This window comes from Melozone crissalis, unplaced genomic scaffold, assembly GCF_028551555.1.
Source record: "Melozone crissalis strain CALT ecotype California unplaced genomic scaffold, PUWL_Pcris_2 ptg000013l_1, whole genome shotgun sequence".
Lineage (NCBI taxonomy): Eukaryota > Metazoa > Chordata > Aves > Passeriformes > Passerellidae > Melozone > Melozone crissalis.
Genome location: NW_026535791.1, coordinates 26,532,523 through 26,595,058, shown reverse-complemented (window position 1 = coordinate 26,595,058; position 62,536 = coordinate 26,532,523). Strand labels below are relative to the sequence as shown.

Here is a 62,536-nt window from a genome sequence, read left to right as displayed (position 1 = left end):
CACAAACAAGTTGGAGCTGGATCAGGGAACAGAGCTGGCACAGAGGTGCGACATAAAGAACCTGAAGTGGGATAGGATTATCATATCCCAGCCAAGTCTAGGGAACATCCAGGAAAAAGTACCACCTATAACATGAATCTGAGACCCATCTAAAAGACAGGGCCAGAAACAAGACTGGAGATGAGGTTATAGACAATTCAGGTCCAGGATCCATCCAGAAAGACTAGCCAGTAAGGTCAGAAAGGAGCAGGAAATTGTAGTCCTGAGGGTGTTCACTTCCCTAGCTCTAACATTAACCCTGGCCCTAACAGCAGAGTTTGGGCCTACACTCCTTTCTCCAAAAATGCATTGAGCTTTGTTGTCTTATATATCAAGAGTTCTATTATCATTAGAGTGCAAGGATCCCATACTGCCAGAGTTTCATACCTCCTTGATGTTTCTCATAGGCAACTCCTCTAAGCACAGACTCTTCCTGCTCCTTGCAGTAATCATCTAACTCCAGATCCCACCAATCCACTCTTCTTTACCACTGTTCTTATTGGCTACAGGTGTGGCCTGTTAAGATCAGGCCTGCTCCTAATCTTTAGTAATTGGTTCAGTTGCAACTGTTTGGGGGATAACATTCTATAACACCTTCATACTGTATCCCCCTACAGAGCTTCAACTCCTTCCAGGCAGAAGATACAGAGAGGAATTCCTTCTCAAGCATAAAGATGATTCCAGTGGGATTCCAGCTCTGCAGACTCTCAGTGGAGCTATCCTCTAATGCTCAATCCTAAGAGGCAGAGTGTGGGCTGTGGTGTAGGCTGAGCTGAAGCCCTACACCCGTTTGGAGCAAACACTGCCCAGCAGACAGGAGTCTGCCCTTCAGCAGGGAATTTCTCTAAGCTGGCCCTACCCTGTTCCAGAATCTCCCTGTCTACCATGCCACACAGACTCCCAACCAATCAGTATTCAACCAAATGCATTTTGCTGCAGGAGAAGGCTCTGCTTTCAAATGTTGTTTTAGTTCTGCCCGGACTGCTCACTCTCATGTCCTCTGCAGAAAACTCATACTCCAAATTTTTGGAAGACACTCTAATTTTTCTACAAGATCTAGCTTTTCAGTCCTCTGGTTCAGTAGAAGAGTAAGTTTTCATTATTAAACACAAGCGTCTTCTTCTTATAAGAGAGGCAGCTCATGAAAAACAAAGGACCAAGAGCTTGTGAAATTCAATGCAGGTGATGCCTGGTGTGGCGTTCGTGTGCACAGTCCTAAAGAAGAAACATGGGATGTATTCTCTCCCTTTTGGTTCACTAAAGCAATGTCCTAAGGGACTAAGTGGGAAGAAAGTTTCGTTTGCTAAAATAGCTCAGTTTTTCCTGATAAAGTGGAGCAGCTCCTTGAAACCAGGCATGAAGTTGAGGGAGAAAAAAGGCTTAGGTGGGGTCACTGAAACAAACAGCATCAGGACCCAGCAGTACCGCAGGCTCCTTACCGAACTCTACTTTTTTTCTTTGGCTTTCAAAGCAATTTGGAAGTCGACTTTCATTACACAATTACAGCCCTACGTGCAGAACAAACCCGGCAAACAAAGCCCACCTCACAGGCACCCCCTGAGGCTCTACAAGGCCCAACAGGCACCCCCTGAGGCTCTACAAGGCCCAACACTGAACGCAGCGACAGGGCCGCGCGTTCTGCAGCGCACCGAGGTCACCGTGCGGCACCCGCCCGTCACTGCCCTGCTGTGGGGCGCAGCCAGGCCAGCCGTGGGGCCGAAAATATGTCTGAGCTCCAAAATATGTTCTGTTTAAAACTAGAGACGCCTGCCCTTTGCTTTCCACTTTTCCTTATTTATTTCCCGCCCCGCTCGCCCGTACGCTGCCGGAAGATGGAGCCGGCGGCGCAGGCGCGGCAGGAGGAGGAGGAGGAGCAGGGACCGGGACCGTGGTGCCAGGCCCGGGCCCGCCGCCTGGCGCAGCTCCTTGCCGGGCCCGAGGGGCGGCTGCCATGGGCAAGCGGGTGGCGCTGGTGCTCGCCGGCTGCGGCGTCTTCGATGGCAGCGAGATTCACGAGGCCTCGGCGGCGCTGGTGCACCTGAGCCGCGGCGGCGCGGAGGTAGTGGGGGCGGCGGGGTGTGGGGATGTATGTGTGTGTCTGTCTGTGTGTCTGTCTGTGTGTGTGCGTGCGACACAGCAGCCGAGAGTCCCCTCTCCGTGGTGGGACAGGAGCCCCTCCCGGTTTGCGGTGCTCCCTGCGCCGCCCCTGCACCCTACAAAGCCCATTCAGCCACAAGCTCTTCTCTTTATGCTGTCCCCCCCTCGTTTTATTCTTCCCCCTCTGTGAAAAACGCCAGTCACTTGTTTTTAAAATTTTAAAAGTTTAATAATAATAAAATGGTTGCAAAAATAGCGACATAATTAGAGTAATAATACTTCGGACAATTTGGATTAGGACAATATGAGACAATAAAAACAAACAGTTACGGACGTCCGGGTACCTATTTCTGGGCAAAATAAGCCCGAAAAAGGACACCCACCCGTTAACAGGATTAACCCTTAAAAACAATAGCCTGTTGCATAGTCATACACTTCATACATGATGCATGAATTCCATTCAAACAAAGGATTCTGTCTGGTCAGTGTCAGCCTCTTCTTCTTAATCCTAACGGCGTCTTTAGGCCTGAGCGAGATGGGAAAAAGTTCGCTTCTTCTGATAAGGGAGCAATAAATTATTTTTCTCTGAAAGATTTAGGTGTCTTGTGGGTGCTATCTTGGTGTGAGTCCTTTCTTTAAAAAAAGTATCTTAGTTTCTATTTTAACATCATGTTATTACCTAAAACTATATTTAACACACTACTTAAGAAAATTAGTACAGCATAACTTTCTAACAGAACACATATAATACTCATTTTAATATCTGCAAAAAGCCAGTCATAAAATACGCATTTTTCAAATTTTCAAACCCTCCAAAGGCCTGCCTGGCTCCCTGACAGGAGTTCAGGTTGCACAGGCAGCTGGGGACACAAGACTGAAAAGGGGTCTCATTGATACAAATAAGTTATTATACTAAGAGTCAAAGACAGCCCTGCCCAGGTGAGGGCTGTTCCTCTCAGCATGTGTAGAAGTTAACTGGAGATACAAAACTTGTTTGGCCGTGACCAACCAATTGTAAAAGAGGGGCTTCACATGGAGAGTTCTCTGAATTTCCCTGTATAAACAATGGCACAAAAGCTCCAGTGGGTGTGCTTGATTTGTGGAATATCACTGAACACCCAGGCTTCCACGACTCTGAAATAAATGATCAATGTCTCTCTTGAGGTGTAATTATTTGCTTGTCACACACCAGGTAATGAATCCAATTTTGTGGGCAACAGTGCCAGACTCTTTTTAATGGTGCCCAGTGACAGGAGAAGGAGCAATGGCCATAAACTAAACCACAAGTAATTTCATCTCAACATGAGGAGGAACTTCTTTACATTGAGGGTGGCAGAGCGTGGGAGCAGGCTGCCCAGGGAGGTTGTGGAGTCTCTGTCTGTGGAGATACCTAAAACCCACCTGGATGCATTCTTGTGGAGCCTGTTCTAGGTAACCCTGCATGGTCAGGGGGGTTGGACTGGGTGATCTCCAGAAGTCCCTTCCAGCCCTTAGAATTCTTTGATCCTGTGAAGCCAGGAGCGATGAGAAGGTGGAGACCTGTCCCTCTCTTCTGGCCACAGGGAGCTGAGGATGGGTTAAAAGTCTTTATCTTCCTTCTGATTGCTTTTGCAGCCCTCACTGGGGATTACCTGCTTGCTTTCTGCTCAGTTTCTGGGCTCTCTTTGGTAAGCTGGGACTTGTCAGAGAAGCCTGGGCCAGGACATAGTGGTGTGCTTTGGTCCCATATGTGGCTTCAGGTGGCAGAAGCTGGTCACTGTCTGTGTGTAGCTGTGCTCAGGTGTCTGATGGTAACAACAGCACCCTCATATTTAGCACAAAATTGTCGTCTCTGAGAAGTCTGCAAAGGAAGCTTCAAAACAGACACAGTGGTGCAGCCCCTGTGGTACCCCTGTCACAGGGCTTTGTGTTCTGATGCACTGTCCACCTTTTGTGTCTAACCAAAATCGGTTCTCCTGTGTTTTGGTCTTCCTTTCTGCTGCTGATGTTTTAGGATAGCTGGTAACTCTTAATGTTTGCTCTAGAAATGCTTGTAAAATTCGTAGCTTTAACTTTTTTATGTCACTTTCATCCTATAACAGTTAAGAGCAACCTTTCTTCAAAGTCAGCTGCTGTCCAGTTGGGCTGCTGGTATAAATTGTGGTGTCCTGTTTGGCCTTGGGCTTGTCTGCCTTGGCAAAATCAGTAAGCTTGATATTGGCATAAGAATACTCTCCTGTCAGAATGCTGCAGTAATAGGATGGGAATAATGCCTGTGTTTACCCATCCTAATATATCATATGTTGCTTTAGATATTTAATGTGCTAAATTCATCCTGTGGAATTTGCTTGGCTTAGATAAGAGGCTTCAGGGACAAAACCTATTTTCATTAAATGACCTTTATTGTGACAAATATGTATGAGTTTTATTTACATTCACAAAATTGCTTCATCTCTCTTCCTAGGTGAAGATATTTGCCCCCAATATTGAGCAAAGGGATGTAGTCAATCACCTAAAAGGAAGTCCAGCAGAAGAGAAGAGAAATGTGTTAGTTGAAAGTGCCAGGTTGGCAAGGGGAAACATTCAGGATTTGGCTGAACTGAAAGCTAGTGAATTTGATGCTGTCATTTTCCCTGGTAGGTATCACAAAATACTCTGTGTTGGAAGGCCCACAAGGACCATTGAGTCCAACTCTTAAGTGAATGGCCCACGCAGGGGTTGAGCCCACAACCTTGGTGTTATTAGCACCATGGTCTGACCAGCTGAGCTCATCTTTCAAAAGAAAATTGTGATTTTTTAACTCAATATATTTATTGATGCATAGTTCACTTAAGTTAAAATGCCAGAGTGTTCTCTTGGTATTAAGTTATGCATCCCACCATTCCTTCTTACTGAATATTGTGAAAACTTCACTACTTACGTATGGACAAGAATTCTGACCAGAGTACAAAAATAGGGTCAGAACTCAGTTACATGGCAATACCTTAATTTCAGGGCCTCTGAAAATGTTGGCAGAATAGCAGGTTTCCAAATAGATGATGTTCCATGTCAGATGGGAGTACATTCCGTTTTAATTATGTATCCACTCAGCTGCTGATCGAGTTGTACTAAACATGTTTATGGATAATTTTTCATTTAGAGACCACAAAATTTCATTCCAGACAGAGGTAATTGTAATCATTTTTAGAAATGAAGAAGCTGGAGCATCACGAGGAAATCATGACTTGCTGAAGATCTGTTTCCAGAATATTCATAGTGCTGTTAAAAACTGCCTTCATGATTGGGCCTGTTAATTTTGGAGTTTTCACACTGCTGTAAGGCCAGCAGAGGGAGCGTGTGTATAACGCAGAGAAACAATTCTGCCTGCACTGTGAGCAGTTGCTGTCAGGGCTGATCAGGAGCGAGTAGAGGCTCACAGATGTTTTCCACATTAATTTCATGCTGTTATAACCCAGGCCCGGGGGGATTGCTGTAATAACTGTTAGAGGGAAATAGACCCTATTTAGTTTGAAAATTAAAATCTTACCTCAGAGATTTCAGATAACACTTGAAAGTGAGCAAACCGGGAAAGGAAAAATATTAAAAATGCAAAGCTTCTTGATGTCTGCCCAAGTACTTGTGGAAATTTCCTTATGCTTATTGGAGAAAAGTTGATGCTGTGCACATTCCATGTGGACTAACCTTACTTTGAGTATTCTGATGGTTATAAATCCAGCAGACAAAGGAGCAGTAAAATACAATCTGCTTATGCAATTAAATGATGATTAAATGTATCTAAAGGATTGTTAAAACTAATTTATAGAAAGACAAATCAGCACTATTTTTAATAGGAAATTATGTTATCATTTACAAGTTTTTTTGTCTTAGAATACCATATGTTATAATGTCTATTTTATGTAAAATCCCTAATGGTTTTTTTATTGTGTTAATGGCTTTTTTTAAGTTGAAAAGTAGTTCTAGGGAAGAAGAAAAGCTCTTCTATAATTGCTTAAGCATAAAAATAAAACTTGAGAGTTCATTACTATAGAGGCTCAAATCACTGTTTGCATTACTTCCATACTTGTGCTTTTAACTAGTAGTGGTGTTCTGGTCCCTCTTCTTTATTGAGTGCAGGAGAATGTGAGGTTTCCTCTTTGTCTAGTTGTTACTTTTTGAAACAAGGTTAAGCCTTCTGGCCTGTATATGACCTACGTGGTATAAAAAAGTGCAGAGTTAAACTTTTAACATTGTAAACCCATTGTTTACAGGTTACAGTGACATTGTAAGGCTTTCAGTACAGTTACTTAACAGTCCCACTGATACCAAGATTATGTTGTAAAAAAGAGCATCCGTTTGGTGTGTGCTATTACCAAATGTAATAGCTTTTGGCAGTGCCTTATATTTGAGCTTTTTGGTTTTGGTTTGTTTTTTTCCTTAGGTGGTTTTGGTGTAGCAAAGAATCTGTGTTCCTGGGCTGTAGATGGCAAGAACTGTACTGTCAACGAGCACGTGAGCTCCACACTCCAGGCCTTCCACAGTGCTAAAAAGCCCATTGGTTTGTGCTGCATATCACCAGTTCTGGCAGCCAAAGTCTTTCCTGGCTGTGAGGTTACAGTTGGTCAGGATAAAAATGTTGATGGAAGGTAAGAAGGAAATGGATGGAGATGATTTACATTGGAATTAAGATTAGCAAATGGATAGGCTTCTGAGCAAAAGTTTCTTTAGTTACTTTTAAGAAAAATTAGTGACAGTTTTCAGTAGAATAATAGTAGTAGGCACAGAACTCTCAGGGCAGACAGAGTGAATCCATGAGGTCAGGTGACTTGTCAGGCTACAACCAGGTATACACTGATCTGAGATACCACAGAATTGTTTAGATTGGAAAAGTCCTCTAGGATGGGTGAGTCCAACTGCTAAATCAGTGATTTTTAATAAAGTTTTTCTGGTGGTGGTGGTTTGGGGCCACTTTAGGGGAGGGAGATGAGAACAGGGCCTGGCAGAAAGCAGTACTGCTTCAAGAACTGTCAACTCCCAATAAAACTTCTGAATTAAATTTATCAGCAGCCATAGTGGGAGATTCTGTTCAGAACAGATTGCATCTGTTTCTTTCTTATCAGAAGGGGGGAAAAAAAATCAAAATCTCTGGAGATCCCAGAGGAACACCTTGCATGGAGGTGTTGGAAAAGGTTGCAAGTTCAGCTGGCTTCTCTCAACCTTTTAAAGATCAGTTATGGCTGCACTTGGTATCATCTTCCAAACTTATGGAAAGATTATTAAAAAGTATTGTACCTTCTGACATATTGTGTCTCCGTATTTCAGACCTTGTTTTCAAAGGTATTAGATCACTTGATATGTCCATAGGGGATGGGAAAATCTGATAGTAGCAGCCTCTAACTCCCTTGTCATCATCAGTTAAAGACTCACGTAGATATTATTGTAGTTCTCTCATTCAAGTTATGTGTGCAGAATTTTATGGCTGTATCATTCCTTTATGTTAATTAAAGTCTTTTTTCATTTACAGATTTCCCGATGCTGAAACGGCATCTGCTATAGCAGAGCTTGGATGTAAGCACATTTGCAAAAATGTAAATGAATCCCATGTGGATAAAGCCAATAAAATAGTTACTACCTGTGCTTTCATGTGCAAAGCTCCTCTGCATGAAATCTTTGACGGAATTGGAACAATGGTACAAGAAGTCCTGAAGCTTGCCTGACTAGGAGTGTACAGACTTCTCCAAGGAAATCAGTGTAGCTAAGCATAAACATTTAGCTTCCTTAGATTGAATTAATAAAATAATGCAACTGCTAAACTTCACAGTTCCTGGTTTGTTTGGTGTGGTGGGGTGTTTTTTAATATTTAATACATCAGGTAGTTACTGCTGAATTTAACCTATTTCTCTTTTAAAATAGAAACCATATATTGAAGGTGATGGGGAGAGTTCCTTTGGTTTTGTTTTTTTTTTTTTTTTTTTTTTTAATGAATCCAAATGTATTCAGCTGCAGTAGCAATTGCAATGTACCCAGCTGCAGTTACAAATGAAGTAGCTGTAAATGAGTCTGTTTATCAGTATAGGTGAATAATTCAATTCTGATTTCTAATCAGAGGGGGAAAATAAAAGAATGTGATTATTTGGGTTCTTTTTTCCCCTTGCAAGTCTTTAAGCAAGTACTACTGATGGACTTCCAAAATTTTTGCAGAGCCCCTAGGTAAACCAACTTTATAAACCAAGATGCAGCACAAATGAATGCATTGCATGTGGAAAATACACAAGTTTTGCGCCAATAAATGAAGTAATTTCCGATTTATTTAGTAAAATTAATGAGATTTATTTTGAAATGTTTTTTCTTGCATACATTGTTTATTGCCCTGAGGAAGACAATTTTATATGTATTAGAAACCATGCTTTGATCTTCTAAATGTGAAGAAAGGGTTGGCAGCTTCTCTTAGACGCTCAGTCTGGCAAGGCTTTGTACTCCTGGAGGAACAAAAAATTCCCGGAATTCATGGTCTGGGTTCACTGTGGACACTGAGTTGTCTCTGGGTTGGTAAGAAGTGCTCTGGTGCTCACAGGTCTGTCACTCCTGCCCATTGTGGTGCAGTCCACACTCTGCTGGGCCTGAAGTAACCTACACTGACATCATCTGCTCAGTGTCTCGTGTAACGGGCAGGAATGGAACAGGAACAGGCCTGTACCACAGAGCAGCCAGCAGGTGGAACTGGGCAAGAATGCCTTCATGGTGAGGAGTGTGGAGCTGTCCCTCGTGCTCAGCACTCGTGTGATCAGGCTGGGGCCAGGCCTTTGCTGCCTCAGTGCAAGAGCAATGGCTACAGAGACACATGACATGCTGCAGAGTAGGGAGTGCTACCCCTCCCTACATCTGCTGGGTTTATTTTAGCACAAATGTCAACGCTCAGCCATAACAGATTCCCTCTTCAAGGAGCTTGTAGAGACAAATCTACGGAAATAATTATGAAAAGGTTTTCATTCTCTGTACTTCTAACCATGATGATTTTCACAGACACAGGACTTCCCTACTCTTCCAGAGTTTGGATTTCCTGTTGGAGTTATTTAGGAGAAGAAGAAAACAGATTTTTGGCAGAGGAGCAGGGAGATTTTTGTGCTGTGAGCAAGCAGTGAGTGCTCTGCATCTAGAGGTACAAAGATAGCTGGGGTCAGCTGTGCCAACACAGGATCTTCTGTTCAGCCTGGCTAAGCTGGGCACATAAACACCAAATTATTTACCTAATCAAAACCCACAACATTGAACTGAATATGGTTCTTGTGTTACAGGAGTCTTATTTAAAAGTGCTTGAGTCACTAAGCAAGAGTTTGTCCTGAATTTTGCATTGACTTTGTGAAGAGCACGTAGCTGTTGGCTGGAACATTCAAAGGAAGCGCAGCTTCTCTGGAAGTGCTCTAGCAGACTGTCCTGATAGAAATGTACTTAATACAGAACAGTCCTCTACTTTTTCCAGGTTGTACACAGTCTCTATAATGCCTTCCATGGCTTCTGTGGGCAGGATGTTGAGCACATTGGATTGAAACTTTTTCTCCAAGTCGTCCTTTTCCAGAGGCTTCCTCCAGTGCCCGTAGAAGGTAGCACAGCGGTCGCTGATGGTGCTGCCGTCCCGAAGCGTGACGCTCACTTGGCAGTACAGGCTGTCAAAGCTGGGTGTGTTGTCAGGGGGGTGCTCCAGCTGTGTTTTGCAGAGGAGCTCCCTCAAGGCCGGCCGATGAATGTTCTCACTGCTGAAGGACTGGACTGACATGCTGCCATCCAGCAAAGCTGAGCACGCAACAAACTGGAAGGAGTGTCGTGCTTCGTGCTCTGAGGCTGGGCTGGGTCTGTTCACGTATTTGACCTCAGGGACTTTGAGAATGACTTTCTCGATTTTATCAATGGGGAGCGAACTCTCACTGCTCTCCATGAGCTTCCTCCTAACAGAAGATGCTGCATCAGCCACCCAGTGTGTTGCAAGATGAGCAGGAAAGCGTTTAATGGCCACATCTTGCTGGTCCAAGAGCCATGGGTAGGACTGCAAGGTTGGCAGAGTCTGTGGGTTGTAATCTGTATAGAAGGCACCCATCCCTGACTCCATGTCCAAGATCTGCTTGTTTCCTTGAAGGCCCTGTAAAGCTAAGCAAGCTGCTTCCAGTCCATTCTTGGCAGCATTCCCAATATGGAGGGGTTTTATTTGGGTTGCTGCATTAGCCAGTGGGGCACCTGCATAGGAGGCAGCAATAGCCAAGGCATTTTTACATTCCAGCTGGTCAAGAGCTAGCAGTTTAGCACAAGCTGCTGCGCTCCCCATCGTACCAACCACAGCCGGTGGGTGAAACCTGAAAAACAAAAGTATCTTCATTACCAGATTTCAAAAATTCACCCGAATTCACTATCTACAAAAACTTTTCATTCATTGCCATGGGAAATGGATTGAACCATAACGAAACATACGTTCAGCATTCACATGTGGGCCTAACTGAGAGCTGTCACATTTCCCCAGGAAAAAGTAAAACTGGAATAGTGCTGCTTGCAGTCCTTCCCAGAAAGCAACTGAAACATTAGTACTGCTCATAGTTTAAAGCAAATTTATAGTCAAATATAAAGTTATATTTATTATTATTTAAATTTATATATTATTCTAAATGTATAAAAATTCAAAGTAGGGAGATCATTGCCTCATTCTGAATCAGTCGATGCTTTAAAAAAAATCTATTAGCTACAGAGTTAGGAATCAAATGTATTTATGTGTAAGATGAGCCTTCCCAAAATTTCCAACAAACAGCTTAGGAAATATGAATAACTGTGCCACCTGTACGTTAACTAACATTTAATTATGTATATTAGCACAGATTAAAAACGACCTCCACTCCCCTTTCTACTTTAAACATTTCTATGTACCTTCTTGGGATATTCCTGGCTTCTCTGGAGAAGTGCAGCAACCTGCCTTGCACTTCGATTCCCACATTGAAAGCTAAGAGCAGATCAAGACCCGAGATTTTTTTCTTCTGAGGGAAGGCCTCTGAGAGTGCAATCAGTGCAGGGAGCACAGCCCCAGATGGGTGTGTGGCTGGATGCCAGGTGTCATCAAAGTCCATTGAGTGCACCTAGTGGAAAGAGAAGCATTTGTATGTTAGAAATAAACTCTGACTTCGTAAGGTTGCCTCAGTCAAATGAAACTATTGCAACTGGTATTAAAAAGTGCCAAAGAACTAGATCTTCCTTAGAAAGCAAAAATTTCAAAAGTCTTTTAAAGACCTTTACTCCCAACATGGCTGTCTGAGAAGTGGCAATGCAGCAGAGATCTTTCCTCAGAGGGAGAATAATTCTAATTCAACTTGTACCAGCCTGAAACTGGTGTGACAGTGATTCCTTTTTTCTGCAGTTGGCTTTTGCTGCTTTCATTAGACTGCTATAATTAAAGCAGCTGTTCTAGGTCCACCGTGTGAACAGTGAATTTTCTCTTTCCCCAAAACATAATGAAATATAAACACAATGAAATTACATCACCAGTGCTGCAACTGATGCTGCCATTAGGACTCGCACCATAAAACTGTAGCAGCTAATGCTGCTAAATGGAATTTATATCATCAGAGCTATTTTTCTGCTGGAACCATCTACTGTAAAGAGGCACAAGCCTGAAAATGTACAGGAGGCTTTATTTGGTGAATTTTAAGCACACTGAAACAAGACCTGTCACACAAGAAACCAGATTTCCTGGAGTTGCTGGGAGTAGGAAAAAGCAACAGTCTGAATGTGGAATGAGCTGCTTGGCTCAAGAGAGTATCCCAAGAGGTGCCTTCTCTTTCTCATGCCCAGAGCCCAGCTGCTCAGGAAGGTTTTAGGTGTTCCCACCACGGCATATGGCTGCTGATCTGGCAGCAGATTGTCCCCAAAAATGCAGTCAGTGTCTGTAATGCACTGCTTATCACACACATTCCTTCCTCCCGCAAAGTTTTGAGAACCCCCAAAGACCTGAGAGCATCAGGGACAGCATTTTTTTTATTTAGCATACTAAAACACCTCAAAAACCTGAACTTTCACATCTGTTCACCCTCAGAGCAAACTGGGAAGGTGGTCAGGCTCCCCAGCAGTCAGGTTTTGCCCTGTTATACTGTGATTATGCATATTTGAGGACTGTTTCTAAACAGATAGAAGAAAACACAATGTCTGCCTTGAAAACCTTTGATGCCATCTGGGAAGATGCCCTGCAGTGCAGGATAAGGGAAGTTGTGGCCAGTACCCTGTAAGCTGTGTTTCTGGTGTCTTCAGTAAGTGCTTAAATTGACCTGTGACCAAGATATAAACTGATCATATATATGCTAACAGCCAGATCTGAATATCGTAAGGGCTGCTAGGAGCTGAGCAGTACCAGATCTCATTTCCAAGGTAATTTTTTCTACATTGGAAATGAGCTGTTAAATTGGACCTCTGATATTGTTGTCACACTAATTTAAATAGGCTTAATATTACTATTTCCTTGGTTGGTCACCTTTCCTAGTTTTGCATAATTGCCAAATTTTTCTACCCCACCTCTTGTGCATCTTTCAATTTCAAACAGTTTCAGCCTCAATCTGAATTTAATCAAATGTCTGGGGAGTCAGTTATTGCTTAAATGACAAAGTGCATGTCCAAAATATATCACTGGCTTTTGGAAACTGTGTAACTGAAGATTAAGTTGCCTTGTGACATTATGTCTGTATGTATCTATATGTGCATCCGTGTTTTTCTGTAACTGTACTTTGCCAGTTGGCAAGAAATTCGGATCTAGCTCAGTGAAATGAGCTAGAGGGTGCGTTTTTAAGCAGCTACAGCAAGGTTGTAGCCTTGCTACAAGATTGCCAGGTTGTAAGATGTAGAGTTCTGACACTTGACAACAGCCCCAGGTCCCACATTAAATGTAAGGGATGCTGTTGAGCTGGATCATACATATATTATACCTTAAGTTTAGACTCACTGGAGGGAAGTTAAAGCACATTAGGAGAATAATCTAGAAAAGTTTTGTAGGAGGCTTCAGAATAAGCTATGATTTTTGGGACATTCTGTTCTCTATAGAGCAAGAATGGCATCAATTTGTGTGATTTCAGAGCAAATAAAAGAGCAACCCTTACAGCCACTCCATTCACAAAAGCTGCATACAGAGGAGGCAGTCGGAAATCCAAGTGGCCCCAGATGGTACTGGATAAATCTGAGCTGTAGATCTGAAACAAATTGACATAAATTAATTCTAAGTCCTGAACCTAAGGATAAATGTGCATTGTATCTCTGATGTAACTGAGAGCAGACCATGTCCTCTGGGGACCTAACTGCTCCCTTTTATGAGAAAAATACTGTTCTTTCAGAAAGTCTGAAAAGGAAGTCAGTTTCCTGTTGGCTTATGTCCTATTCCACCCAAACAGAGCTTGGGGGCTCCAACACCACCCACCTGGCACTCAGTACCTTCACACTCTGGCCACTGAATGCCCCTTCTCACCACCCATTGACAGGATCACAGTATCAGCTGGGCTGGAAAAAACCTCTGAGATCATCAAGTCCAACCTAAATGATATGGGACTGTCATCATCTTGTTGGAGAAGATGTCTCATTAAAGGGTTTTGTTTTCTGTGTGTTAGTAAGAGCCTGAGTAAACGATAGATGGCCTCCTGGTCCTGCAAACTGAATAAAAGGGCATAAATTACCCTGGTTTGGAAGGGGGAATTCTCTGTGGGAAGAAACTAACTGGCACACAGAGCTCTGGAGCACAACTCCACCCAGGCAGGTCTGAACAATAAAACAGTGGGCAGAACTCCTCCTCATTGATGCACTCCTGTGCTGGGAAGGTTCCTTTCCAGGGTCAATTACTCTGCTAGTTTGAGGAGAGCAAGACTGGAGGAGAAGCATGGTTAATGCACCTGAGAAAATTATGTTTTATGGACTGCAAGTAACCCACTCCTAACTCCCCATCTCATTAACAGTTCCTTGATTTGAAGGGCTGGTGATAAGTGATGCTTACTTTGTTGGTGTTTTTAATAAGATATCATAGGTGAAAGAAAGGAAGGGGTTCTTAGTTGACTGTGTTTGTAGAGGGGGATCTTAGCATAGAGACTGATACAGAGACTTTTGCCCATCCAAAGTGAAAAGTAATTTGAGCACCGAAGTTTCACTGTCTCCAGTGGGAAGAGCACAATTTCTCTCTTTCCATCCATGAAAGAATTTCACCATGGCAAAATTTCCTTTTCATTGCCCAAGTTTTCCCTTGTTTTCTTAAAGCTAAACCTTAGGGTGTGCCATGAATGCCAGACAGCTTACCTTGCTGTACTGTGCCACTTTGTGGAAGACCTCAGTGCTGGTACCCAGAAGCCCCACTCCAAGAGTATCCAGAATCATTCGCTTACTTCTCTGAATTACTTCATCTGTCAACTGATTTGCATTCAAACCATGAATCACCTTGGCAAAATTTCCTGTAACTGTCTGGGAAGGGAAGAAATAAAGAAAAAGAAGAAGTAGATATTTCTCTATATTTAAAGTAAACACTCTATTTTCTTTCCTCTTTTTTTTTTCTTTCCTCTTTTTTTATCCTTTCAGTTTTTGTGCTATTGTCTAGCACACTGGCCATTTCTGCCCCTGCTTACATGAATTGCATCAGCAAAGCCAAGGTTTGAATTCTTCCTCTTTTTATTCCGAGAAATGCCACTTATTTATAATTTACTTATGCTTTCATCATTATCCTTTTCTGGTCTCTATTTCTTCTGCTTCTCCCCGAGCCCTTGAGAGTATGCACTGCAGGTGCTATAACTATGCAAGATTATCATCTCTATCTCATCCCCATCTCATCTCCATCTCTAATGACTATTCACACACACACATCCCCCAAACAGAAGTAAAAACATCTGTCTTTCCCATGGCACCTACTTGTTGGTATTGAAATCAGTGGGAGAGTAGCATTTCAAGCCACTGCACCCACTACCACACAAGAAGGCAAGATTTAATCTCCCTGACTGGCAGCCTTACTATCCCAAATCTTGCTGAGCTTGGAGCTCAGCAGGAGGCAGGAGTTGGCAGCCCTATCTTGCACATACTGCTCATAGCTCCCAGCTCCCATTGAATTCACTCTCAGCTGGAGTCCCAGCTTTTCTCCAAGACAAGATCTTGCCTCTTTGAAAAGCAGTGACTCCTTGTCCCTGGATCCTGCTGATCTGGGAATTATAGATATTTATTTTGCTCTCCTATTGAGCAATGACCCATTATGCAAATTCAACCTGCTTCTTGGCTGTGAGCTGCTGTTAGTATCTGTTTCAGAAAATTATCTCAAACTTCCCTTCCTGGACCATTAGAAATGTCCCACTTCCTGGATCCTTAGAAATAATGTGTAGAGGTACACATTATTTACAACCTAAAAAAGAAACAGTTTCTTTTTTATACTGGCAGTAGTGAATATTTATCTTCTCTCTCTTTGGAAATTATCTCCTTTCATTTCCCCTCTTCATTGCCCTTCCTTTACTCCCCTGTACATATCCACACAGAGTGTTGGTGTTGCCTTTTGGCCTTCATTTAGCTGAGGTAAACCAAACTCTGCTGTTGTCTCCTCTGCAATATGGACTCACCCCTACCATGCTCATATATTTTCATTGCACTGTTCACACTGCATTCCTCTTTCTCTAGCAATGGTGACCTGCCATGGACATATTTTATGAAAAATCTTTTTGATAGGATCTTTTCTCCTGAAAAGCTGAGAAGCTTCAGAAATGAAATGTCAACAATAATTATCTGCTGCTGTAGAATGCAACAGGTGCATCTTTGATTGGTCTTATGTGGTTTTTTTTAATTAATGGTCAATCACAGTCCAGCTGTCTCAGACTCTCTGGTCAGTCACAAGATTTTATTATCATTCTATTCCTTTCTTTTGCTAGCTTTCTGATGTCTTTTTTCTCTTTTCTCTTAGTATAATTTTAGTACACAATTTTCTTTTAACATAATATATATCATAAAATAATAAATCAGCCTTCTGAAATATGGAGTCAAGATTCTCACCTCTTCCTTTGTCCTGGGACCGCTGCAAACACCACCACAGTGATCAGAATTGTACCCACCATTGCAAACAAGTTCTCACTCACACTTGCAGAGAAGCATTAAGATTGTCCCAAGGAAGAATTACAAGCAGTTTAAAGCAGGTGGACCCCATATCCCATGGTGTGGTGGTCACCAACTGCAGCATTTGGAGTGAGGATATGAAAGCTTAAAGAGAGAATTACAGTGCAAGGAAACAAGACAGTACCTTTGTCCACATCCTGCAGGGATGATGTACGTCCCAGAGAGATGCAGCAAATGAGTGGTGGCCAGTGAGCAGGGGAACTCACTCTCTCACTATTTATGTGTGTCTCCCTGAGGTGGGGGAAGGAATATTAGGCCTTTCCACTTCTGCATCTTGTCCCATTTCCTCTTCTGCCTATAAATGTTCTTTTTTATTTCTCTTTCAACTTTCCTCTGACTAATTGCACTATAAACCTCTGGGACACATGTGATAGGACTTAGCCAGTCATGTTTACATGTTGTGTAAGTTAATACATGTAATACTTCATTACCAGATATGCAGCATGGAGAGCTGTGTGGAACCACAGTAATACACGGCTGGAAAAGTCCAGTACTAGACTAGAGGATGGCAAAGGCTGTTTTAGCTTAAACAACCTGTTGTTTATTTGTTTTGGTTTGGGTTTTTTTTTTCTTCTTTTGCTATATGTCTCCTTTCTAACACATACAATTCAGACTTGGGAAATGTGTGCCATAAGAATTTCAGACCATAAATTGGATTAAGACAGTTCTTGGCACTTAGCAGTGTTTTAACAGCATGAATCACTGTGTGTTAGCAATAGATAGTGAGTGAGAAATCCCTGCCTAGCCCATCAGAAAGGGAGCAGACCCCACAGGAGCATGACTAGAGGCCACTGAATAATTCTGAAGTAAATAAGTAACCATGTCTGAAGTATGGAAATCGCCTGGGTTAGGGAACAAAGCATCAAATCTCAGAATTGCAGCCTTGCACTTACATGATAAATGCTGCCTAAAACAGTCTATGAACCTCAGCCCTTTACTGAGAATAGCTCCAAACAATTTTGTAAAGCCTTATCTAACTCCTGAGTGCTTCCAGGTAGATAACAACATGAGTCTAGAGGTGAAGCTAAACATCAATTTGAGCGATTCTAACCACAACTGAAAGGTCCTGTTTCAGGCTGTGTCCTTCCCCCTCTCCTGTCCCTGGGTACATGGTCCTTCTCCTCCCTGGGCCAGCCCTGATGCTGAGCAGACCCATTTCTGAGCTGCTCCAGCCTGTCTCTGTGATTCTCAGCAGTCAGGCATAACTGAGTTTCATTCCCTCGGAAATGCAAAATTAAATCTTGCAACACAAGTGTGGCATTCACATTCTCTGAAAAATCCCTTTGCCCAGGATTTTTCTCCTGGGAAGCCGAGAAGCCTCAGAGAAAAGGGAAACAATTCTTATCTCATTTGCTTCTCCTGTGTTTTGCTCCTTTGGAATGTGTTTGGAGATTGTTCACCAACAGGTGGTTGTTTCATTGGTTTCATGTGTATTGTTTTGACTCATTGGCCAATCAGTGCCAAGCTGTGTCAGGACTCTGGAGAGAGTCACGAGTTTTCATTATTATCTTTTTAGCATTCTGTAAGTATTCTTTCAGTATTCTTTAGTATAGTTTAGTATAGCATTCTTTAATATAATATAATATAATATCATAAAATAATAAATTAGCCTTCTGAGAACATGGAGTCAGATTCATCAATCCTTCCTCTATCGGGCACCCTGCAAATACAATAGCACAAGCAGAGGGAGGGAGGAGTAGGGCTAGCAGTATTCTGTGAAATTTTGGGAGAGCGTGAACAGGGAACATGAGAGGAAGATGGAATCGGCTGTTCCCCAGCAAGCTCTAAGCAAGACAGTTGCCTATTTTGCCCATGCTTTTAGCCAGTTCTGCTTTTGGCTATCATCTGCTGGTGCATAACTTGATGCTGAAAATTGCACTGGGTAACAAAGGGCCTTAAATGACAGAAGCAGGGATGAGTCATTGCGTGGATACAGCCAAAGGCCTGGAACTCCTAAAACCCAGCCCTACAAACACAAACATAATTTTGTACAGGCTAACCTGCATCATGTGAAGGTTGCATTTAAACCCTTGTCCTGTCTTTCTTTTAAATATGAGCAGTTGTTCAGTATGGCTACTAAACCTATTCCCACACTTTTCTCTATGAGTATGACAGAGTTCCCTCACCCATGCAGGTATAACTTGCATCTACATAAAACATCCCAGCACATGTCCTAGGTCCTGGGTTTGTTTTGCCAAATCCTGACCCCATGGGGTTAGAATGTGCGTCTGTGCTTCTTACTTGCCCCCCATATTTCCCCACTGAGGAAAACCTCAGAGGTAGCCTGAAGAATTATCTTTGGTGCTGATAAAATCCACCTGACATATTGGGATTGCTCAGGTTGACAAGGTTGGCAGTGGTTAGAAAGGTTCATAGAAGTTAATGCTATTGGGCTGATAAAAGGAAAGATTTTGTTTACTTTCACTTCTGTTCTTTCAGCTCATTATTCTCTCAGAAAATTGGATGAAAATATTTAAATTTCAGAACCATACAATCACAGACTGGCCGCAGTTGGAAGGGAGCTCCAAACACTATCTTGTCCAACCTCTAACAAGGCTACCTGGAGCAGGGTATGTTCAGTTAGGTTCTGAATATCTCTGAGGACAGAGACTCCACAGCCACCCTGGGCAACCACAAAAAATATTAAATAAAAGATATTCAAAACCCTGAAGTTCACCATCTTTCCCAAAACCTTTGGGATATAATTTATAAACACATTCTGTTTCTCATTTCTTTCTCCTCCTCAAGTGAGATAGAAGTTCCACTGCCTTAATCCCCTGATGAGACTCCAAAGTGAATATGGACGGACCCAGAACTTGTGATGTGCCTTGCAGTGTGCTGTGCAGTCATATGCTGCTGGCTGATCTCAGATATGAGGTCACTTCCTTCTGTCATCCTGATTGCAGGACAGACTGTCCCATGCATTGCAATAATTACATTAGTAATATTTATGGATTGAACTGACATACTACGAGAAAGTGACGTTTTTTAAAAAAAAAATTAAGTGAAACAGTACTTTTGCTTGGGAAACCAATTTCCCAACTGTGGTCTGCAGACCTCAGGTTCAGGTGTACACTGTGGACTGTGAGGGAAAAGAAAGCAATATGATTATCACTGCAGGGGGAACAGGCATCTATACAAAGTCCTGTACCTGCACAGCAGAATTCCTAGGGGTCTGAACAGAAGAAGGGTGGAAATCAGTGACTGAGAGTTTGGTACAGCCTGTGCACCCTGACAAAGGGAGTCTGCTGCTTTCCTCTTCTTTGACACAATACTCATGGTTCAGCAATTTGGGCAGACAATTTGTTAACTAGCAAGTGTGGTGGAAAGAGAAAATGTGTTCATCCAAATGTCATTTGCAACATTGCACGCAGCTACAGTAATGAGCTGTGTTGATTACAGAACAAGGATTTAGAAAACCAGTGCCCCACAGAGTCTATTTTCTCCTGCTGACATCACATTTTAAAGCTGCTTTTTTCCTTCTTTTGCCTCCAGTTATTTTAGGCTAAACTCTGCCCACACCTGCAAACTGTATGTTTGCTACTGAAAGCAATTTTGGCCCTAGCCTTATGCTCCTTTTGTTCTAAGGAAATATTAAAAATTATGACAAAATACAGAGCCCAAGCTTCCTATTTTCCAAGCCAGCTTTTAAGAAGTAACTTTGTTCATGGCCTGTGCTTAGATGAGAAAACAGGAGACAGGTGCCAGTGTGTTGTGTTTACAGAGACTCTGCTGTTGCTGACTGACTGAAAACAAGTTACAAGTTCAGAACTTTCTCCTTTTCCTTCTACTGGGATATTTAATTACAGTGAAAAGGTGAGACTCTTAGCACTAACACACAGCAAATGCAATAGGCAATGATTGCACCATGAAATGTATCATCCTGGAAATTCCCAGCCTACAGTAGTTCTCTTATTCACTTACTTGCACAACTAGTGGCAGTGGCAGTGAAATCTCTGAGAAGTTATCGCCCTTGTTTGTTTTTTTCAAAGTTCCCATAACAAATCTTGGAAGTTCCAGGCCATGTTCTGGTAAAGGTTGCTAGGAGTCAATGTGCTGGTCAGTGCACTACATTACACTGCCCTTCTTGCCTTCCTAAATTAGCAGTGCTATTCCTTAATGCAAGACCTCATGGCTCATTTTAACTTGTTATGTAGATGCTGGTTTGCTTAAATGAGCTGTGAGATAGAGGCACCAGACAAACCTGGGATATTCCCTCAGGATCACATTCAAGACACATCATTTATGGAGCAGTGTGAAGAGACCTGGTCCGTAACAATGTGAGAAGACACTGCAGCTCCATGACATTCCTGTTGAAGCAATTCAGCTCTCACCAGAGCTACAAGCTTTACCTGTTTTACTGGTGCCAGCACTCAGTTTTACCCTGTCTTCTGCAGCACCCTCAGGCTCTGCTGCAACACTGTGGATCACATGAAATCCTTCGGTGGAAGGACTAGGAAATGAGTCTGGGGGTGCTTTGGGGGGTCTTTGATAGTTTATGGCACCTTCTAAGATAGCACAACTGCACCTCATGTAGCTGAGCCAGTTATCCCCCATCAGAAGGGATAAATACCTTCAGGCCTGCCTGTGAATATGACTTTCCCCGAGGTGTGGGGATTTACATCTAAGTCAGAAGTGTAAGGGAGGACAATTGATGTGACAAAACCCACCATCTCCCCTCCACAGTGCCTGCTTCTTATGGACCTTCTATCTTATCTGGCTCAAACCCCAGAACCTCTGGTGGTGGGTGTTCTCCCCTCTGTCTAATTTGGATCAGAGGTTTTACCACCACATAACCCCAAACTCATCTCCTCCCCTTGGTGGGTGCAATCCCTGCCCCAGCACTGCACCCTGCTGCCTCTGCAAATAGCCAGATGTTTGATGATCTCCAATGATCTCCAGTGTGAATAATAGCAGTGGGTGTGGGACAACACATAGGTGTTGTGTACCTGCAGTTTCCAGAACTACTTTTTGTTTTTGGCAGCCTGTGGCAGCCTGTAGCACACTCTGCTCCCTTAATCAAAGAGCAGCTCATGATGTCTACATTATGTGACCAAGATGCAGCCAGATGTCATTACATGACTTGTGCTATTTGGGGAGAAGATAAAACTTGACTAGCATAAATTCAGAGTTTCATGAGCAGAGACCAAACTGGTGAGAGCACATGTGAGGGATGTGGCAATTTTAATTAAATTACCAGCAGAACTCCAGTGGTGCAAATGAGGCTTTACCCACTGTGCTAGGCTGTGCATCATACACAGAAAGGCACCAAGAAAATTGATGCTCCTGGTCACTTCAGAGCTGTCAGGACATAATGGGCCCCAGCAAGGCTGTGGTGGTGGGGAGATACAGTATCAAGACCTAGTATACAACAAGTTTAATCATTGATTAAGGGATAAAAGACCTTCTCTGCATCTATAGTAGTTCTCAGGGATTTGGAATCCCTAAGAAATTATCCAAGATTGATTACAAACTTTTGTATGCACTGAAAGGGCTAAAATAACACCTATAGAATATACAGCAAAATCAGAAGGAAAAATAAAGCAGCATTCTTCTAACAGAAACAAGTTTTGGGCCAAAAAAAAAAAAAATCACCTAATTTTGTGGGAGTCCATAATTTACCTGGCAGCAGCTGCAGAAGGCTTGAGACAGGTGCTGGAAGATGCTGTGTGAGTTAACAGAATTGTTCCTCCAATTTTCAGAGCAGATGCTTTCTCTCTTGCTCTCAGCTTTGTCCCTCCCAAACACAGCCCCTCGTGGAAAGATTTAAACAATGAGCCATGTTACAAAATCCACACACAGAGTACTCGTTGCTAATGGAGTGCCCATTGTTCAAGCTCTGAGTTAATTGTTAAGCCATGAGTTAATTTCCACCCTTCCCTCCTAGCTGCTGGACAGAACCACCTGTTCAGACATCATGCTTTCACTGAGATCCCCAAGGCAGCCTGGATAGCCCATGAGTGACAAGTATGTCCCTGCTCTTTTGGAGCACTCCAACAACTGCAAAAAGCAGCTTTTTCCTCATCTGTGGTTGAACCCAGCTAGATTATGCATTTTCCACCCTTATATACTTCTAAAAGTGCCAAGAAATATTGCAAAACAGCCTGAAATTACACTTTAAAATGCAGCAGTCTCTGATTAATGGTGCAATTATAAAACATGTCATGGTAGTTATTAGCTCTGAGATTGAGTATCACATATTTCAGACTGTAAAACATACTGAGGAATTTCTAGCTGTGATTGTGTATTCACCTCTAAAGAGGAAATGGGCTTAATTACACCAACATTTATAAAAGGGAGAAATAACAGCAAAAATGGAAGAAAGGTTAAATTTGAACACAAGAGCTGTGAATACATAAAACATTTATATTATTGCACTTGTAATTGAGCATCTAAGCAGAAGCTAATGATTTGATTTAAATTGGTCCTTTTTATATAAGTAGCATTTGAAGAATTTTGGGTTTTAGAATTTATAATGACACTATTTTTTCCCTATGATTACTCATCTTCAGCATAGTAGATTCAACCAGATGCAAGAAGAATTAAAAATCAAGAAAAATAACTACTTTCACAAAATGATAGGAATGATCAACCATGTTGATGCTTCAGTCTTGGCAGGGTTTAAAACTATTCACCTAAAAATGAAACCTACTGTTAGATGCAGAGGACAGCATTTTATTTACCTTTTCCCTCCCTGCAATAGCTGGAAGATGTCCCTCCTTGTATGGCCTTGAATTATTGCAGGAGCCCTAGGGTTAGCTGTAAGGGAAATAATGTGATGTTTGAGTCTTGCATTTATTTATTGAAAAAGGAAATTTTCAGTGAGAATAGATGGTGGTAGTGGTACCACCAGCTCACACAGCTGATCCCCCTGACTTTGGTAACTTATTTGCATGGCACAATGCCATCACTATGACTTTGGGGTTTATATAACACGGAAACAAACCATTCTTAGTTCTCCTTTCCACAATCAGAAGATTTTTCTATTTCTGCAATCTGGCTATTGCCACTCTTTATCAAATTGGGCAGATTTTAAGTCTGTTTTGAAGTCTATGCTTTCTTTGGGCATTTATTTTCCTTTTTCTTTCCTTGATTTGGTATGGTATTTTATTAAACTCAAGGAGGGGTGGCTGGGGGTGTCCAAAAAGACAGGAGGTACATTTTTTCCCCCATTGAATTAAATGAGTCTCAAATGAAGGAGCAGTGAAATGTTATGGCCCATCATGGGCTGCCAGCACAATTGCAGTGGGCTGTAAATCACCCTGCCACCAGCCAGCCACGGGGCAGAGCCAATGCAATTCTGTTTCACCACAAAAGCAAAGCAGGAAGCTGCCTTTGGCAGCAGCTTGTAGTAGATAGTTTGGTGCCCATGTTGCCTGTGAAAGAAAAAATAAATCTGAGTGGCTTTTAGCCCGACCTACCCATTGCTGCTTTGTGCTTCTGTTGTGTTCAGCTGCTGCTGCCAAAGGAAGGGCTCCTAGGGAGGAAGGGAATGACTGATGCAGAGAAGTAGATTTTCCCCACAGCTTCCTTCTGTCTCACCCTACTACCCTTGGCAAAAGGACTTTCCCCCACCTGCCTAGCCCAGCTGAGCTCTGCACTGCCTCTTTTCTTCCTGTGTTAGCAAGGGCCAGGCATATTTCCCCATGCTTGTCTGCTCTGTGCAGGTTTGGGAAGCCTCTCCAGTCAAAGTCAATTAGTGAAGATGGATGGAGACAGTGAAGGAGGAGAGAAAAGAGAAGATATATGACTGTGTGGGATTAAAACATGAAATGTCTCAAAAGAACACTGGAAAAGCACAATTTTGTGAGGCAGGGAATAGAAGGAAAGGAAAGGAAAGGAAAGGAAAGGAAAGGAAAGGAAAGGAAAGGAAAGGAAAGGAAAGGAAAGGAAAGGAAAGGAAAGGAAAATATTCCCATCCAGTAAAGTCCCCTGATTCCTCATAGGTCTTCTCTTCCCAGGCCCCAACAACATTCCTGTGTTCTGACAGAGTAAAATATGTGGTGAGCTTGCTCCTGAGTCCAGGTGAACAAAACTGGTAGGTCTCTGTCCATCCTCAGCATGTCTTTCCATCCTTCCTTCCTTCCTTGCTCCCTCCCTCCCTCTGTCCCTCACATCCTGAGAAATTCCTGTAAGACTATGGAAAGATGGCTTCAAAAGCTCACTGAGGTCTCTCCAGAGGGCGGGCAGCACATGAAGGTGAGCAGGATTCCTTCCTCCATGTCACTACATCACAAAGAAGCCTGGAGGGGAGGAGCTTGCCCAAAGGTCCCACATCACCTCTGGGCCTGCAGGGCAGTGTATCCGCTCTGCCATGGGCTTTGGTCACTCCTGCACTCTGAGAACCACATGAGAGCCTTGACAGGAAGGACAGGAAAGCCTGGCAATCCTCAGCTTCAGATCAGGCACTCTGGAATGTTTCTGAACAATCTGGCTCATCTCAGACCAGACCTGATAACAAATGAGGGAGCAGCACACAGGTTACCAGAGCCCGTGGTGGGATACAAGTCAGTGATGGAACCATCATTGCTGCACCTTCTTTACAGCATGGGGTTCATCCACAGCACTCTCTAGCACAAACTCCAGCCTCACAGTTGTTAACAATTGGTGAGATTTATAAGGCTGCATATATTTGGGGCTTTTACTGCTTTAACTTTGCTGTTGCTGTATCCTCAGGCTTCCCAGTTTTCCAGTGATAACAGTGAGAAACAGGTAGAGTAAAAACTTAAATTCTCAGTTGACTACATGGCTTCAGGTGGTGATGGCTTTAAAAGAAAAAAAATTCTTCAAGAGTCTAGATCATGTGTTCAGAGAAATATATGAATGTAAATCAAGAGTTAATCTATACTGGGAAATATACATTATTTATAAAAATCTAAATTTATAAATATCTAAAAGAATACAGCGAATCTTAACATCTTATTCCTTTAGAGTGCCACAGAATTATACTTGCATGAAGCCATTAACCCCAAAAGAGTTCTGATTACAGGAAAGACTGAGAATCTGTCATATGCCTACTCTCAATGTAGGTCAGTGTACACACAGAGCAAATCAGAAGGAAACTTGAGGAAATTTATCTACCCCATCTAGAGAAACTCTTGCTTAAGGTTCTTCTGGAATTTAGATGATGTCTTAAGTTAAAATGGAACATGATAAGATGGCCACATGAGCAGTGACCACATAGGGAAAGGTGCAGATTGGAATGACTGCACTGAATTTAAGAAATTGGAATTTCTTAAATTGAAAAAGCTCGGAACAGGGTGACACACTTGTGTTTATCCATCCATCTTATGAGAATAATTATTACACAGGCAGGCAAAGTCATGGTAACAGCACACACAAATTAGGGCAGAAGAGCATATGAGGAACAACTGATCTCTTTTATGCTTCTGATGGCCTGCTCACTCACAACTGAATCATACATTTTAAATATTCTTTGGATAGAGACATACATTAAATATACCATTTATGAAAAAGATCCAGAAAAATTCGAAATTATTCAGAGGAGCTTAAGAACAATAACAGCCTTGGAAATAATGGTCTGTGAAAGAGGTATGAGGAGGTTTATTTATCCAAGAAAAGGGAAACTATTCCATTTCACATCACAGCTAAGCCAATCCGACCACCGGCACTTGCCTGATGCCCTCCCTCGGGCTTAATCCAGTAAACTAAATTGCTAGGAAATAAATTTTATTATTTATTTGAATGCTTCTCCACTTTATCCTCTGAACTGGTTCATCACAATCACATGAGGGCTGGCTGAATGGGGAAAAAAGTAGGGTGGTTCATTTTGCAGCATCTGACCTTCAGACTGGCATAGCTTTAATGTGGAAGTGTACTTCTGTACACAACACAAAAAATACAATCTGTATATTTTAGAAGTGCAGAGTGTTGAACAACTTTGCTCTATCTGCTGAGAAAGAAAAAAAAAAGGAATCTGTTAAATATTTATCAGATTCTTGACTTATGCGATTAAACTCCTTTATAACAGGAAGGGTATTAAAATATTGTACATAAGAATTTTGTGGAATTTCCTTTACTGGAATCATTGCCAATGTATTACCCCAATCTGCCAGGATTAGTTCAAGGTTTCTTTTTCTGCCTTAGTGCAGATGTGGATTTTGAGAATGATCTCTTGAGATTCATTCTATCCCTCTTTTTCCAGACTTCACAATCTGCCAAGTTCACCCATCCCGCCTGAGTTAGCTCTAACTGAACTCAATAGTACTTGGAAAAATGGCTTTAACAAGAACAGTGCCAGATTCTAATATTGCTGTTTGATTTACATTTTGTTGAAGACCAGAGAAGTATCTGTGAATATGCTGTTCATGGACACATTACCAGACACTCTGCTCATGACCTGCTTTGCACTCTGGAAAATTTCCAGGGCTGGCATAGCTGGTCTCTAAATACACCATGAAAATAAGCCCATAAGAACAGTCACACACCAGAGGTGATTTCCAGGTTAAAGATTTGTACTGCAAACAGAGTTACAGCACTTGCAAGTAGAAGCACAATGGAAATCCAATTGCAAATAGGGGAAGCAGGGTCACCAGCAGGGAAATGTGTATGCTGAGATATACATTTCAATTAATGTATCAGAAGAAAAGTATAGCAAACAGTAAAGCTTTGTTGAAATATAACTGGTGTTCATATTTAAAATACACTAGTGCAGAAATGGGAACTTGGAGATCAAATGAGGAATAGAGGTGCTGTATTAGGGACTTTTTTTTTCCTTTGGAAATCTTTTCCAGAAATGACAGGCTGCAAGATCGATATACACAGACTTGGAAAATACTGAAATGCATTTAACCTTCTGTCTCCTCAGTCAGTAAATGTCATTATTAATGATGTTCTCTAATGAGGTGTTTTATGGACAAAATAAACACTGCAGCTTTCTTGTACAAAATTCTCTACTCACTTTACTGCAAGTAAGTTCTGGGAAAAGTCTTGTAGGTAGGACAAAAAAAGAAAAAGTAGAGGCATTTTAAAAGAAAATATAACAATCACTTTAATTAAGAAAACCTTATTATTTAAAGAACTAGACAAAACTAGCTCGAATGCAGGAAGCCTGTAGATTCCCCTAGTCTTTCTGGGGGAGGGATCAAGTAAGAAAAATGCTTTACCAAGTATCTTTTCAAGTCTTTGGAAGTCCTGTCAAAGGGAGAGGATCAATACTAATGGAGGGAGAGCACATAAACCCTTCAAAGCCACCTGAGCACCGGAGTTGCTGTATAACCACTCCCACCCTGCCGAGCTGGGCAGCCTCACAGGGGAGCCACCACTGTGGGACACTGAGCTGCCATCCACGGCTCCACTGAGGAGCAGGCAGCTTTCTTCTCTGACGAGCCCTGCAGCCTTTGAAGCAGGGATCTGCTTGCTCTAAAGGGACTGATTAAAGAGGGAGAGGAAGCTTCAAAAGACCTCACTGCCTCTGTGAGCTAACCAGTCAGAAGGCTGCACTGACAACCTCCTATGACACATACTATAGGTTTTTTTTTAACTTGTTCCTTATTCTGCCCTTTAACATTAGCATCTTCTTTCCATTTGTATGTGAGAACACTGAAGCTTGCAGAAACATCATGAAATGAACAGTTCCTCTACTTCAGATGGGACTCTCCCATATTTTTCCCCGCTGCGCTTCATGTATTTTTTGTTTGGAAGTTTTGTTGTGATCCTGATTCAGCAGTGTGATACGTGGCTGTGAGTACTAAAGGAATAATTCAGTGGAGAGGGCAGTAATAACTGACACATGGAATAGGAAAGGACAAAATATGGTTAACAGCTGGACTCAAAAATAATCTTAGTAACTATTCTGTGATTCTCTGAAAATGCTAACAAAATTCTGAAGATGGGTCTGTAATTCCTCCAGACTTTTGTATGTGTGTGTTCACTTAATTTAATTTCACTCATGTAATTCTGCTCTGTGCTAATATGTCAGTTTATCCATTGCCAAATGCAGCCCATTTCAGTCCGAAGCAGGATAATGGACAAATTATCTCACCTTTCTCAGTTCTGGCAGTGAACATTGGGTCAGCGTATTCTGCTTATTTCCTTTTCCCACTTCTGTCTGCCCCAGCCTTTCTCAGCTGATTCACCAAATTATCCAAGCCCTTACTGAAAAAAGCATTTCACAAGACACCCGTACTAATGGGAATAAATTTTAGAGATTACCTCAGAGCGGAACTTTCAAATGTCTCCACTTTGACTGATATCTATTTTCAGAGAGGCCAAGGGTTTTCTTTATTTTGCTGACACTGCATCAAATAACTCAGATGCTCCATTTGAGGAATTCAGATTAAAAACAAAACCAGGTCCATATTTATGTAATAAAGAAGCTGACAGAAATGCTTTGGTGATTTGGCAGACATCTAATTTAACATGTCTTGAAACTGTTGACCTCAGTGATTCACATCTCATCCTTTCAAAGAAAAATTCTTTACTTCACTTATTTTCTCAGTTTATAGTTATGCTTTTTATCTTGCTTCCTGTGACCTAACTCATATTTTATCTGAATCCTCTTGAGATAACAGAGACCACAGAAGACATTTCTTGTTTTCATTTGTTCTGTTTTTGTCTTGGTTGTTAAAAATACAGTGGGAAAAAAGGGAGAATTTTAAAAAGGAAGGATAATGCCACTTGATCACGCTCATCATGACGGCCTGGTCTTGTGGCTTACTCTCATCAGGCATTTGCAACAAGTCATTCCTTTCCCTGTCACTCCCCAACGAGCTAAGGAAGCGGCTGTCAGTCTGTCCCTGCTCCTCCTCCAGGCCTGCCCCCACTCCCTGCAGGTAGGAGATGTCCTATTTGGCATGATAAACAGCAGAGCATGAGGGGGTGAGCACTGGTTTTGGACCCCTGGTTATTTACATTGCCTAAATTTAATTCTGTGTTTTGAGTCATGGAGCACTTCAGCTCTCTGTCTGCAAGACAACCTGTTCCTGAGCCATCAGCACACTCGTGTGACCTCGGAGCCATGGCCCACAGGCAGAGTCTGCAGACAGGAGAAGACTGTTGTAAATCAGGATAACCCCTGACATCCAGGAGGAATGACAAGGAGGACTCCATTGATATCAGAAGGCTAATTAATTACTTTATTATACTATATTACACTGAATCTGCACAAGCACCCAACTCAACTGAACTGCACAGAATCTCGTGACTGTCAGCCGACAGTCCTGACACACACACAGATTGAATTGGTCAATGAATCAAAGCACTCACACCAGAATCCAATCAAGCAAATTCCTTCAGGTAAATAATCTTCCTCAATGCATTCCACTTGTTCCAAAACACAGGAGCAGTAAATGAGATAAGAATTGTTTTTTATTTTCTCTGAGATTCAGAGAATGTGAATCCCAGCAATATCCTTGGGAAGTTGTGCCTTGCTTTTCTCTGTGAAGAGAAAAGCAGCCACAGAAAATAAAGGCATGGCCAGACATCCCATCTATTGCCTTCCTGACCAGACCAGGATGTGGTGAAGCCACATTGCAGGAGCAGTGTTTGCCCCTCTCAGTGGCACTGCTACTGAATCTACTACTGAGAACCTCTAGGGATGGACGGAACTGTGCCTGCCAGAGGATGCTGCCAACAAAATCAGTAAAGATATACAGTTCAATCATTTTTAGGCAAATAAATCTTGGGTTAAAATTAAAAGCACAGAAAAATCACTTGGACTCCTTGCTATAGACCTTTACTCCTTGCTACATAAACTGGAGCAAATGCTGTATGCATGACTTAGAGGAATTCCATGTGGAGAAAGAGGGCTACAGTCTGGAGGGTAAGTTCACTCCACCCTGATGAGGTCAGTTGGCATTGCCCATAGGCAGAAGTGCCTTTGTTTGCAGGAACCTGAACTATTAAACACTCTTGATGAAATGGCTCCTTCCAGCTGTGCTGCTGCAGTGCTTAAAAACGGAGAGCAGAGACAGTGCTGCCCCACCTGCTGCTCCTAGGGACGTGGCTCTCATGCTCACCAGGGGCATCAAAGCTTTCCTGTAGAATCCCAAAATATTCTGAGCTGGAAGGGACCTACAAATATAATTGAGTCCAATTCTTAAAGCTTGGATGTGAAAAGTTGGTATTTACTGTAAATGTTAAAAAAAATTAAAGTTTATAGTCAAAAATTGGTTACCATAAAATTAAATACCAACTTTGATCTTTGCAAAGCATCAGGTAATAATATAAGCTACCACTGTAGTCCTGTTCACAGTCCTAAAAAGAAAGCAAGCTGCCTTCCCACCCTGCTTTGCAGTTGAATCACAAGCTTTGATGCTGCTGTCTTTGGCTGGTTCAGTGTAGAAAGTTTGGTTAGGAATTTACTGAAACTGCAGGCAATTAACCTCTCACTAGACTAAGGCTTTATATTAACAATGCTGTCCTTAAAGAAAGGCACGATGGGCAACAGACAAGAGTGACAGAGGTAAGAACAATATGCAAGAAAAATATGGCAAAATCCTATTGAAATGCATGACCTAAAAGTGTTAATGTGTGTATTTACTCCTCTTCTGCTTCACCTGTCCTATATAGCTGAAATTATTAGCCTGAGTCTTACACACCTTGTCTTTGATAAACACTATCAGAACTGCACTTAAAGCAACGCTATTTTAAGGTCGTATTAGAAACCATCACAACATTTGTCATGCGAAAATGGTAAAAAATAGTAGCTACCAAAATTGCTATAAACCTTTTTGGAAATGGGGAACTGATGTTTGTGGCTGGCAAGAGCTGTAGTTTCTGCAAATAAATTCAGACACAACAGACCAGAATAGTGAAGGATATCCAAGGGTTACTATAAAGTTGGTGCTAATGAAACTATACTGGAATTTTAACAGCTAGGCCCGTGACCCTGAAGCTTTTGATGACACTTTAATAAAGATTAGATTAGCATCTGTGATTTAACTACTGAGTTGCAAAAGCTGCCAGAAACTGACAAAGGGTGATTATTTTTTCTTACAACAATGCCTATGTAAATTTTAAAGTAACTGTACTATTTCAGAAATTGAATTTCAGATCTTCCCCCAGAAAGCATTTAGATGAAATACAGAAGTGCATCTGGAAAGACAGTGCATGCTGTGCAGCCAGTCACGCATACTGGCAAAAGCTGCAGGGAACTGCAGCCACCAACTTGAGAGAGGCCAACATTTCAACTTCTATATTTACATTTACAATGTTGATTTCACTGGGAGAGAGTTGCTTCCTGGCTTTTGGAACACCACTTTTTTTTTGTGCTAGATTCTAAAGAAAACTGCTTTTCATATTAAAAACAGTGCTTGGAACACAGTGTGGCATTAACACCTGCTCATGCTTTGTCTTGCAATGCTTTGAATCAGGATCATCCTTGCTCATCAAGTCAAGCTGTCAGCTGCTTCACTGCCGAGGTGCATGAGCACCACTCTGTAAGCCCATTCTTCTTCCCTATTGGAGTCCTTGCTCATGAATCATTCAAATCCCTCAGCCTGAACCCTGCTTTGCTGCTGCCTTCAGTAATTTTTATTTGTGCCTGGAAACTCTTTGGGATGTCAGAAAAGAGCCGACTGAAACAAATGCATTCCAATGTGTATCTTTCCTCCTGCAGCGCAAATTCAGGCGGGTTAGCTTCTAGCACTGGCAGCTTGAACAAGAGTGGAGCAAAGGAATGTTTCCCCAGCCAGACATGATTCTCAAGGGTGAGAAAAGGACTAATACAGCCTTACCTCCTGGGCAGCCAGGTACCTGGCATTTCCCAACCGAGGTGTATTTAACTGGGTCCTCATTTGGATGCGTCAGGCTAGGAGGTTTGTGAGTGAAAGCATTGTGAACATACTCAGGGTCCTTTCTAAGGAAAACTACTATGAATCTTAACACAAACATTGGACCTGATATTCCCAGACTAGTTAGAATGCACAACACATAAAATACTACTACTACTTCAAATAATCAAGAAATCATTGAATATAACTAGGGATTATATATATATCTAGCTACTACAAAGTTCAACCTAAGTAAAGATGGAAAGTAGAAGTTAAGAAAAAAAAGGGGGGAGGTAAATTTGTACACATTTCCTTAGTCACACTGTGTTAGCAAACAAAACATGTTCAGGCTTCATGTGCATTTTACAGTATATTTTTTCTCACTCTGACACAGCAACTTGAAATCCATAAGCATAACTACAGTCTTCCTAGCTCAGGTGATAGATGTTTGTGCTTCAGGGGTAGGGATTAATGCATTAAATTAGTTATGCTTTCCTGGGCAGCAATTTGCCAGAAGAAGTGTGGATGGATTTGTGATTTGCATAACAAGGTTTGAAATACTCACAGCTGAGGAAAACAGAAAAGAATATTTCAGTCAGATGGGGCCTACAATGATCACCTAGTCCAAGACTAAGGCAAACAGCTCCAATTAATGTAAGTTGTGCGACTAAGACCACTAATAAGCTTTGTGTCTTCAACCAAAAATCTTTAGAATGTCATAAAATTTCCTTATACAGCCTTGTATTTTCTGCTCTGAGTAAGCTGAATTCTATATAGAAGAGGAATTTCTTAAATTCTACAAGAACACTCAAAATAAGGTATGGTGAATGGAACAAACCAGGTATTAGCTTAATCTGGTGTGGTCTGTAAGGTTTAAATGCCCAATAAGCTTACTGACAATACCTAGCTGAGATTAGCAAACAAAATTTTATTCTCCACAGAGGAAGAGCAATATCAGCAAAACCATTTTTGCTCAATGTATGGGGAAAAGAAAAGGTTTGTGTAGAAGAACAAATTACATGAAGCAGGGAGAAACTACTTGGGCAGATGTTGCAATCAGTTTTACAGCATATCAGTCACTTTAGTATGTATAGATGAGGTTACCTTGATGTATCCCAACCTGTATATCAAATACATACTGCTGGAATGTGCCCAGCTCACTTCTGAAGAGCTCCTGTGTGTAGTATGATCACTCATACTAAATATAGTTTAAAATATTTTTCCTCCCTATAGCTACCAGAAGACCCTCTCCATTCCATGAATCTGCTCCTCCACTCCATCCTACTCTTGAGCCCTGTTCTGGATGCAGGACATGTAGCTAACTTGGCACTGTTGAGATGTGCCCTCTTGTACCTGCAAAGATGCCGACCCTTAGGGCCACAGGTAAGCACCTCCTTTGCCTTCACAAACATTTTCTTTCTACTACAAAGCAAAGAAGTCCCAAGCAGGTGTGTTGAGCACTCACTGGGGATGAGGGAAAAAAGCAACAGCACACTAAAAGGATGAAGGTAGAGGTTTCTTGGAAAAAGTAATGAGAACCTCCCCTACGAGTATGAACTTTCCTGTGTTCAGCTGGTAGTGATCCAGACATCATCTTTGTCCACTAGAAATCAAAGAGAGCCACATCAGCCTTGACCTGGGGACAGAGGCTGAGAGGTTAAGAAGAGACATCACTTGGGCAGGTTACTGATGAGTATTTTCAAGTCACTCCCCTATCAAACAGGTTTGAATAACCACATTTATTGTCAATATTATATATATCAGTATTACACACAGTATTAAATACATGGTTATTGTACTCCCCACAAGCACAGAAAAGATGTGCCTGAGGGCTTATAAAATACAGAAATAATAATGCCATACTTCTTTTGCTTTTCCTTAGCTATATATTTAGTTTCTTCCTTTCTCTTCTTCCCTCTTAACAATCCTTATACTTGGTAGTTTTAATTTTTTCCCTCTTTCAGACTGTCAGTCACAACCAGCATCTTGACTTAAAAAGAGATCTTTTCTTCTTTCAGAAGCCTTTTACTGTCACTATGACTGGAGGCTTTCTGCTTATCTTCTGCTTCTCAGATAAGCTTCCCCTTCACTAAGATCCATCCTATAATCTCAACCTATTTATATGTGATTTAACCTCCTTGAGATGAATAGATTTTTTTTCTGCTTGTTTTATTTGAAGGGATTTTATTCAGGGGACTCAGTTCTGATACAATCTAGACTCTTGGCATTCTGTTAAAAAATACAAGCATTAATGAAGAAAGCTTTCCATTTTCTGAGAAAGGCATTCTGGCAAGAACTATACAAACACAACAGTCATGAAAAATTAAAAGGTGAAAACAAATAAACAATTTGCTTTGCATGGGCACAGCACTTTCCAGGCTAGCAAAACTTTGGGGCATATACTTCTGCTGTTGTCATATTGCTGACATAGAAAAGATAATTCCTCTGCTTAGTTCATAAGCAATTAACAAATAATCTTTTTTTTTTTCAACAGCTTGCAGTATACAAAAAGAAAAGAGCCTCTTAAAAATCTAATTCCTATATTCTCAAGGGCTTGAAGACTCTGTAGGCTGCTGGAATTAACTGGCCGTGATTTTCTGTAAATCCAGATGTTTACTTCATTAAAACTTCATGAAATCTAAACACACTCTTCATTCCATATATCTCTCATGTGTCTCTCAAACATTTATTCTGTTGGTATATTTACTTTTAGTGATAATATGTTATTTGCATTTACAAACATGGATCATACATAGATGATATCTTACAGGAAATCCCTACAAAGCAGAGTAGTAATCCCTCTGTGTAAACATTTGCAACAGGAAAGCACATTCAGAATTTTCTAGACACATGAATTGAATTCTGTTTGGGCCTCTCCAAGAGGCCAAGAGCAAAATACATGTAGTGAACTTTTCCAAGAGGGAAGACAAGCTTGTCAAACTCACCTTCAAGTAGATAGAAGCAACCCTTAGTCTTTCTTTACAGGTGAGAAACAGATGCTTTTCATTACTTTGGGCAATAACATCTCATTAGCACAGCACATCAGCAAGCTGGGTAACATCAGCTATGCCTGATTAAGTTGATTCCAAGTTTCTTCAAGCTTGGCTCAGTCCAAAGAAAAAATCAGGTTGGTTTATGCAGTGGATAACAGGTAGGAGAAGTCCTGGAAACACTGCTAAGGATAAGGGCTGAAGGAAATGTTCTGGCAGTCAATTTTGGTCTTAACAGAAGGCTGTCGGCTATCTCACCCTCTAGGCAGAGATTTTTGGCAGTTTTGGAGTGAATAATTTCCCCTGCCAAGTAACTGAAATATGTTCTCTGTGACACATTATTTTACATAGCAGGTCAGGAAGGGTATCAGTGAATAGGAGCTCCAGCATCCCTTTCTGGCATGGGCTGAACAGCTGAGATATACTGCCTACAGGAGCTAAGAGTGTGTAATTACAGCCTTCACTCACAGATGTCCTCACTGGCATGAACTCTAGTTGTAGCCATTGCTGACATGTACTTTGGCAAGGTCTTGACAGAATGGATATTTTCCAGGATGTCTGGAGCAGCTAAGAGCTTGTGGAGTGCACTCACCATGTAGAAGGCTCTGAGGCCAAAGGAGGAGAAACAAGTGTGAGTATGCTAGCATTGAAGGTTCTCTCTTTCTCTTTATGTGTACAGAAATAGTTTTTAGTCTTCACTTCTGTGGAAGTGAATAGCAATTCTCTAATGAGATTTCATTAATTTCATTTCAGCTGTTGTTGAGAGATGATGAAATTGGGTGGAGAGACACTTCCCTGAGAAGCACAGTGGAGAGCTGGAACCACCTCTACTCAGAGCATCCTTCAGGACTGATACCCTGGGGGGACAGCAGCAAGCATGGCACTGTGAAACACTGCACAAGCCTGGCAGGGTTTGACAGCACTGAGGTCAGTTCTGCCAGCAGGGATACAAACTTGGGTCTCAGCAGAGGAGCAAACTAAACCAGTGCAAACATGTTTTTCTCAGGTAGTCAAGCAAGGTACCTAAAGTAGTAAAAAAATAATTTACCAACTTATCTATAGTAAAATGCTGTGAGCTTTCACTCCCTTCTTACCTTTGCAGATGCTGTAAGCACCCCTGCTAAGGATTTTGATAATTCTTCTATTAAACATAATGGGAATTTTAAATTGTTTTCAACAGAAAAAGATGCAAAGAGAACAAAGCAGCACATTCAATGTCTGAGTCTGCTGAAATGAGTGTCTGCATTTCATTTGTTTATTTTAATCTAACTTAAAGAGTTAATGTTATTTAAGCACAGCTTGTATTGGTACATGGTGGAAGAAAGCAAAAACAAATGCATTAATTACTGTTCACTGACCACAGTTATGATTTTGAAACATGCTCAATTAGGGAACAGTATACCTCAAAATCACAGCTAAAATTAATACAAAAATTTGAAGCACAATCACCAATGTCATTATTATTAACTATTCTACCTTTGAGGGATCACTCTGCCAAAAAGAATAATTTTACCAATACATTTTTACTTCCTTTTTTAAAACACATTTTTGTAAGAAAAAGGTGTAAGTAAGACCTGTATATTTAAGAAATTCCATTAAAAGGCATTTTTTCTTGGATAGAATTCCTACCCAGGAATGATACCATCCTTGTGATTAACTTAGGGATTAGGCTTAGGGACAGCCCTTTACTTGCTCCTCTGCAAATCAATGCTCTTATATTTAGATTGTATCCAAAAGCACCAAAAATATGTGGTTTTACCCCTTTAAAACCTATCTGAAGCCTGTCCAACCCTACAGGAAGGTAGGCTGGTAAGAAGGGGGAGTAGAGGTTGCTTTTTTTATCCTAATTAGCCAGAAAATGAGTTGTATTTTCCCTATTAGGAGAGCTCTTTTGCTGAATCCTTATACTGTTAAGTTCTAAGAGACAGCCTAAGGCGCTTGACTCACACTGATGGTAATGCAGAAGGTGGATGTAGTTTCCACTCATGTTTTGCAGAGGCGTGATTGTGTTTCTGTTGTTGTTGTGGTAGAAGCCAGGTCAGAATGCTATTTATTCACAGATAGGAGAATTGCTGAGAGAAGATTTGAAGACATGACTGAAATGTTTCACAGAGATGCAGAAGATTACTTTCAGAGAGCCAGGACTCACAAAAAGAACTCTGATTTAAAGCTGCTCCATAGGGGTTGTGAGTAATTTAGCATAGGAGAAAAGCCTCAGATGTTGTGCATGTAAAATACCACACCACTGCTTGGTATAAAATGACACAGCTGTCCTCTGCTCCTTTGGTATCAGACAGGGCTGTAACTTCCTTATAATTAACCAAAACAGGAGATCAGTTATCACATTTTCCTAGATATCACCTGGAAAGAAGCAGCTGGGAGTTTCTCCCCATTTGACATAGGGTGCACAGCCTCTTTTCTTGTGTTCTCCAAATTCAGTGATGCTCAAGACGTGTGTGGAAGGTGTCCCCTTCAGTGCTCCTGCTCACTGAGGCAGAAACTACCTGCATGTCCCCACAACATTGAGAGGGTGCTTTTTGTCTTCTAATTGTCACAAAGGGGCTTGAAGGAAATTAACACAGCTCTGACCTTCACTAATTGCTCACTTGATTATGTTTCTCAGTCACACTCTGTAGCTCTCTATCGGCCAAGGACACAGAACACACCGCTAATGTCTGTCCTCCTTCTCTCCCTCCCTCTTCTCCAGACTCTGCACAGCATTGCCCTCCCAAAATTATACAAAGAAATGTCTGCAGCACCCTGGCAGGAGGAAAGTGAATGAGCCCTTGGTGACTTTCTGAGGTCCCTTACATCCTGTGTTATTCTGGCTCTTCAACATCTTTCATGCTTGAATGTGCAAATTTCCATGGCAGCTGGATTTCCTAGAACATGCAATTCCAGCTAAATGCATCTAGCTGGAAATGCAAACACAGACAAAACAATTTCTATGAACAGATATTATCAGATGTAACTTGACAGGTAACATTCATTACAATTCACATGAAATATTGAAATCTGTGAATGTATACATTTGTGTTCAACTATATACAGCCTGTGAAACTGAGTTTGCAGAGAGAGACAGCCTCTCTTTAGAAGGAGTTGAATTCTTCTTCTGTCATTGGGTGGAATAATGCATAATTCAAGTTTTTGGAGATATTACTTGGTATCACTTGAGCATAATGCTGAGGCTGATAAGTTCACTCTGAACAATGACTCAGAAATGGGAAAGGTTTCAGCCTAATAGCCCTCCATTGACTGTCAAAGTCAAACCTATGGAACTGCACACATTTTAGAGAGCATGTAAGTCCCAAAAAAGCAAAGGATTTCTGACTCTTAGGAAATATAACCTGCTGTGGGACTACTAGACTCTCTTTCTTGCACTGTCTAAACAAGACTGAAGCTTAAATGAGTGTGTATTTGAACCTCCAATTCAGTTTAGATCGTTAACTCCTTTTCATGATTTTATGGAGAAGGCTAAATATTTCACTGAACTCAGTACTAAAATTCAAGCAATGCAGTCATATGTAATTAGGTATTTCCTAAGCAATATTATACCACTTCACACAGCGAAGACTGCTAGAACAAATAACAACTCAGTTTCAGTTCAGAAAAGGGATAAAATATGCTCTTGCCCTACTAAGTTTCTCACGAAGAAGCTGAATACATAATAGTTTACATCTACCGAAAAAGTATCGTTTTCTCTTTATCTGCCTTGGGTCATGCTGGCAATACTTTGGAGCCCTTTGTATTTCTTAACAGCAATGTGGATTTACTGCCACTAGGTGTTACCCTTCCTCCATTTGTGAAGAAAACTGTGCTCCCTGAATAAACCTGGCTCATCCGTGGGTGCACCGCCCAAAATGCAAAACAGGGGCCCATCGCGATGGAAGCATCTTTATAAACATGGAAACAACAAAAGCCTCCCCCGCAAAACCCCCCACAAACAAACAAAAGTCACAAAAGCCCCCTAAATCCACTAAACTAATCCCCCCAAACCAACGTAAACTTCTCAAAATATTAAAAGAAGAAAAACTTGTATCCTGACAGGTTAAGATAGTGTCCCTGTAGCCAGTTCTGGTCAGCAGCTAATAGCAAACACTGAAATGTGACTGTCTTACCTGTAAGAGCTACTGCCCAGAAATGTTCCAACACTGCACAGTCAGAGATATTCAACTCCATGTTTATTGTCATAAAGCCTTGCCTGTTCACTAGACCTTATTTCATATTTACCAGCCTTTATGGGGGTTGTATGCCTTACAGGAGGCATTCTGTGGCAGCCTTTAATGTTTCATGTACCAATATTTCACTGTCTCCCACACAAAATAAGAATAAACCACTACGACTGTGTTACGCAACCCAGTGACTGACACATATGTAAAAAATTGTTGATATATTTACCCATTGTAATACCCACAGACGAAGGCCAATCCTCCTCACTGAGACAAACGTTGCCAAATGAAAAGAGATGGGGAAATGGAGAAGAAATTAGATGAACATATTGTGAAAAGAGGAAAAATTTGTTGACGAAAGAAGTCACAATAACCAAAGTCTCACAGCCAGGCAAGGCATAAAGCAGCAGTGAGATGCCCACAGAATATAATTTCTCTGAAGAGACGTAGCTTCAAAACAGTTATTTCAGTGCTGGGCATGTTTTTAAGGCTAGAAAATGACATCTATGTCAGAGACAAACACTGCAAGCTGGGTCTTTGCCCAGGACTGTTGAACAGGCTGTATGAGCAGTGTCTTGAGAAGGCTCCTTGCTCCCTTTTAGAAGGGGACTCTGGAGTCAGCTTCACACTGACAGAGAGAACAGGTAGTGGGATGGACTGGTTTGTGCCCTTAAAAAGAAACCTGGGACAGTGGGCCAAACACCTTATTGTGTCAGCTGTGCTCCTCGCCACCCCTTTGATGTGCATGGCTTTGGACAGCCCAGGGCGCTGCACAGGAGCAGGTGGGTCCTTGTCACCTGGTCTCCCACGGGACAGAGGCAGGCAGAGGAGCTCAGAGGAGCCAGTGCCTGCAGGAGCAGCATAACTTACTCATCTCTGAAGATTCTGAAAATATGCACTGGAAGAATCCATTAAGCTCAGGTCTTATGAAGTCTGGTCTCAAATCTAACAAAGCTCAAGACAAACAAAGTCAGGTCTAATGAATATGTTAGTGGTTTTTTTTTTTTCCTTAATCTGCATTGATACTCACCTAATGCCAGAAAAATGAAATAATTTTAATTAACAGATGAATTAAAGATCCCATTTTTTTAATATGGGCTAAGACTCACCTGCTGGTAGGTACAAAATCTTCCACTGCAAGTTCTGCTATGAATAAGCGCCTGCTCAAGCATTATATGATCTCATCCTCTGGGTGCACAGTTTAATCACAGTGCTCTCAATAGAGAGCCCACACTAGGGAAGTGGAGTTTAAAATACGAATCTGTGGGAGGCTTTTGAGGTGGCTTCTTGCTAAGTACGGCCGGGAGCAGGGTGATGTGGGGGGAGATGCCACATTAAGAGACCAAGAGGTAAAAGCAACTCCATAAAACTGTCACCAGCAAACCACCACGTGAAAATTTCATGTGCTTTTACTCTGGTGAATTGACCCTGAAATAGTATACAGGAAGAAAACAAAAATTCTGCGTGTGGCAGTACATGTCATGTTATTTCCCCCCCCCTTTTTTTTCCTCCAGCAACAAGCTCAGGTGTTTAAATGGGCAGCAAAACAACATAATTCAAGATTATTTAATTTCCTCCCTCATCTTTCAGAACTGTTTTAACCTCTCTTCTACTTCTCTCAAAAAAAACAACCCAAAACAAAAAACGAACAACCAAAACAAAAACCAAAATGAAACCAAACAAAAAATAAAAAAAAAAAAAAAAGAGAAACAAGCTCTTGTAACAAAATGTCAGCAAAGCATCAGATTAACCTACTTTGCCATTCTACTCCCACAAATGAAAATACTTGGTCAAAACCCTGGTAACTGGATTTCCAACATGGAAAAAGTAGTGGTCCACATCTTTCTACCATATTCTTAGTCTTGTTCAGATGAAACTCCTGTAAATTCTGAGTGTCCACTCCCCCCAGACCACAGTATCTCCCTGTCAGTTCTCCCCTGACACATTATTCCCTTTTACCACCCATTCCCTTTTCAAAACTTCTGTTTCTCAACTCCCCCTCTTCTTCCTCTTCTTCTCTTGAGCAAACTTATCTTGCTTCTCAAGAGCTAACTTGCCTTTCCTTCCTTTCCCACTTCTCACTTTTTGAAGGGCTTCTAGCCCCTGCCTCTGCATCTTTTGATTTCTACTTCACCCGGCAGAGGGGCACTTGCAGCAGGGCAGTCCGGAGAGGGCTTCGTTCCCTCCTACGAGAGAACGAAGAGAGAAAGTGACCATTGCCTTCACCCTCGTCGGACATTGCTGTCCTCCCTCCTGAGCTGCTCTCTCGAGGAAGGAAGCACACGTGAACTCCCACTGGAGAGCAGTGAATGCACCGAGGCAGCAGCTCTTTACCGCTGCTTGCAGAGACACCGAGGCGCAGATTAAATTCAAGCAAAAGCCTGAAACAAATGCTTTCTACCAACGCATGTTAAATAGGTGCTTATGTTTCACGCAGATCCCGATGTACCTAATTAATCCTAATTAAATTTGAGCTGTAAGGGCACCTAAATACACAAATATGCACGCAGACACGAGAGGCTCGTCTCTCACGGTGAAGTGCCGCTCGTCAGGCAGCTGGAGGGGACCCCATCGGCGCCGAGGTGTCCCTCGCCACCAGGGTCTTCCGCCGGCCGCCGGGGCACCCCTTGGACGGCGCTCCCGGCGCCTCCCGACGGTGCGATCCGTGCGTCTCCCTCCGGGAATGAGGATCGGGGGGGGGTTTACGGAGACCTTCATGGGGGTGTCTCGCAAGCCCGGAACAGGCCGGGGAGCCGCGGGAGGAGAGAGCGGGCAACACCGCAGGCTCGCGTTTTCTCCTGCGAAGGCGACAGGAGGGAGGGGACACGGTTATCTCGCCGGAGTTCTCATTTGGAGAGGGTTGGGACAAGCCTTAGGAGGATTAGCAGGGGCGCAGCACAGCGCCTTCGGCAGAGAAGCAGTATCCCGCCGCTTGCCCGCTCCTGCACTTCGGGGCAAACAGGGGGCTCGTCCTGCCTGCGGAGAACGAGACGTCTCAGAGAAGCCAAAGAGCGAGCCGGAGCCTCGCTCAGGGGCACAGGGGAGGCAGGAGAGAGGCGGGACCCCCAAGGTTTTATCCCTGCCGAACAGGCACCGCTGTGCTCACCCACGGCGACGGGAGCCCGGCGGGCGCGCACCGGGCGGGGAGAGGCTCCCCGAGCAACCGGGGAAGGAGGACCGGGAAAGGAGGGGGGGAAACGGGGGACGGACGACGACGGGGGACCCTGCGTCAGTGCAGGGCCATCCCCTTCTCCTCCCCGTGCGCTCGGCTCTGCCTCCCGCCAGCCTCCCACGCCTCCCGCGAGGTGCGGCCGCGCTACATAAACACGGCCGTGCCGCCGGTGCCGGGGCTCTCCGTTCGCAGCCCGACGGAGGAGTTTGTCCGGCAGCGGGCAGAGGCGCGGCCGAGGGGAGCGCAGCGGCAGCGCGGCTCCGGCGCCAGACGGGGCGGGAGGCTGCGGCGGGCAGCAGCGGAGGGCTGCGCGCTCCCCCGAGGGCGGCGGCCCTGCCGTAGCCCAGGCGGCCGGAGGAAGAGGAGGAGGAGGAAGGGCGTGGGCTCCGGCGGGCTCGCTCCGGTATGGCCCTGGCGGACAGCGCCCGCGGGCTGCCCAACGGCGGCGGCGTGTCGCCCGCGGCGGGGAGCGGGGCGCCGGGCAGCGGGGCGGCCGCGGCGGCGACGGGCGGCTGGGCTTCCTTCCCGGAGATCGTGGAGCTGAACGTGGGCGGGCAGGTGTACGTGACGCGGCGCTGCACCGTGGTCTCGGTGCGCGACTCGCTGCTCTGGCGCATGTTCTCGCAGCAGCAGCCCAGCGAGCTGCCCCGGGACAGCAAGGGTCGCTTCTTCCTCGACCGCGACGGCTTCCTCTTCCGCTACATCCTGGACTACCTGCGGGACCTGCAGCTGGTGCTGCCCGAGCACTTCCCCGAGCGCAGCCGCCTCCAGCGGGAGGCTGAGTACTTCCAGCTGCCCGACCTGGCTCGGCGCCTGGCGCAGACTCGGGCGGTCGCCGCCCGCCCCGCCGTCCTGCACCGCGACGGCTCCATCTGCGCCGAGGAGCCGCCGCCGCCGCTGCTCGGGTACCTGGAGGCCGAGCCGCTGGAAGGCGGCGGCGGGGCCGTGGCGTCCGCCCCGTCGCCCACGGCCAGCCGCAGCCCCTCGGGCGGGCCGCTGCTCACGCCCTCGCAGTCGCTGGACGGGGCGGGCGGGCGGCGCTCGGGCTACATCACCATCGGCTACCGGGGCTCCTACACCATCGGGCGGGAGGCGCAGGCCGATGCCAAATTCCGGCGGGTGGCCCGCATCACCGTCTGCGGCAAGACGGCTCTGGCCAAAGAGGTCTTCGGGGAGACCTTGAACGAGAGCCGCGACCCCGACCGCCCTCCCGAGCGCTACACCGCCCGCTACTACCTCAAGTTCAACTTCCTCGAGCAAGCCTTCGACCGGCTCTCCGAGGCCGGCTTCCGCATGGCCGCCTGCTCCTCCACCGGCACCTGCGCCTTCGCTCCCGAGCAGGGCGGCCCCGCCGATGACAAGATCTGGACCAGCTACACCGAGTACGTTTTCTGCCGGGACTGAGCGTCCGCCCGGCCCGTGGCGTGGGGACGAGACAGCCGGCCCTGCACACCCTCACACCTACGGTCCCCTCGCGTCCCGAAGGAAGGAGGATGTGAAGCGGGGCTGTGTCTCCCTGTGCTTTTCTCACCCCGGTTTCTGCCGCCACGCACAAGCCCCGGCGCAGCCCCCAGCCCTCTTGCAGCACCTCCTGACGGCCCCGGGGCAGGAGGTCACCGTGTTGTGCCTCGGCTGTCGTGTCCCTGCTTGGCCGTGTCCTGGCTCCCACCTTCACCCTCCCTCCTGCATCTCCCAGTAGCTGTGTTGGTAGCAAGGGAGGAGAGAAATATTGGGAGTAGCCAAATGCCACAAAAACATGCATGTGCACCCAGTCTTTGTCCCTCTCCCCACACAGAGATCAGGTATAGCTCTGGCAGGGTGGGGCGTTTTAAAAATCATCCAGGCAGGGGCTGAGAAGATTTAAAGTTGCTTTGAGCAGCTCCTGTTGAAGATGGCATGACAAATGTCTGTCTCAATACCCTTATGAGGGAGTTTGCCTTGGTGGGCAGACCCCAAATTGTCCATTTTTAACTCCTCCCTTCCCCACCCATCAAAGCGATGCCTGTCTGTGAGGGACTGTCACATAGAAAGGAAGCCTGACTGTGAGGGGTTTGCACTGGCTCATACTTTATCTGTTGAGATGAGCAATTTTGCAGGAGGCATGCATGTGGGCCTTCACAAGTGGTTGCTCCCATCTCCCCTCTTTGCTGCCCATATCTCTGAACTCCTCTCTGTTAAGCTGGACCAGGGCCTGCACAGCGAGCACGTAAGGCTGATGTGGAAGGACAGATTTGCTGGATAACCATTTGAACTATGAAGTGTCCTCAGAGAGATGTGTTTATTCCCTTGAGAGGTAAAACAAAGACACTTTGGAAAATTAAAGTGCTTGTGAATTGTAACTTCCATGGGTGGTCTGAAGTCCTTATAATTCTCTTGAAGTTACTGTCTCTAATATGGACAGAAATCTCCATGTGTATTTCCTTAAATAACCTCAAAATGATGGGAGTGAGGTGAAGCCAGGCTTGCCTGAGTACAGGAAGGGTCTTGGGAAGCTGAAATCATGTACATTGAATTAGTGCAAGATGTACATTATAACTGTCATCAAGAGCACCCTTGTTACTTTTTGTCATGTTCCTGCTGTAAAACTCTGAAGCCAGCAGATGACAAAAATCACGTTTTAAAGAGCCATTACCTTAGTTTTCATAGCAGTATTATCTGGGCACTGACACTGTACCTCTTCCTCGACAAACTTAGTGCTTCTTAGAAAGGCTTGAGCCCTCTCCTCAGAAAAACAAGGATGATGCCAACTTTCTTCAGGGGAAATTACTTCTGAGCTGTATTTTGTTACTGCTGAGTAACAGTCTTCCCCAGAGGAGGCAGCCAGAGTCTGCATTGGAACAGATGATCTGAACCACAGGTTTTACAGATTCAGCAGCTCTTTCTAATAAATTTCTTGAAGTCTGGAGTATAAAAGCACTTCCCTTTAAAAACCTAAACTTGATTTAAGAATGTGTATAGCCTGTTCAGACAGAAAAATATCCTAAATATACCTGAAGTGTTGAAGAATTTAGCAGTACATATTAAAGGCTTGAAGTTATGTTTTTAAAACTCTTGAACAATAATGCTAGTTCTAGGTCTAACTCCAAACTGCTGGCACCTGTATTCTAACCAAAGAATTTCACAGTAGGGCTTTTTTAAAAAACCCAAATTCCTTTGGAAACAGCTATAGCTACATTTCTATCGAGTTTCAGTGCTCAGTCTCTGTTCACTTGGTCTTTCATTAAGTGCATGCACAGCTACATAAAACTGAAAATAATTTGCATCACCATGGCTTCTTTTTTCTAATATTAGCAAGGTTGTATATCAACATGATTGAAGATGTGCATATGAAAGCACTGGATATTGTCCATTTGTAGATAGTTGTATTATGGAGTATTTTTAAAAGGATGGAAATGTAAACCTGCCAAATTAGACGAGCAATAAGATACAGTGAGAGGCCAATACACCTGAGGATGGAATGAAGTCTGTTTGTCCTATGCCTTACTCTGAGATGACTTCTTTGTGCTTAACTTTCACCACAAGTGAAAAGACATTGGTCACCACAGCTACTAGGTCTTTACAGTGCCCTTCTCAAGAGTAATGACTGTCTTTTTCTAGTTTCTGTTAAGTAACTCTGAAGTATGTTTTTTAAGATTTTGTATAAAATCAGTTTTCAGTAAAGTGTTCAAATTTGCTCTAGATAGCTTTCTTTTTTTAAGAATCTGCTAGCTTACTAAATCCATCATAGGAGCTATGTATAGGGGCAGTTTTAAATTGACCTTGTGATTTAGTGTACATATATATACAGTATATAAACATTTTACACTAATCATTTAGTTTTTTTAACAATTTTAGTGCTAGAGGATTTCATAATGTATCTAGCTGAGCATTTTCACATTATGTTATGTACATAACATGGTAATGTTTTACTGGTTTCTTATACCTGTTTCAATGGAAAAAACTGAATATGAGTATCATCAGCTTGTAGAACTTAAATTGATGACATATTTGCTTGAATGTGAATCTTCTAGGTGGCTGAATGCATCTCTAACAAAGATTGCCTGTCTTTTGATTAATTGTTGCCTCTCCCTTTCCTGGCAGACGACCCAGTAATTCTCACTTTTTACGTAAAAATGGATGTAATATGAACAGGATTTTTTTCTAGTCTTTGTGCTAAAAAATTTTAAGTGTTATTAGTGTTAAGAAATGGGCCTTTAATTTACTAATAACTCATTATCAGTATCGTCAGCAGGCTTAAAATGATGGTGCCGTAAATATAACAGTCATTTGATGCTTTGCCACAGAAGATGACACTTTTCTGAGCCATTACTTAGTAATGGCAGTAAACTTTTTAAAAGGAAAAATGCTCAAGGCAAAGTCAATGAGTTTTACTTGTCTGTTCTATTGAGAGCTTGAAGAATGGATAAACACAGCGACTCTGCTGACTTGTTGACATGAAAACATACAAAAATATAAAGGCACAATACTGGAGTCCTGTCTACGTTTTGTAGCTGTTGCTGTTCACAGTTCATGTACTTATGGATGAATGCAGTAGCATTTACAAGTGCTATTAAAAAATCCACAAGGGCAGTCTTTCTTTTAATTAGAAGTTAAGGCATAGGTCTTTTCAGTGATGCATATCATGAAGGGTGATTTTGCATATGTTTGATAGGATGTTTATATTTTTATACATGTAGATAATGAGCCACTTATTCATTCTTATTTTCACATGTATAGCATTGAAAATAAAGATCCTCCTAGGACAAAGTTGCATACCAAATTAAATTTTTGTTCTTTAAATATTAACTCAGTTGTGTGGTTTATGATGTTCTTTTTATTCTCTGTGCAGATAATGTTAGCTTTGTTCTCCCACAGTATCATATTCATAACTTCAGCAAAGACTCCAAACTAAAAAAGCAGAAAAACAAAGAAAATTATGTGTACAGAGACCTCTAGTAACACCCATGGCAAGATAAACAGAAATGCATAGTACTCAGACTGCATCATTTCCTTTTAAGCATCACAGAGAATTTTTGTAGTACTGGTCAGCCAATCCTCAGGAAGAAATAGTGATTGAACAGCTTAATTTGGATAGCACTGAGGAATTGTTGAAGTCAAATGTTGATGTTTTTTACGAAGCTAGAGAATAATAATATGAGATACAGTGCTCATTTAATGAAAGAAACATTTATACCTAAGGTAATACATGATCTGAGAGAATTGCATCTAGAATTTTTAATTAGCTACCCTGTGGTATCTAGCAAACTCTTCTAAACTTGTGGTCAGCTTCATAGAAAATTAGTAGTGACTTGTTAGTATAATCCACATGTGAAGTGCCTGTACATTTAATAGTTCTTTCTTGGGTATCATGGTTATACTACAAAGGAACCAGCTGAAGGAAGTTTAATCAACTGTTTAATTTGACATCTTGATAGTATTTGAGTGCTTTGTTATCATGCGATAATGTAAGAAAGGAGGTCATTCTATGAGCAACAAAACTGCATCTGAAGGCCTCATTTTCTTTGTCCTACTCCTTCTGCTCATCCCTGCCAATTTTGTTCAATTTCTACTTGAAAAAGGAGGCACATTCCTTGACAGAGCCACCTTCTGCTAGGCTGAAGGTTACGGCTGAATTTTGGCTTTGGCCCCCCCGTGAACTACAGATTTTCTCTTTCCTTTCCCTTACCCCACCATCAGTATTCATAGAATTTGTAAGAATGTAACAGCTGTGAGGTTTTTCAGTTCTTTTGATTGTATTTAAATTACCCATCAACTCAGAAGTTAAGCGGGACAGATATCCACCCAAATGGACAATGCAAATGCCATGAGCCTTATTTCAGTAGGAAACAAGGCTGACAGAATAGTGTGATTTATACCTGCCACTCTCTATATAGTCTGAGTGTACTAAATGCCTAAATCCCTATAGAGTGTGAAGGTGGGTGGTCACTCTTACTTTTGCAGCTCTGGCCAGTCAGTCAAACTAATGGGTGTGCTAGAATGTGTTAAAAATACTTACAGACTCCTAATTTCTGCAGCATTTCCAAGGCTGAATCAAATGTGAGCAGGAAAACATTTTCTGAAGATTTGATTTGCCTCAGGGCAGGGTTGTTTTTTGTTCTTTTTTTTTGTAAGAACCCTTCAGTATAGTTTTCAATGAAATATTAGTGCTAATGTGTTATTTATTTAGAAAGTACTTAGTTTCATGAAACCGAATGCTAATTTTGTTTTTCATTAAAATGAGCGGCATGTGTTTTTCCCCTGCTGCTAAACAAAACTCCTGTGTATGACTGCTGAAGTAGTAATGCCACCATTGCAAATAGTCTGTTGGAAATATGCAGCACAACTGCTGTGACAGTCAAAACCATAGCTGGTCAAATTATCAAATTTCTTCACATTTTACTCTCCACTGTGCTCAAACTGGAATAAAATTAAGCTCTGTTACACGTTTCTTGCTTTGCAAGTTTTTTAACACACACTATGGAGCTTTTGATACTTCTGTCAAAGTTGTGGGCAACTGTGATTCAGGGATTTGAAGTAGGTCTGTTTCCCTGTGAGGAAATAAAGGCTAGGAAATATTCTTGCACAAAGTGGGAGCAGCTTCAAGAAATTTGGGAAAAATTCTTGGTATCACAAGAAATCAAACATATTTTTCCGTATAATCCAAGTAATACACACTCACACATTACACCCATCATGCAAACCCAACCTGCCCTGGAAAGCTAAAGTCCTTGATGACATTTGCTTGTTCTGGGTTTTATTTTGTATCATCTGGATGAAAGAAATTATTTTGCTTTTCTCCTTCAAAAAAGCTCAGTGTTTAGCAGCTGGGAAGTGACAATGTTAGCCGTACACCTTGCTTTGAGTTAGCATTTCAGCATCCTTTTTGTTTCAACATAATGCAAAAGGTAGAGAAATTCACATGGAAGCATATAGGAATCACAGAATCATGGAATCACTAGGATTAGAATGCTTAGCTCCATGTAGCCTCTGACTTGCCTTTTGCAGCTTAACAATTTTCTCAACCTGGAACTTAAGTAAGTGTGGATTCATTGAAGTTCAGCCAAAGAAATTGAGACCAGAATATCAAGATTGTGATGAGGAAAACAGGTCCATTGATAAAGACCATGTGATCTATGTTTTTAATTTGTAATTTTGAGGTAAAGACAGAGGCTTGGTTAATTTATTAAGGAGCAGGCTGTTATTAAAAACAAAATAAAATGAGGGGAAAGTCCTCCAATCCTCTCCCACATTCTTGAGGAGGGAATGCAGTGCTGGTGTGATGAGAACAACCTATCTTTTTTGATTTCAGAGATAACTGAAATAACCCACAATGTTGCCATCTCAATTCTGTCTGTTTTTCTGGTCTTGGCTGAACTTTAAGGTCACACCCACCCTTAATAAGTGGTCCTTTAGAAAAGCATATATTCATAACTATGTAAAATTCCACTTCCATAAATTTGGATAGAGTTTGGTTTTGACTCATATTTTCCAAATAGCTTAGTGACAATCTTTGTCCTCATATTACAGCAAAGCCTGTGATTATTAGAAGCCCGAAGTTAAAGTTTTTCCCTTTAAAAGGGCAGAGACTGTACCAAGTCTTTATTTTTTTTTTGGAAAGGATACAAATGGTGCACTTTCCCCTCCAAATTTGTAGTCTTGTACAAACCCTTCTAATTTTCCCCACCTTGTAAAATTCATTTCCACATCTTCCTATGGCTGACAGCTCAAGGCATGAATATTTCTGAAAGCTGCAAGCACCAGGAGGTCTTGCAGTGATTCCCAGTTGTTCCATAGCAATCCCTTCCTGCTGTGGTCCCTTGTGCAGTCAGAACAAGCTGGGTGGGCAGCTGAGCCCCAGGATTACCCAGTGGCCCTGACCACAGCTTCTCCCTGTGCCTCACTTCCTTCCTGGCCACAACCAAGGTAGCACAGCAGTCCCTGAGCCAGCACAGTCCTGCTGCTGGTGCCTTGTGTGAATAAAGGGGCAGCATTTGTATTCTGGTGCACTCCATGCAGCCCAACAGCCACGAATTGGCACTTCTTCTCCAGGAGATTTCTGACCCACTTATTTCCAGGGTTTGCTTTCACAGTCTGCACTTCATCTGCCCTCTCAAGGTATAGTTGGAATATGGGAAAGGTTCAGCTGTTTACAGTAGTCTGTCTAATAGCTTATCTGGCATGGCACTAAAGGGACAATGAGGACAATTCACTTAAAAAGAGTTTTATAGTTCTTTAAAATTTTATGGCCTAAATAAACCATGGAAAGTGCTGCATAAACTATAATAACACTGGGTAAAGCCACCTTTTCTTTTTAAGGTGAGAATGATAACTTAATCAGTTTGGCTGGAGGACTAGCATGTTTATCCTCTTGGACTTGTTTGCATCATTCCAGAGGCTGAAGAGCACTCACCTGCAGGTAACTGGACCAAACAGTCCAATTTCTTTAGAAAATGCCAGGTTAAGGTATATGTATACAAATGCACCAGTGTTTCTTTTTCTGGAAGAGAAGTTTCATCTTGACAATTATCACATTGGATGTTTTCCAACACATCACCTCCTAGGGTTTGAGGACAGAAAGAAATGTCCAGATCATATGGTCTGCCATTCAACATAGCATACACTGTAGGGCTGCCCCTAACAGAGTCTTTCAGTCAGGCAGTGAAATTTCTTGGACTGCCATCTAACTTCATGGGTGATACTGCTTGTGCAAAAGAAGACATCACAGTGCCTGGTTAATTGTTAGGCTGTGAATGCCACCAGCTTTGGCTTTCACCCAGAAGGGTCTGCAATGTCTTCCTCATCGACGCCCTGAGGCTGTAGCGAGTGTTCTGCAGGAGGGTATGTACAGAAGTAGCTCCCCTGATCAAGACCTGGGGATGAACTGTCCTGTGGTGTCCTTTGGTTCCCTGCCACTTGTCCCTGTAACCAGTTTTTCGTTGGCACTGCTGATGTGGTCGTGGAGTGGACCAGTTCAGGGAGCTGGTGTAGATGGAAAACTTAGAACAAGGGAACAGGAGAAAGCAGGCTTATTTTCAGCTGGATCAGCTCCCAGAATGGCTCACAGCAAAATGGAGTTATTAGTGTTGGGCGAAGGAGCCTGATATCTAAACAGAATGAGCTCCTGTGGTCTGTCAGTAAGGCATGTTTTTCACTCCTTTAGTCATCTCCTGTCTCTTCTCTAAATCCTTTTCAATTTATCAATGTCTTTTGAATTTCTCATTTCAGATGCTTCTCATTCTAATAAGGGAATTCACAAAAAAAAATGTAACATTGTCCTAGCCTCTGGTTTTTTTCCATTCATTTCTTCAGGGTTTGAATTAGCAGATTAGGGGTTTAAGTGTCTCTGGAGCTTATGTCCAGTAAACAATGACTGCAAGCACCTGTATTATGTCTCCAGAATTCTATCCCAATTATCAGTCAAAATGCATGGGAGTGCCTAAGATGTTTGCTTATTAAACATTATGCCACAGTTTAACTTGAAACAACCAAGGAACAAAGCCCAGTAAAAGTGGATCTATTTCCTCCACATCAGCATTGATGGACATCACTGTGACCCGAATGCTCGGTACCATTTTCCCTGGTTATTACATTGGATAGGTAGTTTTCCAGCCACATGAATGGATGGCTAAGCATTGACTGACAGGTTGGCAGGCCTGAAGTTCCTAAATTACCCAATTTTCTTTTAACCATAGTCCAAACAGTCCATGGGTTTTTTCCCAGTCCTTTGGAGCTTCTGCAGGGATCTGAGACTTTTGAGAAAGCTGCATTAGTAAATACAGAGGCTTGTAAACATACCAGATATAAATTGGCCAGACCTGATTGAAAAAAATACTTGTTGCTCATATTTTTTTGATTAGGTTTGGAAGGGAAATTGATCATTATTCCTAACAGACCTGAACAGCAAAATGTTTATACTTCTCCTGAGCTAACGAGCCTAAAAATTCCGTCTAATAATGAATCTGTACAATTTTTCACATTGTTCCAAATAAAATTAAATAATTTCATTTGTAATCATGCTGACTACTACTTTCTTTGTGTTCTTTTTTCTTACCTTATTAAGTTTATACAATGCAGTTAGTACAGTATTTGCAATTTATAGCTTTGATTTATACAGATTGGTATAGCCTTCTCTTTCCATTTTAGACTTTATATCTATGACTTTTTAATAGCAGCTATCTGGCTCCTGTCCCAGGATGTACTGGATGTCTGTTACCTCCTGTTGATCTCAACAAAATGTGCTGTCATTACAGGATGCTAATGAGAACTTAGACAAAAAAGAGTATTCTCTTTTTTACTTTCAGGACTTTGCATGTGCAGTTATTTGCTGAACTTGTAACCTAGGATTTAGAAATTCAGTATTTTTAAAGGTGTCTTAATATGCAGCTAGTGTGAATTTATACCATCATGTTACTTTGTGTTTTGACTGTTTAATCTCTTACTATCTGTTGTGGTACATGTACAAAGAATACCTAGATGGATACCAGAGGAGTATTGTCTAAGATTTTAGCACTCTTTCAATACATTTAAAAGTTACTTCTTCATTAAATACTGTTATTCCTAAACTCCATTTACAGAGTTACCTAAGAACATTACTGATACACATTTTGGAGTATTACACACATGGCACACAGGTCATTCCTTTGTTCTGTCTTGGACTTGCACTCACTGGAGATGATATTTTCTTTTTTGTAAGGCCCTGCTTCCAGTATGTATGAACTGGTACGGAAATCCGATGGACAGCATGAAATTCAGCTGTGGTAAAGGCTTGTGGCCAAGAAAGAGTGCCATCACTGACAACCTCTCAGCTCCTGGAGGCTACACACTTTGCCTACCCACCCCACAAATTCATGGTGTGTGAATAAACAACAAACTCATTCGGTGTGAATAAACAACAAACACTTAACATTAAAAGCAAGAGGTTGTAGTAGCTGTTCTGTTACTTTGTTTTCATCAGGTTACTCTTCAAGAGAAGGCCCCATTGTAATTTTAAACATGATCTTGGCTATAATTCCCTCACTATAACCATACAGTTGTGAACTCCTTTTATCCTGTGATATTGTCTTAAATAATTTCCATTTTTTCATTTGCAGCATTGAATTACAGGGAATTAGAGGAAGAAATGTTTCTTTAAATTGTCATCCTTAGACAATAAGAAATTACTTTTAATTTTGATAGCAGCAAAGGGAAACAAAAAAGTCGCTGTCTGAAATCAGCAGTAGCTCTCCCTATATGGAATACCAGAAGAGGTAGCTCTGAATAAACTGGTTTCAATCAAGCAATAAACTTTTCCTGTGATCAGAGCATCTCTCTTCTGGGACAGCAGTTGTTAATACTGAATGTTTTCCTCAAGATAAAGTATACATCCCACAGACATTTCTCAAGCACAGGATGATAATTTCAGAATAAGAAAATAATAAAAATCCCAGTAAAGCCCATAGAACATCTCAGAGTAAACCCATTTTTAAGTATGCGGTAAAGCACTCTGTTGTAGGGTGATAGAATATAAGTAAATAAAGGTAGGATAGAATGTAATCTTGAGAGTTGCAGCTGGGTTAATTAAAGATTAGGAGCAGGCCTGACTTTAACAGGCCACACCTGTAGCCAATAGGAAGGGTGTTATAAAAGAGAGGGTTGGTTGGCTGTGGGGGAGTTGGGGTTAGTTGGTCACTTGAGGACAAGGAAGAGTTGGTGCTTGGAGGAGCTGCTTCTGAGAAACATCAAGGAGGTATGAAACTCTTGCAGCAAGGAGACAACAATATGAAACCTTTGCAATACAATGGCAGCATGTGCTGTGAGTTTAATAAGGAATTGTACGCTGTAACTGTGAAAAGGTAATGAGCTTTGCTGATTTGCCTTGTCTAAGGAAAGGTCATGAGAAAAAATACATTTTGAATGTTCGTCTGGTTTTTGTATGAAGAAAAACCTACAAAGTACTAATGTTTTTTTATGTAAGAAGAGCTTGTGGTTTAGGATAAAAGGGCGGACTAGAAAGGGTGGCACTGTTGTGGGTGTTTGCTACCAGAGCAGGAGGAGGAAGTGCATGAGGCCTGGAAGCAGCCTCAAAGTCTCAGGCACTGGTTCTTGGCAGGGGATTTTTCTACCCTGGCATCTGCTGGAGAAGCCACACAGTCCAGAGAAGAAAAAAAAGTCCAGAAGGTTCCTGGAAAACTCTGATGACAACTTCTTGTCCCAGGTAGTGGAGGATCCTACAAGGAATGACGGTGTGCTGCTTAACTTCATACTAACCAACAGGGAAGGCCTTGAAGATGTTAAGGTTGGGAGCAGCCTTAGCTGTTGTGACCATGTGTGGAATTCAGTCTTGAGTGAGGAGGAAGCAGGACAGCAAGTAAGATTGCCACTGTGGATTGCAGGAGAGCTGACTATAGCCTCTTCAGGGATCTTCTTGGAAGAATCCCATAGAAATGGGCCTTGCAGGGAATGTTGATGTCTAGAGATCACCTCCTCCAGGCTCAAGAAAAATGCATCCTGATGAGCAAGAAGTTGGGCAATGGGGCAAGAGACCTGCATGGATGAACAGGGAGCTCCTGTCATCACTCAAGTGTAAGCATGAAACACACAGGAGATGGAAACAGGGTCAGGCCCTTTGGAATGAATATAGAGAGGTTGTCAGGTTAAGTAGAAATGAGACAAGAAAGGCCAAGTCCATCTGGAATTAAATCCAGCCAAGGATGTCAAGGACAACAAGAAGGGCTTTTTCAAATACGTCACTGACAACTAAGGATAATGTGGTTACGAAATGGAGAGGGGGCCCTGGTAACAGAGGGTGCAGGGAAAGCAGAGCAACTGAACTCAGCCTTGGCATCCATCTTCACTGGCTAGACCAGCCCTCAGGAATCTCTGACCCTGGAGACCAGGGTCAAGCAATGTTGAAAGACTTTCCCGTGGTCAAGGAGGTTTGGTTTGGAGAACACCCAGGCAAAACAGACATCCACAAGTCCATAAGTCCTGACAAGATACATCCATGAGAGCTGAGAGAGCTGGCAGATACCATAGCAAAGTCACTCACGATGATCTTTGGCAGGTCATGGTAATCAGGAGAAGTGCCTGAGGACTGGAAGAAAGTAAATGTCACTCCAGTCTTCACAAGGCTCTCTTTGGGTATGGGACAGCAACAAAGAGGATGAACTTTGGTGACGGAGTGCAGAGAAGTGGTTTCCACAGAATGTCACCTTTTCCTTTTTGCTGAACTCCATCTTCAGCTTGCATTCATCTCCATGTAGGAAGTCTGTGCAGACATGTTTATTCTGAAGCCTAGGTTTAAAACCCACTCTGGATATAGTGGAGGTTAGGCCTCAGCTTAAAGAAAGGTGCTTTTGTAGATTGCAAAGACTTCCTTGAATAGTCTATGCTGCTGAAGTGTTAAAGCATAAAGGGTGTAAGAATGAATGAATAACACTGAGTTGTGCTGGAGCTGCAAAACCAGGCATGGATTGAACATACCTGTAAACCAGGCATGTTTGTATAGCAGGTTGTTACTTCTGGCCTGTTTCTGTTGAAAATGTTGCTATCAGGACATGGAAAGTAAATTGATATTAACTTAACGATGTTCTGAGCCAACCATTCCATGGTTAAGTGCTCTACATGTGAGGCATGTAAAAAAGTGCTGGTGACACAAAAATACACAGTGAGAGCGGTGTCTTTGTTCAGCTGAAGAAGTGGAGGTTGCACTGGGTTTGTTGCTAAGTTAGAGCAATAGCAACTACTGCTCTAGGCAAATGGCTTTCTAGAATTAGAAGCCATTACTGTCTGAAGTGACAGATTTAGAAAATGTCTCTGCATGAATAATTAGCTCACCTAGCAAAGCTGCAGCTACCTGATAGTAAATTTTTTTCCCCACTTTTGAGCATATTTTGTTTCTCTAAATGGTCATTACTGGTAGTTTATTCCATTTGACAAATAAGTAGTAAGTGAAGGTGTTCTCACAGACTGTTGCAATCTGCATGTTTTCATTTTTTATAGCTTCTCCAAGGATGTAATTGAGACCCTGAAGTGCTTTAGCTCTTTATGCTACTGGAAGCCACATTCAACAGCTTTTTGCAAATTTCCAGTTTGAAGAACTGATGAGTAATTATTCAAGTGTTTATATGGATGGAAAAAAAAATCTTCCTGTAGAGAATACTTTGCTACAGTCTTTAGTTCTCTCTTCTCTGTTTCATTTGCCCTTTCTTCAGCTCAAAAATGTCTTTTTTAGATATTGTTTCATATGGTAGTATATCTTTCTGAAGTAGCTGAAAAGGAACTGGACCTGTCTTGTCAGTCAAATACTGCACTAAATTCTCTTTTCCATAATGCATGCAGTTTTCCTTCATTTATTGAAGAAAATACTTTTTTTTTTTTTTAATATATTGCTGCCCTACAGTTGCAGGGGATCACATATCATTCTGAATGTGTCTGGCCCACCATTAGTTTTTGCAATTGAACTAAAAGTCTGCCAAGTTGTCATAACACAGTAATGGAAATAGTAGAGATGACTTACTTCACATATATTGTCTGAAGATTGGTATGACCAACTGCAAGTAAATGGGAAAAGGATTGGTAGTTGATATGTCCAATTTAGTCTTTGGCATCTCGATGAGTCATTTTAAGATTAAAATTGTTTTCATTATACTTTCTGCATGAAAGACCAAAATAATCTCTATTTTTAATAGACTTTATTCAGGAAAGCACTGACAAAAAATACTAGAGTACTTTTAATATTTGTTTCTACATCAAACATGCTGAGATGAGGCTTAAAAGCCCACCTGAGAATTCACATTTGGTTCATTGCTGTTAGTAAAAGCTGTAATTATCTGTATCTTTTGGAAATACTTAAAATGAAACACAACCTAGTTCTCAGTTATAGAACAATGTAGTACAACAGAGACATGATAATCTATTTTTTTCATTATAAGATGCAGGTGTGTTACCAGGAAGAACACAAACGCAATTATTTCTTTGTAAGCCTTTACAGTACAAAAACATTTACTGGAGCATTAAAAATCAGAATTTATTCTGACTTTTTAACAGCAGAACCATTCTGTTGTATAGGTAGGCAAAGAGCTGGACTTTCTGAGGTAGTTTCACTCTGAGAGTCCTGTTTTCTCTCCTTTAATTGTCAGTAACATCACTGCCCAGTGATCTTTGTGGGGGCTTAGGGTTACCCTAATTGCCTTCCCCTTCAGTCCTGACAGCGTTAGTGGAGCCAACATTTCCAGCAGAGTCCCTGGGGCCTTGCTGCTGCTGAGTGTGATGCAATCCAGGGCCCTGTACCCCAGAGCAGCATTCACCAACCACACTGCAGGGCTGGGCACAGTGAACTCTGATCCCAGCAGAGACTGGGCCTAGACTGGGGTAGGACAGTCTGGGCTGGCAGTGACCTGATTAGGAGCTGTAGGACTGAGAGGTATCACAGAGTTTTCATTAACATCCCTGGCCTTAGGTTGAGGACATTGAAGTTTTTGCTTGGATTTGTTTTATTTAAACATTAAAGCAACCACACACATCTTTCAATTTTTCATCTCTCCACATCTTTTACAGTTTTTGGTTTCTTAGAGCTGAAACCCAATGGCTGAGGAGAAAGTTCCAAATGTGTTGTGACAGGCAAGGGGATGCTACTCTTTTTACCTTCTGAAATTTTAAGTACTCAACTGTTCAACAGCTTGTGTAGTTCGGGGGGAAAAACAAATGAAGAGAAATGTGAGTGGAACAAGGGGCTTCTAGAAATAAGTGTGCCAGGTCAGGTCACAGATTCATTTAGCCCAGTTTTGTCCTTCTCCAAGTGAGCAAGAAGGAAGTTTAGGCAAGAAGGGGAGAAGTTAAGGGAAAACTGCAGAGGCACACAAATATAAAGCAGACTTGTAATGGTATTTCCTACTCCCACTTTCAGATTCTAAACCAGTAGCTTTGTCCTTGTATCTTATAATGCTTGGTGGATTTCTAGTCCATGACTTTATGTGGTTACTTTTCAAACACCTGCAAACTTATGCAATCTTTAGCGTCTTGCAGCAGAGAATTCTAAGACTTCAGCAAGATCATGTTAAAGGGCTTCATTCCCCTTTTTGTTTTCAACCTGCCACACTATTTTATTTGAGAACCATATTTGACAACCTAGTTCTTATATAGAAAAAGAATCATTCCTCATTCACCACCTCCCTGACATGGTGATTTTTTTAGCCTTCTGTCATATTATCCCCCTAAGTTTTCACTTTCTCACGGTAAAGAGCCCCTGTCTAGTTGGTCATTCCTTGCCATTTCCTTTCTCTGGTCAGTCTTATGCTATTTTCATCTTCAGTGTGGTTTCTCATGTTCTCTTTGTTGCTTGTAGAGCTCACAAATGTAGTTACATTGATTCCTTTATACACACCCCTGCAATTTATGGTCTGGAAGTGAGGAGCTGAACTGGATCAGACCAGAAGTCTTTTTACTGTCCTGTCTCAGAATACCCATACAGCAGGTGTCTGGGGAAGTATATAAGACTAGAAAGTTCTTCAAACCTTTTAAACCTGAGGTTTAAAGGTTCTTTAAACCTTTTAAACACCTGCAAGTTGGTTTTCATACCATTTTCAAATGGTGCAATATTTAGACTTGTCCACAAGACAGTTTTTAACCCTTTCAATCCCCAGCTTTGACCCCTACTGTCCAGTAATCAACAAAAAAGTGGTTCAGTCTTCTGATTGCAAGTTCTGTCATGACTGTCAAAAACAGGAAGAGATTTCCCTCTTAAGAGAGATTGCATTACATTATAAAAAGTCCTGAAAAGTAGACAGGCCCAGAATATTCAGCCATAACTATTAATGAAAGAATAAAATTTTTATATTCACCCTGAAAAGTAATTTCCTAGGGGGAAAAAACACTGACATCTGAAGCTGGCTCTGCTCTGAATTTGTTCTGCAGTAACAAATAAATGCAGAATGCTGCAAAATGCAGTTAACATAGCAGATCACGAAGTGTTGACTGCAGAAGATCCTTGCTGAAGCCTGGTTTCAGGCAATACAGTGGTGTGGGCAAACTGATGAGTGCCCACCTTTGTAGGCCTTCTAATGAACTCAAAAACCTTCAATAATTAACATTTTGGTCATCTAAGAAACTGATCATATATACATGTAACAACTTTATAAAGGAATGAATCACTTAAAATGCAATTAAAAACTGCTGCTTCAGCATGGATCTTTGAAGTCAGTTGGGAGTAATTAACTTCAAGATGATTTATTGAAGAGATTAATCTTTCACTTGGAGCTGGAGTTATCTATATGAATTCTTCTGAAAAATATTACTCTTTACAGTTTTAATGGTTACAGGATGAGCCAAGATAGTGTTCCTTGCTTCTGCTATTGCCTAATAGATGCTCACCTCAGTGCCTCTTTGTGTATGTAATTTGTTTTAACTGGCACATACCTAATTAAGCAGGTTCATATCTTGAACATTATCTTTCTTGATGCAAGGGTTTTATAAAAGGCTAAAGAATTTCACAGATCAGATCTTTCCACTTTTTGCAGTGCACACCAACATAATTTCAAATCATAAATTGTTTTTTTGTTGTCGAATTTCCCATTGAAGTCATAAAGCCACAGGAAGTTAAATGCAAATGTAAGGTCTTGTTGATTTCTAATTAACAAAGATAATGCCTACAATCCATATATTCTGTAGGCATAAAAGTTTTATTTCTCTGGGAAACAAGTATTTGTGGATTTAATTTGATGTATGCATAACAAATTTAAATCCATATAACATAAAGTGTGCTCTTTGTATCAGTTTTTGATTTCACTGTTTTTGGTAAACAAATAGACCTAACTACCCTGTAGAAAAGTTACTTCGTACATCTACCTTGAAAAAAAAATCTGAGCACTTCTGTTTACATGTATTCTCCTCTCTTTCAGTGAGTTCTTCCCAGAACACTTAACTCACAGTTTGTCTTAGAAAAGCAGACTGTGTTGCTCACATCTGACCCTTTTGGGTTTCAGTCAGTCTGAGAATAATCCTTAGATTGTTGACAGTGTATCCATCTCCATTTCTTCCCAGAAGCAGCTTTTATCCTTTTGAACAATAAGATAAAATCAACAAAGCTTGGAAGAAACCAAACACTATGTTTCCTACATGATTCTTTTGAGGAATCAAGTTGTTTTATATTGTTTGATTTCATGTTCACATTATCAGCCTCCTTACATTTAATTTCCAATGTGCATGAAGGAGAGCAAACTAAGACAGGCTAGTTGCAGAAAAATGCCATCAGTTATGCATGACAATCCTTTCCTCAGCAAACACTTGAGCCTGAGGAGCTCTTTATTTTCCTTCCATGTCATGCATATGGCACGCATAACACGTCAGATAAATATCTTCAATATAGCTGATATCTTTGCTTAAGATAACAAGAGGGAATCTCTGGAATGCCAGCTGGCAAGATGCCTTCCCGAATGGTCCCTTGTTGTTGCTCTTATTAATATTCAACATCTTCTGTCAGAGATGTAAAAAAAGTACTTTGAGCCTCTCTGTTATTAGGAGCAGGCATGACAAGTGACAGCAAAATGATTGCATGAATTAACCAGAATAGCTTTCTACTGGAGTGAAGCTAAGGCTTTCTACACACTGTGATGCACTGTTTTTAAGCTTATTTTGCTTGCTCTGTTACATTAACACTGGTACAGTTTTATCTGTGCCACCCCCCCACTTCCTTTTGCTTGCAATGCATTTCATCACCTGCCAGACTATCTGATCTCCTACTAGATCCAAAATCTGGCCAATTGGCACACACAGAGCTTGATGGCAGAGCAGCAGCTGGACAACTGGCAGTGCATGTTCTAACTTGGGTACACCAGTCTGTGTGCTAACAACTTCCACTTTAATAATCTTACTTTTTATTAAAACTTGTTTCCTCTCTTTGTCAGCCAGTAAGGCCTGGCTGACGCAGGAAGGAGAAATTTTTGCGGTAATGAAATTTCAAAAGACAAGTTAAATTTGTTCCTGTAGAAAAGAAAGGACGTGAGAAGTAGGAAATGCTGAGCACAAATATGATTATGAGAAGTTTACAGGTTCTAACAAGATCTTCAGACACCAGAAGGGCCACCTTTGCACAACCCCCAACTCAGCTCTCAGAACCAGCCAGAATGTCACTAAGGACATCTCTGTGAGTGTCTATCTTTTTCTGTTTGTTTCAGCTGGTCCTAAAAGCCTGGAAGGCAAACTTCCACCCTCTATTTAGTTACTCTAAGGGATCATTATGGTTTCTGCTCTTGGCAAGTCCAACCATCTGAACTGCTAGAACTGTAAGATTCATGAACAAGGACTTGATATCCAGTATTACCAATGGCTTTTGGGTTAAGTGTGGACCTTTTGAAAATTCCCCTCATTTTCCCTTCTATATCCAGAAAATGATTTTAAGCTGAGGAAGATAGTTTTCCTGCATTTCCTCTGTTGTCAGTACAGTAAAACAGTCACTGCCATGGGTTGCATTCCCTAGGCTCCTGAGTGTATAGACTGTAAGGACAACTCCGAGAGGAGAGATTTAAAACTCATACTTCCTATGTATTATAGGAATCGATACAGTTTTCTTTTTTCTGACTGCTTGTAACACAAACAACATAGCAATAGCACCTAAAAATGACTTTATATACCCTGTTACACAAAGTTGTTTGAGATGTATAAGGTGCAACAACAGAAGAACCACGAGATTCCAAAACCAGAAGAAACATTGGTTGGTTCAGATTATCACATATCAGATGATTTCTGTATCCAATAACTAATTTTAAGGTGTGGAATTAATGCTTTAAACTCATACAGAATATTTAAATAAATGCAAATGCCTAAGGATTTTATTTATTAAATAACTAGCTCATGGATAATTTACAAAAAATATACTCTCAGGTCAATATTTGGCTAGAAGTTCCTGTTGCATTATTCTTTTTCCCTTGGTAAGTACTTTCAGGAAGATGTTTGATCTTTTAATTGTTTCATAGATGATTAAAGAGGCTCAATAACTTCTTTTTGTGGACTGGGAAACATTTATTTCTTGTCTTAAATGTGGCTAACTTACACGCATCCTTCCTGTATTACAAGTATCACGTTTCACTTGTGACCTCTCTACTGTCAGCCTTAAATTGGTACCACCACTATCCTCTGGCTTAATATTCCACTATTGATATGTAGACACTGAAAAAAATAATTTTATCTTTTCCAGTACTGTGTTGTGACTGATCCAGGGTCTTGTGAGTAATCTGTGTCAGGAACAGGAAACCAGCTCCATTTCCTTAATGGCAGTTAGCGATTTACTCA

General features: G+C 42.0%; 3 protein-coding genes across 3 annotated transcripts; 2 read left to right on the top strand and 1 right to left on the bottom strand.

The window, feature by feature from the left end:
- Window positions 1-1,922: 1,922 nt before the first annotated feature.
- LOC128934177 (glutamine amidotransferase-like class 1 domain-containing protein 3, mitochondrial) lies at window positions 1,923-7,909 on the top strand. The gene is made up of 4 exons (XM_054271619.1): window positions 1,923-2,098; window positions 4,580-4,751; window positions 6,533-6,737; window positions 7,616-7,909. The coding sequence occupies exons 1-4, from the start codon at window positions 1,991-1,993 to the stop codon at window positions 7,806-7,808; spliced, it is 678 nt and encodes a 225-aa protein (XP_054127594.1). The 5' UTR covers window positions 1,923-1,990; the 3' UTR covers window positions 7,809-7,909.
- A 1,487-nt stretch (window positions 7,910-9,396) lies between these two features.
- ACOD1 (aconitate decarboxylase 1) lies at window positions 9,397-38,830 on the bottom strand. Its single transcript, XM_054272313.1, has 7 exons — window positions 38,741-38,830; window positions 28,907-29,033; window positions 21,850-21,980; window positions 14,386-14,547; window positions 13,209-13,298; window positions 10,999-11,204; window positions 9,397-10,436 (listed from the first exon to the last, which is right to left on the bottom strand). Exons 1-7 carry the CDS (start codon window positions 38,828-38,830, stop codon window positions 9,482-9,484), a joined length of 1,761 nt encoding a protein of 586 aa, XP_054128288.1. The 3' UTR covers window positions 9,397-9,481.
- Window positions 38,831-42,387: 3,557 nt separating this feature from the next.
- Window positions 42,388-44,200, top strand: KCTD12 (potassium channel tetramerization domain containing 12). The gene has a single exon (XM_054271892.1). It carries the CDS (start codon window positions 42,698-42,700, stop codon window positions 43,694-43,696), a length of 999 nt encoding a protein of 332 aa, XP_054127867.1. The 5' UTR covers window positions 42,388-42,697; the 3' UTR covers window positions 43,697-44,200.
- The last annotated feature ends 18,336 nt before the right edge of the window (window positions 44,201-62,536 follow it).

Bases quoted from the DNA above. Each gene is read 5' to 3' on its own strand.
- LOC128934177 (XM_054271619.1), top strand. From the start codon at position 1,991: ATGGGCAAGCGGGTGGCGCTGGTGCTCGCCGGCTGCGGCGTCTTCGAT. The intron at 4,752-6,532 runs GTAGGTATCACA...TTTTTTCCTTAG, and splicing joins TGATGCTGTCATTTTCCCTG to GTGGTTTTGGTGTAGCAAAG. The intron at 6,738-7,615 runs GTAAGAAGGAAA...TTTCATTTACAG, and splicing joins GATAAAAATGTTGATGGAAG to ATTTCCCGATGCTGAAACGG.
- ACOD1 (XM_054272313.1), bottom strand. From the start codon at position 38,830: ATGGGCCCCTGTTTTGCATTTTGGGCGGTGCACCCACGGATGAGCCAG. The intron at 21,981-28,906 runs GTAAGCCACAAG...TCTTTCCACGAG, and splicing joins GTTGCAAATGCCTGATGAGA to GGGCTGTGTTTGGGAGGGAC. The intron at 13,299-14,385 runs GTAAGCTGTCTG...AATTTGTTTCAG, and splicing joins AAGTGGCACAGTACAGCAAG to ATCTACAGCTCAGATTTATC.
- KCTD12 (XM_054271892.1), top strand. From the start codon at position 42,698: ATGGCCCTGGCGGACAGCGCCCGCGGGCTGCCCAACGGCGGCGGCGTG.